The sequence below is a fragment of the Olea europaea genome, unplaced genomic scaffold (assembly GCF_002742605.1).
Source record: "Olea europaea var. sylvestris unplaced genomic scaffold, O_europaea_v1 scaffold1259, whole genome shotgun sequence".
Lineage (NCBI taxonomy): Eukaryota > Viridiplantae > Streptophyta > Magnoliopsida > Lamiales > Oleaceae > Olea > Olea europaea.
This window is the reverse complement of record NW_019230035.1, coordinates 348,845-404,629: the sequence shown is the minus strand read 5'-3', so window position 1 is coordinate 404,629 and position 55,785 is coordinate 348,845. Positions and strand designations below refer to the sequence as shown.

Below are 55,785 nucleotides of genomic sequence, written 5' to 3'. Positions count from 1 at the left end.
TTTATATGATAACGAAGCGTGATTATATTCAAAGACGGCAAAATGTGTATAACCAGGATGTACATTATTTATGTACATTTGTGGTGTAGTTCTCGAAATTATATGTCTATATGTCTTGACACTTCACATTACATTTGTCTTGAATGGTAATACGAGCATGAAAACACACACATATAGCAACGAACGACTGTTCTTGGATACTATTGCTAAGAAAAATCAACGATCACATAATCAAAGTGCAGCTAGCCACAACGTCTTTTTCACTGTTTAGGATGAAGAAAGTACTCGTTATGACAAAGATCCACCGCAATCTTTCTTCTGTATAGTGACGTCCTGTTCGTTGAAACTGTTTCTATCGGATACCCTATAACGAAGTATTCTATATATTTGAGTACAAACATTGTGCAATTTGACCTGTACAAGAAATGCTTGTACGTTAGTCTAATGTGTCATATACGAGAACTTAACAACGATAATAAATAACAAGAGTTGAAATGGTCACCCATTATTTGCACATGGTTGATAAGATATAATCTCCTGCTTCATTCGTTCCTTACTATGTTTATTTATGTCTCGTCTGATGGAAAGGGGTGAACACTGCAATAATCTTTGAACCATAGTGTATGTTGCTTTTGCGTGTGTCTTGATTACATCTGGTGTGTGAACATTATTGCTACAGTTGTTTATCTGGAATTTCTAATAAGGAATATTGATCATGAAAAGATAACATTCATTGCCTGGATATGAGCTTGGAATTAATATATACTTGTACCCTATCCACGGACGACTATCTATAGGCAATCTACCGTTGACATAATCTTGTAGGTGAGTTCCATCTAGTTCACCTCTCTGGTTTCCCATTCGAAAGTCCATTTGCCACCTCATCTGACGAGAACATTCCTCTTCGAATCGAAAGTCCAAAATTGCATATTGTTTATTGATGAGAGTACAACCTTCATTCATACGCTGGCTCAATAACTTCGACTCCAACTCAATATGCTAATGAAATAAACACATGTAACATATATTAGATATATTAACTACGAAATATATCAATGTATGATCTCACGAAACATAAACCGGTATCAACATAACACCACATGTGCACTTGTTGCTGTTGGAATAATTCTTCTTGTCTTTGCAGAACTGCCTGATAATGGGTTTCTTGTATTTGCGACTCCTAGGCCATATGACTGTGAAATAAACTAGATAGAGAATTGTCTATTTATGAATGTAAACCATGTTGCATGTAATCTTGCAACGATTTGTTCTGTCGTTCGAACAACAACTTTTGATTTTCAAGGATCGCATGGTTTAGGGCTATTGATTCTTCAATAAATTCTGCCTTCAAGTTGTCACATAGATTGGACACATCTAATATCGTATGATGCAGGTACATACCCAACATTTCTTCCAAACAGTCTTCTGTTACATATCTTGAGGTACCAGAAGCAGAATTAGGCTCAACTCCAATTAAAGTTCTCTATGTATCACGACTTGTCGTTTGTTGCGCAGGGATGTGATCTGATATTGGTTATGCTAGATTCTCCAATTCTCCGTTAACAATAACATCTAATATACTATGTCCATTGTTAGCTAGCAGTGACAAATTTGAGCATCACGACGTTTCTCATTCTTCTTCCATAGGTTACAGCACTGCAAGAACTTCGATCTCTAATCATCGTAAACAAGTTCGTCTCATCAAATTTTTGAATGTCAGGTTTTAACAATTCAAGGCGAACGTCATTCTACGTTGGAATTAAAAAATTCATACCTGATGAGTGATTTACACTTATTATATTATGCCATTAGTTTCATGATTTTGCTATCTTGGAGAGTATTTTAGAAGTGCTAACAAGTGATTTTGGTGTTATTTTGTAGATTGATGGAAGTGGAGAAAACAAGAGCTAAAAGAGGCCAAAGGAATGAAATAGGCAAAAGTTAGCGAAATTGGATGAAATGACCAAAATGTAAGAGATTCAAAGTTCGAGGATTAAAATGCAATTAATCAAAAGTCGTGTCAAAACTCAGGATGAAGATCCGAGAGCGCTAGGAGTCAACTGGATGAAGGAAGGTGTCAAAGGGATCAAATTTAGTCAAAATATGATCACAAATCAATTTCCAACCGAAAAGTTATGCGCCGGAGTTTTAGTCTCACAATGAGACCTATTTCTGACATAGTAAGATCGAATTGGGAAATGATGTTTGAAGAAAAGTTATAGCCCTTTGAGTTACCTTTCCAACGCATCTTGAATCATCTTAATTGGACATCGGATGAAGAAGTTATGGCAAAAATACTGAAAGAGGCGAAAACTACCTTTTTCACCCGAAGTGGGCGCCAAGATGCTGAAAACAACAGTGAACATGGCGCCCATCTTGGGCGCCGTGGCGCTGCCTGTGCGAAAAAATGGGATTTTATATTTTTGAAATCTTTTCTTGGCCCAAGTCAACCCTAATTCGTCTAATAACCCCAACATACTATAAATACCATTTAAAAACCCTATTTTCAGAGGGGATGGACGGGGGCAAGATTGAAGAATTCAACCACACAATTTGAAGGAGGCAAAAATTGAAGACATCAAAAGGAAGGAGGAACAACATCAAGGAAGAAGATTGAAGATCTATTCAAAAGACTAGTTTTTTCTATCATTTTCCTTATGTTGTTTATTATAATTTGTATGATTTTCATTTATTATATCATGAACTAAACAAATTATCTAGGGGTTTGATGTAGCCGAATCGAGAATGGTTTGATGATTTTATAATTTATTTCTTTGATTTTTTCACATATATTTAATTGTGTCATGATTTTAATACTTTCAATTACTTGATCAATAATTGAATGAGGCACTCAAGAGAGGGGAATTTAGGCGTGATCATAAGATTGACACAACATAGGTTTTATGGGTTTCGAGAGAAAGTGTAAAATCTGTGAAGCTTACTTCATAAAAGATTCGAAACTTTTATAAATTCTTGATTTTCAATTCGGAATAGAGATATTGGAATTGGAATCTATGATTATTTTCTAGCCGGCACTCGAGAGAGGGGAGAGGAATATATTAGGATTCTTCCTTTTAAATATGGGAAAATTAAATGGAATTATTGGAAATCATTAAATCATAATTGAAAGTTAGGTGAAATCAATTCCTAGGCCTTCTCATTTGTCCTAGGCCTTCTCATTTGATAATTTGTATTCTCCAATTTTGTCGCATCCAATTCACATTAAATTAGGTTAATTTATTCACTCATAAAACATTAAATCCATTTAATCATACGTTTGTCTAAATAAAGTAGAAATTGCACAATTATAGTACTTAGTGAAATTTAAATTACAATCCCTGTGGGTTCGACACTCTTTACTCTATTACTATATTACAAAACTTGACACCGTACACTTGCGATATAAAATCACGTTGCATAAATCGCGTGGCAATACCTCTTCAGTATCCAAAATTCTTTAGCAATCGCTTCCTTCAATATTGTATTAGGCTTCCACTTGTACATTCGTGGACTCTGAGCCGTTTTGTACCTACGGCGTCCAAACTTTTGCCCGATCTATGGAAATATTTCATATATCCAATACTGCAACATACTTACAGATAAATGTTGATATACATAATATATTTTTTTACAAAGAAATTATACGGAATACGGGAACAATTAGAATATGAACAACATACCTGAAATGCAAGTGGATAGCCTTGTATTGCATACTTACATTCCGTTTGTTGGTTCTGTTGTATCCTTACTATTTGTTCCAATTGCGACTCTTTCAATGAATTTAACAAAACGAAATATGCGTTACGGCCCCATGGATACGTAAGGAACTCATCAAAATGTTCAACCATTTCTAACATTCTATAATCAATATGTCTTGAAGTCAATTTCAACATACACTCCACCAACACAACTAGTCCCAACTTAAATTTACCTTTTTCAACCTCACACTTATGGAAAGTTTCAAAAAGCATTCTATTACTAATTCTTTTTGCCCCATTGAAGTATTGATCTCTAAGACGATCGTTACTATAGTCAATTTCAATGGATGATTCATGATAAGGTAGTCCAGTAATTAGGCAAAATTCTTGCATGCCGAACCTAGCAACGTGGTAATCTAACCGTACCCAAAATTCATTATTTTTGTCATAATGCGCAATTCACATTATAAATTCGTGTATCAATTTACTACTAAATTGTTCTTATTGTCCCCCGAACATAACTCCGTAAACAAATCCACAAAAAATTACTAAAAGTAAAGAACATTGTTGATTGACATCTATGAATTGTACAAAATCTTTAATGTATTCGCTATTTGGATACTTGACGATGGTAGCAGAAAACCATTGATCTGGAGAAAGAACGTATTCTAAAGACATTTGCGTAGATTACACAATAATGAATATTTTCAAACAAATATATTATTTTGTTTACAAAAACCCAATATACAAAATGAACGTAAAAAAAGTGTAAAATTGATCGTAAATAAAATTTTTAAAAAAATCTCTTTTTGTTTAAAAAACTACAACCTAAAACCTGAAAACAATAAAATAGAAAAAAAGAAGAAGAAGAACAAACGTCTCTTCGTGACAGTGTCACAATCCATGACACAAACGGAGACTGTCTCCGTGTCACGGAGACACAACGACACTTGCGTCGTTCGAAACGATTTCTTTCGACAAAATTATATTCTTGTGTCACGAAAACATTTTTTTCTTCGACAACTTACTATTAATTAACACAAATCTTGAATTCAAATTTTGATTTGCTCACCTTTTTCAATCCAATGAGTACCTTTTTGGAGTAAATGTGTGAGAAGCTTTCCAAGTAAATGTCTTGCCGAATGAATGTTGCCAATGAGATTGTAGTTAAAAAGTGTGGAGAGTAAATGAACGTGAAATGTGTGGATGGGGGAGTGAATGTGAGGATAATGAGTGATTGTGAGAAGGAGCCTCCACTTAAAAGTGTGCATGCATGTGAAAAGTCCTTGCTAATAGTGTGGAGATGATTGAATGTCAGTAACAAATTTGTTGTGTTATGAATAATTGAGTGAATGGTTTGGATGGATTATGTATGGAAATATATTCTCTCATTGTTGTGTTGTGAACTTTTTTTTTCCACATTCGGATATATATCAATGGTCTTTTTACACATCAATATTGTGACTTGTTGTTTTGCAATAATTGGAACGTTTCCACAAATTTTAATTTTCTTTAATTTATTAAAGCTAACCGAATTAATCAAAGTAATATGTATAGAGAGGTGTAATTGCATTACTAGGATCCAAACAACTCCCACATTTTGACCGTATTTGTGGTGTGTCACCATGTATGTATTGACATTTCATAGTATTCTCGACATTGGAAATATCGTTGTCGATGTTTGTAAACCAAATAACTCGATAGGTGACGTGCGTATCTCAATTCTCGAGGTTTTATTTCATGTCCCAAAGTTATATACATTTCACCTGGTGCTATTGTAATCCAGATATTTGCGTGCTAAAGAAAAAAATTATTAAAAAAAAAAACCAAGACCAAGTAAACAGAAAATCGAGGGGAAATTGGGAGAATAAATGGGGTAACATGTCAAATTTATGGTGTTGTGAAATGTAGGTATTGACTTCTTTTGGCGTGTTGGCGATAAAAAAAAATATTTCTTATTCTCATTTTTGTCACATTGATTGAAACAATTTTAAGGTAAGGACAAACAAGGGCAAAGATGAAAATTCCACAATTTTGAATTTGAATTGGAGAAGAAAATATGGGATTGGCCTCCATTGATGTGATAGAAAAAATACATTTTGACAATTAATGACTATCAAATGGGGGCTACATAAAACGTCTGATTGATATTGAACTTGAGAAAAAAATAAATTTTAAAAAATTGATATCAAATATGGGTATAGTATCATAGTTATCAGAAAGTTAATAAAAAAAATTTGAATTACATAAAATGTGTGATTGATATGGAATTTGAGAAGAAAATAAATTTTAAAAAATTGATATCAAATATGAGTATAGTCATCGTAGTTATTGCATTAAGAGAGTAAGTAGGTCAACAACTTTTAAACTGCTTATAATTTAAAATTGGTTTTTTGTATAATACCCATGCCTTGTCCATGCTACGAAGCTATTGCTCCAGCCAGGTGCGCGGAGCTCCTGCTTCGCACACCCGAATGAAGCTTTGCTATGAGTCAAATTCATCGTTTTAATATCTTTCATGATTTTGTATATATCTATCTAAAATCAACTAGCTTTATCTAAACTTCTTTGTCAATTCAAATCAAACAAAATTATTAAATTCTTCAAAATTCCATCAATTCACAAAAAAAATAAAAAAATTCACGAAAAGAAAAAATAAATAAAACACGATCTATTTTATTTTAGATTATACCTAAAACAATAGAACAAAAGTAACTACAATGCAAGTGGATATTTGAGAAACTGATCAACTCGTAATAATAGTATGTGCAATTGAGCAAATTATAATTCAAATTTTTTTGATTTTTGGAAAGAATGGAAAGAAGATGAATAAGAAGAATGAATGAATGGTAAAATGTATTTTTTTTAGGAACGTGTCGTTAAAAATAGAGAAATGTTGTGAAAAGAATAATGCTACTTGTATAAAAGGTATTATGTAATAACTTAAATACAGATGATGTGTCAAAAAGATATTTAATTTTTTTTTATTTGATTGAAAAAATTTTGATTAGATTATATCTCACCACATCATGTACATATAAATTATTATGTAAAGCCTCAGGGCACATTTTCAAGTGGTAAAAGGGGAGGGTGGAGAAATTCAGCTTTGCTTGAGGCTGTTGCGTCAAGGGTTCGAATCCTGAAATATGGATTTGGCTCTTGGGTAAGTACAAGTGTACAAGCAGCCTCTCACCCTGTATTCTTGGAGGCATAACCTGCGATTTACCTCCCTTACGATACTCCAGGGCAGAGGTGGTGGGGGACTCTTAAGGTTAGATTTTAACATTTTTTTTAAATTATTATGTAAAGTATTATACAACTTTTGTGTCAGGTTAACGAATTGATTTTCTCGAAGGCACAGCTGGCACAAAAGTTGAGCATACAACTCAATTAATCCAAACCGAACATTATTGGGTTGGTTATGCTAGGCTAAATGTGGGTCCCGCAGAAGTACATAGATTGAGGGGGAAAAAATACAAATATTATCATATTGCTTGAGTAACATTATTTTCATCAAAATATATTTTTTAACAGTGATTTGACTTTATTTTAATTATACATTATTTATTAAAATAATACTACATACAAATTCAAGACATTTTTTTATTTTTAATCACATATTTTTTCATCAATACACTCAAAAATGTATTTTTGTCTTTTTGGGCAAAAAGGGGCTCAAGCAACGACAAAACCAAAATATTTATTAAGGAAAAAATCCAAACCACCCCCCCATTACTGAGTCGTGTAACTCATTACATCAACTCGGGCGAGTCAATCCAAAAGTAAAATCTTTCTAAAGCACAAACAGAAGAAACACAAACTCGTTAGCAATCCGCGTGATGCAAAACCAACGAGTAAAAGGAGAGCACGAGGATTCAGACCTTTTCAAAATTCTCTCTCTCTCTCTTAAAGTCCGTTGAGGTTGCAGTCCACGTTTCAACGGACCCGACCTCATTCCCAATTATATATATATCCCCCTCACTAGCGGGCGCTACACGTTCAATTCCAATATTTCATTTTCTGTTAGAAGTTCCTTAAATTTTTCAGTTTTAGGTAGAATTTATCCGCGTTTGATTTGTTTATCTTTATTATCGTCTCGAAATCTTGGTTCCCTTTTTTACGGTAAACTTGGTGTAGATCAATTGTGTTAAGAACCAATGGCTCGTACCAAGCAAACTGCTCGTAAATCGACTGGTGGGAAAGCTCCCAGGAAGCAACTCGCCACCAAAGTTCGTTCATACTCTTGTTATAGATGCCTTTCTGGGTTTCAATAATTACAGTTTATGGATTTTCTATGATTGATTGTACAATTTAGGGCTTCTCAGAACTTTATAATATAGGGTTTTAATTCTTTGTAATTTAGGGGTTCGAATCTAGACTTATATTTTTGTGATTATCGTAGGCTGCCAGAAAGTCTGCTCCGACAACCGGCGGAGTCAAGAAACCCCACCGTTACCGTCCTGGGACTGTTGCACTCCGGTACGATTTCCCCCAATTTTTCTCATTATTAATTACTAGTATCTTCTCTAATTTCTAATGATTTTATGTTGAATTGATGTAGTGAAATTCGCAAATACCAAAAGAGCACTGAGCTGCTGATCAGGAAGCTACCATTCCAGCGTTTGGTCCGTGAAATTGCACAGGATCTCAAGACTGATTTGAGGTTTCAGAGCCACGCCGTGCTTGCCCTACAAGAGGCTGCTGAGGCTTACCTCGTGGGTCTCTTCGAGGACACTAACTTATGCGCCATCCATGCCAAGAGGGTTACCATCATGCCCAAAGATATCCAGCTCGCAAGGCGAATTCGTGGGGAGCGTGCTTAAGCAATTTTATTCATTAGTATTAGTGTAATGTAGTCTTCATGGTTTCCCCCTCCCCCGAGTATGACTTCTTGCATACTAGAACTTTAATTGATTTCATCTGATGGATAGAAAATATAGTCTTATGTTTGGGAATTTTTTTTTTGGTAGATTAATAAGTATCCTTTGTAGTACTTGTTCTGTTCTACATCTTTGATTTCATCTTGTTTTTAATGTTTATAATTTCTATTTGCTTTGATTATTTGATGTATTTTGATTTCTGCTACGTTTTGCAATTTCATTGTTTGGGGAAGTCATGAAAAAGGTTTGGTTTGTTGTCCTCGATCTGCTTGTTGGATAAAATTTTTATCGTGGATTAAGAGGGTGTTTGGTAGGAATTTTTATCTGAAAATGTATTTTTGAATAGTAAATTAATGGGAAATATGTGGTTGAAAAATAAGAAAAAGTTTTTGATTTACGTGTAATATTATTTTAATAGAAAATGTGTGGTTGAAAAGAAGAAAGAAAAATGCATTTTGATAAAAATGGGTGTCAAATGGGTGCCAAACAGGGCCTAAAATGCATTTTGATAAAAATGGGTGTCAAATAGGGCCTAAATAGGATGTTCCAGGACTTGGAAGATGGAATGTCATCAGATGGAAACCCTAAAAGCATGGCTTTGGGTGCAATCTTATGTACAAAATTTTGTTAGCAAAGTGGTATATTCCCTCTCACAAAATTAGCAGATTTTATGTGAATTTAAAAAATGTTAGTCTTGTGGTTTCCATGCCAAGGGAGTTTGAAGTTCGTACCCATTTAGCAGGACACTAACTGGGCCGCTGCCAATTAAGAAGCCCATTCACCTTTCTAATGCGAAAAGGTTTTGGGCTAGAATTAACCCGAACGAATATTCTGCCCCATTTGAGAGAGCGAAAATTAAGTAGTTTTGGCATACATTGTAAATTAATTTTTAGAAGAAATTTTTTACTTTGGAAATGTTTTAGAGGAATTAATTAGGATTTGTTTTCTTCAAAAATTCTTTTAATTAGAAGTATATATTTGTAAAACTAATTAAACGAGTTTAAAAGCAATGTTTGGTAGATTGGAGTGGGCAGACTTATATAATATATAAATGAATTAACAAAATAGGTCAAAAATGAGACGAAAAACGAGTCAACCCATGAGTTATATCAGCTTGAGAGCTCGTGGGCCTCATGAGCCTATCAGTTTTGACTCCTAGAAATAATATAAGCTTGATTCGATTAATGATTTGTCGCAAAATGAGTTGGAACTCGAGTCGAGTTTGAGAGCCGCTCGAGTCATTTGCAATCTTTAGATTAATGTTTTCTGATATAGCAGGTATTGGTTATGCTTGAACATTTTATCCCGAGGACCTTTCATAGCTTTCCCTTGCAGTTTCACCATTTGTTGTGCTCGAGCATGGACCTCCCTTGGATACAATGTTGGGGAGCTGCAATGCTCGAGCACAAGCAAACCTTAAGATATCCACGTTTCATGATCCACGTCCTCGAGCATGATTAGTCCTCGGGATAGATTCCCCTCGTAATCTACGATTGTTATTATTGACCCAATAGGATTCCTATGCAATTGGGACTTTGACTCTACCATACTACTTTAATACTTGACTCTCGCAAAGATTCTATCTTAAACGTAATTGCGGTATAGGACTCTGTGAGATAGATATACCCAGCTAGTTGAGTCCATTAGGAGAACGCCACCCACCTGTATAAATACAGAATATTGAGTCATTATTCAGGTACATTTTCATTATTTCCCGTTTATAGTCTCACGAATATAATTTTCTTTCTAACTTCAACATCGGAGAAGCGACGAGAACACACCCCATTGCCTTTGTTTAAAGTACCAAAAGACTACGATCATACTCATTTAAAGTCCTCAAGTTCAGGAAATCAAAATGTACGATTTTTTATAGCATCATTTTCCATTCACATAAAAGGGTTTGTGCACAAGTTGCACAATTGTTAGCTCATAAAAGAATAACGTAGTGAAATTGAATTGTCAAAAGTATATATAACCAATATTAAAATTGGTGGACTATACATATTTGGAATTGAATGCATGAGGTACGATTTATGCGAGTTAACTTTAATTTACTCTAGTCACATGTCTTCAATTTAGCGTAATCAACTCATCAAACATCTATTCACTTGTAAATTCAGTAATTTTGTCCATTATTGTCGGTTTAACTAATCAATGGTTAATTTTGACGTTGAAATTCTGAATAGATGACGTAAAAATGCGCTTCTAATTTATGAAGTTTTAAAAAAATATATTATTTCAAAAATGGATGATATGTATTGTTGTGTGACGCGACAATTCATAAAATGACCAGATCTGCAAACTAATCAAAGTTGGATAAACAAATTGAAGTTCGATGATCTGATTGTATCAAATTGAAGAAGAGTGACCTAAATGCACATCTAATGAAAGTTGGTGTCCCAAAGTGCATTGAACCCCATTTAGGTTCATATTATCAAATAGTGATAAAAAAATAGCCTTTGCCAATTCTCTTTTGAAATTATAGTCTTGTTTGATTTCATTCTTTTTAAAATATATTTTTCTCTTTACTCTTTTCAACCATACATTTTTTCATAAAATAATATTACGCGCAAATTTAAATATTTTAAGTTTATTTTTACTACGCATTCTTCATCAATATACTATTCCAAAATATTTTTTTAGCCAAATAATGGGACTCGAGCAAGGGGATAATCGAAGGAGATTTTGCAATGCGCGTCTATCTATTAAGTGTTGAGTACGTGCAAAATCAATGTATTGAATATGTTTTGAGACAGATTTGTTAATGGTAGCCAAATATGTATCATAGCCACAACATTCCAAAGGATTTTGCTATTTGTTTAGAAATATAATAAAAAAAGCGATTGAAATGACGTGGAAGAGAGAGATTATATGAAAAAGCACGTGTTTTAAACAGATAAATAATAAAGTAATATGTAACATTATTTAAAGTATTATATAAATTTGATGTACATGTAAATGCAGCATTGTCCCATTCCAAATTCTTCAAACAAATGGACAATACCTTGTAAGTTTGCACATACAGCTGTCCCACAACCCATATTAATTGCTAGATTCATACAAACTTTCTCGTAATCTCACTGGAACTTGATGATTGACAAGTGCAGATTATTAGACTTTTATGTTGTCTCGACTAAGATCAGTCGAGTATGTACTTTTGATACACTTAAAAATATGTGTTACTACTTACTTACAATGTACAATAAATTGACCCGAGCCCACTGTAACAAGGGCTATTTACGATTTTGTTTGCGCAATTTATCTTACCAATGTTGTTAGGACATGTTTTCACGGAACAATTCATAATATTGGAAACATTTTATCAACCAATCAAGTTGATCGTTTATTAATAAATTGTGTTATTTTCATGCACGCCCAACTATCTAGTATTATCTAGTATTTATAGGCACCCCATTTAGTGCTTGTTTGGGAAATCTTAATAAGTTATTAAAAAGTTGAGATCAAAGAACTCAATTAATTTTAATCATACATTTATGAGATCTACATCTTTTTATCGATTTTTTAATCACGCATTTCATCAATTTTTATCAAAGTCTTTAATTTTCTTTTTATCAAAATCTTTAATTTTCTTTTTATCAAAATCGTTATCAAACAACTCCAAAATTATATGCATAGTGAAGTGAAATTACCATTAAAATTAAATCCTAAGTCCCCAATCAATGTAAAGTATGTGTTGATCTCCAAAAATGGCTCCAACGGGTTCCCTAACCTCGCCCCCTCGAAACCTACGCAAGTAGCACCCCGTCAAGAGGCAAAGACGACCGTACATGAAAAGGATCCGGCGATTGTTTGCACTCCCACAGTCAAGTCAACGGCCGGACGGAGATAGATATATAGAGTGCAATAGTATGGAGATGGAGGTTTGGCTAGAGAGTGTAGAACATACCTTGATTGTGTGACTTGAATCCATATATAGAGAAATGGATGTGAAGCGGGCCAAACGGGTTAGTGGGCCTAAGTCTGAACCCAATACGAGGTGAGCAAAATAATAGGCGCTTCGGCTAGACTTCTTAGGGCCTCGGCTACGCCTTGGTTGGCCTTGTCAGAGCCTTGACTTTAGGGCCCAACACTAATGGGTCTGGCTCGGGTCCAATAAGATGACCCAATATGGAGTGATAATTTATAGGTATAACAGTAGCCCCCAAGTTCGAGTCGTATTATTTATATGCGGGTCGGACTTGAAATATAAACTCAGGAGTAGGAGAGGTCTTACAGATTGCCTCAGAAAGATAGGTAGCTCCAATAAGTGATGGCTTACGGACTGCCTCGAAAATATACATTGATCTCGAATAGGCGAGGGCTTACGAATTGTCTCAAGAAATATGAGTTGCTCCAATAAGTGAGGACTTACGAACCGCCTCAAAAAATGTGTGTCAGAATAAGCGAGGGCTTACGAATTGCCTCAAAAGATGTACTGCACATATTTTTTGAAAATTTCGGCAGCATCCCCCCTGTAATATGAACTAAACCTATCTTGTAATACAATACAATATATCCACAACACATATACCAAATAAATTTGGGGTCCATTTGCCCCTTCAAATGCTCGTAAGGTGTAATATATCACATTTCTCCAAAATATGTGCAAAGGGTCTGTCATGCATTATAATAAATTATGTGCTCGCATAGCTCAGTGTATCGATAGTGCTATAGTGAAGCAAGTAACATGATATTGACAATGAAATGAAAATGATGATAATACGACATACGTACTGGCTGAAATGAAAATAATGTATGACATGGTAACAGTGATATGACATGACATTCATGCTTGAAAGCAGTAATGTGATGCGTATGCTAGTAGTAATATGTAGTCCCCCAAGTCCGAGTCGTATTATTTATATGCAGGTCGGACTTGAAATGTAAGCTACTGTGATAAAGTTGATATAGAGGCGATGCTTTGAATGTAAGTAGCATAGGCGACAAGGGCGATGCGTTGGATGCAACAGTAATGCTCTGATTGTAGTAGCAGAGGCGATGCTTAGGACATAGTAGCAGAGGTGAAGCTCTGGATGTAGTAGCAGAGGCGATGCTTTGATAGCAGAGGCTGTGCTCTAGACTGAATATAAGTAGCTGTACTAATACTGAATCATATTGATGTATACCAGCTGTTGACTTTTTAATATCAGCTGAGTATATGGTTGCTGCTGCGGTTGTAGGTTTAGCTGTCTCTACCGAAGCGCTGACTCATAGGATAACGCATGAGAGATGCTAAAGGTTGTAGAGCTGAAGGTCGGGACACATCTTAGACTGAGGTGCTAAAGCTTCAATGCCTGCTTGAGAAAGTAACTCATCTGCGATCGATGCGGGAGATGGCTGAAGCTTTGTAAAGCTTAGGAGGGAACGCAGCCACTGAGGCGATGACCCATAGGGGATTCCGCGTCAGGTGCGTCTAAACTTTGTAAAGCTGAATAAGGAGCTTGTCTGCGATCGATGCGGGAGATGGTTGAAGGTCAGTAAAGCTTTCGCAACGCTACAGCCGAGGCGATGACCCACAGGGGACTCCACGTCGAGAGGGTTGAAACTTTGTCAAGCTGCGGACAGTATTTGGTGAGGTGGGAGATATACGTCTCGCGAATAAGTCTCGAACTATCATAGGCTTAGTGACTTGCCTCGGAATGATGAGGACTTAGAGTCAGGCTCGACAATAGTGAGAAGTGAGGAAAAGAAATCTCGCGAAGCGAGGGATGAACGTCTGACGAAATGTCGAACTATCGGAGTTTTATAAGCTGACCTCAGGTGGACGAGGGCTTAAAGCTAAGCTCGACGATAGCGAAGCGACGAAAAGACATCTCACGAAGCCACGAATAAATATCTAGCGAACTGTCGAACTATCGGAGTCTTAGTGGCTTGCCTCGGAATGAGAACGACTTAGAGCCAAGCTCAACGATAGTGAGGCGAGGAATAGTCTCGCTGAGCCAGGGATAAGCATCTGGTGAAACGGGGAATAGACATCCCGCATATAACTGTCGAACTATCAGAGTCTTAGTGGCTTGCCTCGGAATGATGAGGACTTAGAGCCAAACTCAATGATAGTGAGGCGAGGTATAGCCTCACTGAGCCAGGGATAAGCATCTGGCGAACTGTCGAACTCTCGGAGACTTATAAGCTAGCCTCGGATAGACGAAGACTTAGAGCCAGGCTCGACGATAATGAGGCGGGGAATAAGCATCCCGTGAAGCCAGGGATAAACATCTGGCGAAGTGTCGAACGATCGGAGTCTTATAAGCTGGACTCGGATAGACGAAGACTTAGAGCTAGGCTCGATGATAATGAGGCGGGGAATAAGCATCCTGCGAAGCCAGAGATAAACATCTGGCGAAGTGTCGAACGATCGGAGTCTTATAAGCTGGACTCGGATAAACGAGGATTTAGAGCTAGGCTCGATGATAATGAGGCGGGGAATAAGCATCCCGCGAAGCCAGGGATAAACATCTGGCAAACAACTCTAGGAAAGACTCCTTTTTCAAGGGCAAACACGTTTGACGATTTGCCTCTTCCTTTTTTCAAGGAACGAGGAATCCAAAATGCCGCCTCTTCATTTATTCAAGGAATGAGAACTAAAAAATATTGCATCTTCCTTTATTCAAGGAATGGAGACTTTTAAAATATTGCCTCTTTCTTTATTCAAGGAACGAGGACTTAATATTGCCTCTTCCTTTATTTAAGGAACGAGGACTTATAAAATTTATTTGATAATAACAAATCCACAAGCAAAGGCTCGCGTTCAATAATAAGGAAACCTGAGGTCGGCTCGTCTTTAAAGTGTGATTAGGCATTTGGTCGAATAATTGTAGTGTACCAATGATCTCTCTTAAGAACTTCTGAGGTAAAGATGGTAGTGGCAACAAAACCCAAATAAATAATAATCTTGATGAGAAAATATGAAGGGTTGCTAGTGACAGCATTGGGGCTGGAAATTCAATTGGGTGTAGGATGTGTAATCACAATTTTTAATTTCCCGGCAACTCGTATTTGTGCCGCACCAAAAATTTATATTCCTTTCTAATCCATCGCAAAAATCACATCATGAATACCTTGATATACAGCTGGGCCTTGGAAGTACATTGCCATTTTCCATTCAAAATATTACTGAAGGAGCAAAATAACGGAAAAGCATAAGCCAATAATCAAATATGAAGTTCGTTAAAAAATTCTATCAAATGGCCAGAATGCATATATTATAATTCCATGATTTTTTCCCCAAATGTGTTTGAGTTGAGGATTTATGCTCCTGGGTTGTGCGTTTTCAATGCTCAACCACAACCCATGTAAAAACAAGCTTGCGGTCTCAACTCAGTGCTCTTTTATTGGGATGACAGAAGGTTGATTAGGTTGCCATTTAAATAGTAACTTCAACAATTGGGGCCAATAGGTTATCTTTGCTCCAAACTGAATAATTTGCAATGCAGAACAAGGGACACCCCAAATGGAATTTAAAAAAATCTCGGGTCCAAAAAGAGGAATGGTAGTAGCCCAATTATATTTATAGACACAAAGTGGTAATAAATTGCATTAGCCCAACAATATCTATTCAATGCCAAAAGGATCAAAGCAAAATATAAATCTAGGCTCAACTCTCTTAAACTAATGGGTCCAATTTTTTGGATCCACTCTGTGAATAAGGCCCAACGATGTGAAAGAAACCCAAAGTTAATTGGTTGACCCGTCCCGACAAATAGGCGGGAATAGGCACACCACCCAACCAAAAGCTGTAAAGAAAAAACAAGTCACTTCCATAATTAATGCTTTACATACCTTGTGGTGACCTTTAGAAAAAACTCACGGGCAAGTGAAAAGACGGGTCTAAAGAAGTATTGAATTCACATTCCAGAAGCTTTTTCTGGGATTTAAATGGCTGAAAATGGTCGTTGCCTGAAGGGCCTTTTACGACGACTACTGGAGATTGCTAGGCATGAAGTTTGCTTCGACGGTCGTTGTCCATTTCCAATTGAACCATTTTACCGAGCAATTTGTATACAACCACCCTTGTCCAATTTTTTTTAATAGAAAAATCAAGTTGAATAATGGTAAGATGGCGGCCAAGAAAAACATAATTGCAGTTATCTTGAAGACCCGCTAGCGTGTTCTTGAGCTTTCACGAGTTTCTTTAGTTCTTCCTCTCCTTTGATTTTTTCTTCACTTTTTGTGCTTTATTTTTCCCTTTCAATGGACAGTAGAGAACTTGATGAAATATTGGTTTCAGCTGCCTTCTAAATACCAGAGCTTCTTGTAGCCTTTCCATGGTGGGTTTATTCAGCCCTTTTGTCGGAAAGCTCTTTCTTTCAAGGAAATTTTTCACGCTACCTTCGAGTAGCTATTTTCTGTTTTGGTAGTTGTAATCTTCTTTGAAAAAAAATGTTGCTGCCTCCTCTCTTTAGGTAGAACATTGACCGAAAATTTTTCAATTTCCATTGACCTTTTGGTACGTGGTATGATATGGTTAATGTACCGTTTCTCAGGGACGACGTCAATCTATTGACCTCCAAAAATGATTCCAACAGGTTCCCTAACCTCATCCCCTCGAAACCTGCGCAAGTAGCACTCCTTCAAGAGGCAAAGGCGGCCGGACAAGAAAAGGGTCCGGCGACCGTTTGCACTCCAACGGTCAAGTCAACGGTCGGACGGAGATAGATATATAGAGTGCAATAGTATGGAGATGGAGGTTTGGCTAGAGAGTGTAGAACATACCTTGATTGTGTGAGTTAAATCCATGTATATAGAGAAATGGATGTGAAGTGGGCCAAACGGGTTAGTGGGCCTAAATCTGAGCCCAATACGAGGTGAGCAAAATAATAGGCGCCTCGGTAGGCACTTCGACTAGATTTCTTAGGGCCTCGGTTGCGCCTCGGTTGGCCTTGTCAGAGCCTCGACTTTGGGGCCCAACACTAATAGGCCTGGCTCGGGTCCAATAAGATGACCGAATATGGAGTGATAATTTCTAGGCATAATAGCATGTTTCGCTATATTTAAAAAATTACTTTTAAAATTCCAAGAAATAGATGATTATTCAAGCTAGACTCAAAGGATAATCATGTTGGAGTAGCAATTTGATTGTTAAGACATATTTCCGTAACTCACCTTATTTTATTTCTACGTAAATTACTTTGAGAGTCACTTTTTGACTTCTAAAAATAACTTCGAGTATAACTTACTAGGCTATCAAAATAAGTGAATTATTTATATACAAGTAATCTTTTTACGCGCACTTGTACCTTTGTGAGTGCATCGAACGTTGCTTAATTTTGTTCTTGTATCTATCTCTTTGTGAATTCTTAATTCATCAAACTTTGTTCTTATCCCGATTTGTATATCCAAACATTATGAGAATATATATATATATATATATATATAGAGAGAGAGAGAGAGAGAGAGAGAGAGAGAGAGAGAGAGAGAGAGACCCGTGACCTTGTAAAACTGAAAGCATAGGTGACCCGTGAGTGATAAAACTCAAATTACTGTCCAACTCTCCTCCGTGGAGAGGTGGTTACCACCTCCGCCGCCACGCCCCATTACTTTCGCTCTCCCATTGCATCCATGCAACATTGGCATCTTTTGAAAATTCATTTTGGCTATTAAACATTTTCTTTTAATTTAAGTGCTTCGTCTACTAAATTAACAGAGTTCTTGACATGACTAACAAAAATATAAAGTGGCAAGAAAAAACTGTAGTATATTAGTTTTGGTTCCTATTTGATGGAGATTAAAATTAGATTTTTAATAGATTTTGATAAAAAAAATAACGAAAAGTATGATTAAAAGTCGTGAGTCCCATGATATGATTAAAATTAATTTTTGACTTTAATAAAAATTTAGATAATTTCCATGAAACATGTGCTTAGTTTTCGAACGGACAAATATGTGTGCCGTTGGATCATTCTTGCTTTTGAATATTAGTCTTGGTTCCTATTTGATGGAGATTAGAATTAGATTTTTAATAGATTTTGATAAAAAATAACGAAAAGTATGGTTAAAAGTTGTGAATTTCATGATATGATTAAAATTAATTTTTGACTTCGATAAAAATTTAGATAATCCATGAAACATGTGCTTAGTTTTCGACCGGACAAATACGTGTGTCGTTGGATCATTCTTGCTTTTGAACTGTGCTTCTGTCAACGAGGGGGGGAAGGAAAAAATACATTAACGAAATTGAAATATTAAAACATTGGCAACAAGTCACGGGAGCATTTTCTTGCAAGCGACAATAAAGAATGTAAGTGTTATTAAAATTGACTATTTTTTCATTGATTTCTCAATTCACCTTCTATTAATTATGACTCTCTCTCTCTCTCTCTGAAATATACACAAAAAAAAGGTTCGATTTTTATTGTACGAACAATATAAATCGAGTGGATCTTTGAGATGACATAAGATGTATTTAATGAGATCGAAACTTCTCAAGTTCATCTCGAAGATAACACGTGACGTGCATAAAGTGATGAAAGGGACTAATTGAGATTCGACTATGCACACAACAAAAAAAGTAATGATGGATGATGTATTGATCAATACTCATAAATCATGTCTTAATAAAAATTGGCCTTTACAAACAACTTGGAAAGGGATCCCTATCTATCAAGCCAATAAAATAAATTATGAAGGCAATTACGAAATAGAACAACAAAAAACATTGGCAACAAGTCACGGGAACCATTTTCTCGTAAGCAACAAAAATGAAGAAATAAAGTGTGATTAAAATTGACTCCTTTTGAGTTAAACTTTCTAACGATTTGATTTTGGATGACACGTGGAAGAACAAACACACTTTGGACGACCTAAGATAAGTAATAAGCTATTGACCTATATTCATTAAATTGACATTAATTGCTTCTAAGTATTCTTAAGCAACTCGATGGACTAAGTTGACACAGGTAAAAATGTTGATTAGACAAGTCTCTAAAATGACTAAATTAGACTCTTTATTCGGAAATTATATATACGAGCAATAGTATCACCATCCAACCACCTCGGTCCTATAATATATGTAAGGCTGCACGTATGCTCTAATTTCTTAGCTACGATGATATAACATTAATGGGAAATGTTATTCGTACAGACTCATTTGCACAGAGTCTGTACAGATGCTCTCACATGGGGGTGGACCCCACACATGGGGTCCACATATAAGATCCACCCCCATGTGAGAGGCCCTGTACAGACCCTGTGCAAATGAGTCCGTACAAGGAGTTTAATCCAATATTAATATATGCGATGGAAATAAGCAATAAAGATAAGGTTTCCCATGTCTCTCTCAAAGCCACAAATAAATAATATATATATTTGATTAATATTTAAGACTTGCATACAATGAAAATTTTAATTTATTCATTTACTATGAGAGTGTTATACAACATCGGATTTCGCGAGTGAACTCATGTTGTCATACAAACAAATGCAGACATCACATGTCCCATCTTACATTTCATGAAATAGATGACAATGGTTCAGAAAATAATATATTTTACAAATCTTATTCAATAAAATAATTAATAATCATAATCTGTTGAAGAATCTTGATTTGGACATATTCTACAAGAATCATATACTATCTTCACAAGAATGTCAGTGAATTTTTTACTTAATTTGGACCCAAATCCCTTCGCTTGGAATATCTTGATGAACCACAAATAAGAGATAGTATCCGCTTGGTGCAAGATTGACCGAACTCGGTGTCAAAATTCGAACTCGATACGAGGATTTTCCAACGACCGTCACATTCCCGGATAGCACAAGTAGCCGTTGGTTCATTGCAAATGAGTGTGTAGTAAATGAGGGTGCAACCATAGTTACTACGACCAAATCTTTATTTAACATGCCCGAAAGAGTGAATTGAACATCTAGTAATTGTCTATACCCAATTATTGGACGTGAAACTGGTGAAACTATACGTGGGCGCATATTCGCAGAGTCTGGATTCAAATATGCTGGCGAAAATTGTTCCAATGTTAAATCTGTTGGGAAAGATACTCCAGTAAAATTGTAATAAATATGAGGATTGCTACCACCAACAAGTACTCGACCATCACGAAGTAAAATCGCGGTGGAGTGATACATCCTAGGTATGGAACTTGGGTTTTGAACCTCAAATCTTGACCCAATTCGATTCTCGGGTCGATAAATAACAGGTGCTAAGACTTGATCTCGACCCAATTCCCAACCTGCCGTACCCTTAGATGCTCCATTAATGATCAAGACATTGCCATTCGGAAGTAATACCATATCACCCATGACCCTAGCTAGAGGCATGGTCTCCATTACCCAGACAGGATTAGAGTCCGTTATACTAATTCTTCCGCATGTATTGAGGGCCCCAACAAAATTACCATTTAGGGCATTAATATATGCTCCCTTTGGTGCACCACCACACACCAACACGTCAGCACCAATAGCTTCTCCTTGTAAATTCTTCAATGGAAGTAAAACTGCAGAACCTGTACTAGGGTAACTCCGAGGATCACCGCCGGGCACGGCGGGATAACTTCTCACCACCACCCCCTTCGTGTAGTCGAACAATATAGCTCGATTATTCGCGAAAATAAACAAATTTCCATCCACATTCAGAAACACAAACGGATACAAATTGTTTTCAATTTTTGGATCATTTGTCTGCACCAGGAACGGCAAATTATATGCTTTCTCCGCCGGTGATTTTTTTGGGTAAAATTCGTAATTGAACTGCCGCCGGCCACCGATTATAATTTGCCGGCCGTCCGGCAGAATATGATTGGTTGCGTACCATCTTCTCTGTGCCAGGCCATCTTTGATTTCCTGCCAATCACAAGACCCATCAATACAGGGTTTATATATTCTAACGGCATGGTCGCCGTCGTTGAAGCCACCGGTTTGTACCAAAACTCCGTCCGGCATGACGGCGGCGGAGGAGCACCAGACGTCGGTGAGCACCATCAGAGGGCGGATTGAGTTTAAAGCCACATCGTATTCGACAGAATGAGCGGTGCAGTCATTTTGCAAAGCGGTGTCGTTTGGGTCGTTCCGGCACTTTCCATTGGGCAATGAAATGTTTGAGGCCCCAAAATCTGTCCGATCGAAAATGATTACTCTGTCGTTGTTGAGGAGTTGCATGTGCATGGCAGATATGCCAATGTTGGATTGGAGTAGGTCCCAGTTACCCGCAGCGGCGCGTGTATATATTATCCGGTGACATGTTAGCAACAGGAGTATAAGGAGCTGCCGGAGAAGAAAGGGAAGAGTAACAGTTGGATAATTTGGATTGATGTGATGCATTTTGCTTTGGATGTTAGTGGAGAAGCTGTGAAGCGGGGTGGGTTTGGTCAGGTTATAAATCCTTCTGCCAGTGGGGTTCAGAAGCAAAAATTACACGCAACCAAACGCATTGACATTATTTTTCCGGCTAAGGTTCCTTTTTTGTTTTTTCTTTGGATGCCATTCATATTAGGATAAAGCTGTGTGCACACGTGTACACACAGCTTCACACAATAAGAGGAGGGTTCACGAATATTTTATTATGCGTGGATCTCCCTTCATGTGAGGGGGTGTAAAGCTGTGTGTACATCATTATGTACACATAGCACAACCCTTCATATTATTATATCTATTAGCCACATTTCCAAATCTTTCAATTTGTTGTATTTTTTTTTTTTACTTTAATATTTTATTTGTGGCAATCATGATCTCGAACCTTTTTTGTGCAGTTGAAGAACCTCTAGACGCTTTTTGTGATGCATCGCACACGCCAAGAGAACCAAATCATTTTTCAAGTTCCATGCCTTCTTGAATTAACAATAGCTTGAAACAAAAGCTTTACTTCTAAGGTTTTGAGGCTGAAAAGGCCAAGAAATCAAAAGAAAAGTTGAAAATTTGAATCTGATTAATCTATCAAGATTGAAAAAGGACCAACCATTCCCATTATACCAATGTAGATAATTCAGAAAAAAAAAAAAAAGATAAAAAGGGATTGCAAGTGAGATAAAGAGAGTTGCAAGTAAATGATCGATTTGATTCCCTCTTAGTTCGCTATTTATCTGTCTAGTGTTTATTTTTCTATGAATTAAGATAGGGGGAGATGATGAACTTTTTAGTGAAATCAAACGAAAAGAAATCCACAAACATTAAGCAAGATCTAATAAGAGATCATCGAGTGATCTCCTAAATTTCCCTTTTGGGTTTGGTGTGAGGATGGGAAGGGGAAGATGATGAAGTATTTGTTTTCCCCGTTTTTTTTTTTTTTTATTTTTTATTTTTGTGGAATGTGTAAAGTTGTTATTATTATTATTAATTTTTTTTTAAATGGTCAATTGATTAAAACAATTTTGGATTGAATTAGTTGTACATATTTGGTGTACATCAAGTTTGTCACTACAAGTGTTGTCAAAATATATGTTATTGATTGTTTAAAGTGCTGTGAAAATCAATATCTAAAAAAAGTCATATAACAAGAATGTCAAACTTAGCCCATGTTTGTTTCCCTTTCTATTTCCATTAAAATAAAAAATATGATCGTTATCTATCATATCAAGTTATCAAATTTGAATTTCTATCTTTTGTGTGGAACCCGCAACGGTTATATTTTTCATTCTCATTCTTCAAAAAATGAGAAACAAACGGGATTATTAATATAAAACTTAGTGTACGTGTAACTTGATTTGAGTAATTTTTCATGGTCAACTGACCGTCTAGAGACCCTCTGATTGCAAACGTAAAATATTTGAGACTGCGACTGCAAAAAATGAAAAGTTAAATTATAGTAGCATTAAGTCGAAAAGGTTTACAATCGTTACTCTAATTATCTCTTCTTATTGTTCAGTGACCTGGCTGAGTTTCGTGAAAGTATTTCATAAATTAATTATCATTTAAAATAAAGAATAACGGGGAATTCGAGAAAAATAATCAGATTCGCTCGAGAAAAGCCAAAGTTATATAGGCGTTTTAAAGTCATGTTTGAATGTCTTTAATGTTGGGAACACTGGATAGGGTGTTACCTATGACATCTAGGGTTTCACGACCACATATTGACCTGACAAAGTGAAGCTTATGTGATATTAATAGGACATCTTTAAATGCTGTGTTGGTAATTACTAATTGGTGACATAAAATTTTAGAAAATAGACCGTAGCTGGACATGGTCCAAATAGATCGTGTTCGAGTAACTATTTGTTGGAATCGATCAATATTCGATTTTCTTATGTAAATAATCATTTTAATTGTTTTCAATATCACTTGAAAATAATAATCACATTTTAAAAATAAAATTTAGCTAAAGTTTTATCGATTTGATTTGAACTCTTATATCAAATTGTTTATTCGACGAGCATTCTCAATATTAATTTAAGTCTTGAAAAAGACTTGAATCTTCATACTTTTTAGCACGAGATTTTGAGTCTCGTATGTCTACCATTTCACGATCAATACATCTTGAAAATGAACTATGTCTTTCTCATTTTCGAAAATGAAGTGGAAGAAAAATTTATCTAACTTAATGATCTTAAGCCAAAATTAAATGGAATTGCAACAATGTAGAATCCCTTGTCCTAACCTGTATGTGTAGGAATAATAAATAAAACTTATTTTACATGTTCACAAAATTTGACTCAAGATCTTTATTAAATGGTTAGATTCACTTTAAAAAATATTAATCACATAAATATCATGGAATTATACGTGACTTGAAACTTGAATTTTTATCCGAACAAAACTACTTCAATCCCGTTCTTGAATCTTAAACATTATTTTTCAATATTTGAGCTTCTTCTGTAGGGATGGGTCTTGCTCTAATCAATTTTAAAAATTCATTTTTTTTTTCTCAAATTTATTTTTAGCCATACACTTTATGAAACTTCCACTTTTTATCATCTTTTCAATGAAGCAAATTTATCAAATTTTATAAAAATTCAACCTCCTTTTATCCAATTTTCTAATCAAATAATAAAGCGCCGTGACCGTCCCGAATTTCATAATACAAGCGTCTTAATCAAACGGCTCATCTGTCTCTCCCCCACGCAAAAATCATTCAGATCCGATCTTTTTATATCCGATCCAAAGATGTCGTCAACGTTTAGCGGCGATGAAACGGCACCGTTCTTCGGTTTCCTTGGCGCTGCGGCCGCCCTAGTATTCTCCTGTAACCTCATCGATCCATTCCTTACCGTTCCAGATCTAAGGCTGTAATAGTAATTTCTTGTAATTATTCGTTTTTTTTTTTTTTTAAATTTGTTGTAGGTATGGGGGCGGCTTACGGTACGGCGAAGAGCGGCGTTGGAGTGGCGTCGATGGGAGTGATGCGTCCGGAGCTGGTGATGAAGTCCATTGTGCCGGTGGTTATGGCTGGTGTTTTAGGTATTTATGGATTGATTATTGCTGTGATCATTAGTACCGGAATTAACCCTAAAGCCAAGTCTTATTACTTGTTTGATGGCTACGCTCACCTTTCGTCCGGTCTGGCTTGTGGCCTCGCTGGTCTGTCTGCCGGCATGGCCATCGGAATTGTGGGGGATGCTGGTGTTAGGTAAGCTTCTCTTATCGTCTCAATATGTCCATAGGCAATTTTCCAGGCAGCACAATGATTGTCGATTAAGGCTTTAGCTGGTAGAGAGGATCCCGGTGTATACATCTGAATTTTGTCTAGTGGATTGATTTGTTGATTAAAGGCCAAACATGTACATAATTTTTCATAAATGGGTGTCACCGAGAATCCCTGTCTTTCGCCTGGCTATGAAATCATAATATCTATTATGAGCAAAAAAAGCGGCTCAATTTGTATTCATTTAAATCTGCTTTAAACATAGATATATGTTGTCTTAATATATAAAGCATAAGACCAGCAAAGACGCTTGATTTGATGCTTGCAATTATTGACGAAACAAAATTAGTTTTGATTTATGAGATACTTATGATTCGATTGCTCTAGGTCCATTTTTGATGATTTTTCTTGATAGTGAGATATTTAATATGATATAATTCTGTTCATCTTTATTTTGATTAAGTGAATTTTGAATATGCATAAATCATTTTATCCACCAACCTTTTAGAATGTCTATAATCAACGTTCCTGCAAAATTAAAGTCTAAGCTATAACTAGTAATGTAAAGTGGATTAAAAGAAGCAGATAACGAATTTAAAAATTATTAATCACTGCAAAAAGGATGCTAATCATGGTAAGAACTATAAGCACGAGACGTTGCAGAACTCAAGCTATTGATGAATTTTGCTTGCTTTGACTAAAAAAAAAAAGAAAAAAGAAAAAGAGAAGTATAAGAAAATCTATTGAAAAGATAACACAACACCAACAAGATTAATATATAAGAAAGAGTACCAGTGTAAAGTTACTTGTGACATTCCATAGTCACTAGATGTTAAATGTTGTGAGTTCGTCTTTAAGTGGATCACTCTTTGTTATTAGGAGTAGAGGGCTAGAGTATGCTTGAGCTCTTCACTCGTCTAATTACCAATTATTTTCTTTTAGTTTTAGAGTGAAGTTGTAATTAAAATAAAAAAATAACTCCTAAAACACCCCCAAAATAATGTTATTTAAGAAACAACTGAGGAGCAAGACAAAGGAGCACATGCCTTAGCCCTTCGAGATTATGCCTCGTGGCTTGCACCTCTATAATTCAAGGTATAAGGCTTCAAAGAGTACAATCAAAACATAAGCTTTGAGGTTTTTAAATGAACTCCTTGCACGGTTCGTGGTGCAATGCACAAGATTTTTTCTGTATGGTTTTATTTGTGGGGGAACTTGGAAGAAAATTGACCAATGAATTGAATGAAAGTTGTGTTTAATACTTAGAACTTACAAGTAGCTGATTGGATGAAAGTAGTAAGCTAAATGTTATTTTTCTACTGAAGATGTTTTCCACAATTATTCTGTTAAAAAGGAAAAATGTAACCAACTCTCTCGTACTCTTTTTATCATCTAAATGATACTTACATAGTGATAGATACATTGGTTCTCCATCATCTGCATCGTGGAAGCACACAGGATCCCTTTTTTGTTTGCTTCCTCTGTTGTGTAATTCCAGATTGGCACCTGTCATTTTTCTATTCTGATTTCCGGATGTTTTCTTCAGTTGGGTTCCTTCTTAGCTTTGATATATTGATCTATCATCTGCATCAAGTATTTCAAGAAATTATTGGCTTCATTCTTTCTGTATTTTGTGATCATCTCTTTAGACATCATAATATTGTATCAATTACTGACTTTATTCCTCTCTTTTACAGAGCCAACGCACAACAGCCAAAGCTCTTTGTTGGGATGATTCTTATTCTCATTTTTGCGGAAGCTTTGGCTCTTTATGGTCTTATTGTTGGCATTATTCTCTCTTCTCGTGCTGGTCAGTCAAGAGCAGACTAGGCGAGGGCATTTAGCTCGAGACTACGGTTTGTTTCTTGGTACGAAATGGTCGTTGGACTACGGCGGATTTTCTTAGTTTCGAGCTTTATATGTGTGTGGCAATTGCCAGGCCATAAGTTGGCAGTTGATATGTACTGATGATAGATGTAGATGTATTCTAGTTCTCCCTCCCTCCCCTAATAAAGTTGTTTTTGAGTACTATATTAATGTGGTGTCTTGCTAGACCCAGATTTGATTTGTGTAAAACCACTGTATTTTGCTTTTGCAAGTTCAATCCACATTAGTGGTATTTTGTTCGGATATATGCTTAAAATTAAGTCTTTTCTTTTTTTCCTTTTTTTTTTCCCTCCTGTTCGAACTTGATTCATGGAGTTGCTATTTTTACCGACAAAACTTACTAAAAAGTTAACTTTAAAGCACAATAAAAGAGAGTGGCGAGTTCGATATGGTGAATCGAAAGGAAAATTTTTATATGTTTCTCCTAACTTTATTGGACATGTCGAAGCTATTGAACATTCTTCATTCCAGAGAATTACGTTTCATGGCAGCCTTTGGTGCCCGAAAAGGTTTCCCAGGAAAACGTTAATCTATTGAATGGATGAATAGGCCATTGAATGCTTTACAAACCGTTGTCTGGCTATCAAATTATAAGCGGTTACAAGTTATTTAACCAATTTGATTTTAATTTAGCCCTCTGTTTGGGCTTAATTTTAAAAAAGGGAAAAATTCATAAATCATGTATTAACTATGCACAATTCAAAAATCATATTTCAAGTTTAACTAATACAAAAATCAGGTTTTTATCTAATTAGTTAAAAATATTTATTAATTAAATATAATAAAATCACAATTATATAATTAATGGTCGTTTGATAATTTGTTTTGTTCTTTTGCTGCTGTTGGGTATTTCGGTTTTATAACTTTTTAACTTTTAATAACTTTTCTGTTTTATAACTTTTTAATTTTTAATAATTTTAATCCTACTCAGTACTCTCCTTAAACTATAAATCTTTTGTTAGAATCATGTATAAATCCACCCTTTTTTTCATTTAAATTTTCACCACCTATGACATATAAACTTAAACCTGATTTCATTCTATAAAGTTACTCTTGGCACTCCCTTATAAAAATTTTAGATTAATTTATTCCTTTTCCTAAGCATCTTTAAAAAACATCAAAAGGCTCACTCTGGCGAACAGTTTTCTCTTATCTGGGTCACTCAGGATTAACCTAAAAATAGTATGACTTCTAGAAATCAAGTTATGCTTTTATTATATACATAGGATGAAATGATTTATCAAATATTTACATAACTAAAGATGCATAAAACATTAAACAAGGATTTATAAATTCATCTTAAAGGATTTACAACTAAGGATTTTCCTTTCGGGAAATCCCTAAAGTTCTTAAAATAAAACTTAAGAAAACAAAAGTACCTTAAAATATTCACAAGAACTTCAGCTATACAATGATTTTTGGATTGAGAATTTTTCTGTAAGGAGGTTTCAAAGGGTTTTTTGGATAGCAGTGATTACACAAGCTGTAAACTCCTGCCTTAACCAAATTAAACGTATTTCTTATATAGAGAAATTCTTGGGAGCAAAAAGTCTATTCTACCCTTAATGGGAAAGGCACTCACTCCACCGAGAAGCTTCTGGCCAATCAAAAAAGTCTCTTTAACTATTAGTGGAAATCTTTCTTTTGTAAAAGTTTTCCACTATGTCGGGGAATATTTACTGTTTTCTCTTTATGTCTTGTTGAAGCATCTGTTTTTTAAAAGTTCATTGTCTTCTTGCGTCGGCAATCTCATCTTATCTTTCCATAGCATTTATGATATTTTGTTCTGTTGTAGGTCAGTAGGTGAAAATGACATTCCACTGTCTGAATTATTGAATCCTACATTTTCTGAATCTTCTTCTCCATTATCTGGTTGAGATTTGTCTTCTTCATTATTTTCTCTTTGTAGATTTTCTGGAATCTCTTTTTCTTCTTCATTTTTCTTTTCAAATACTGTCTCAAAAACTTGTTTAACTGCTTCTCTAATTTGTTCTTTTAATTCTTCATCATTTTTCTTCTTCTTAATTTGAATTTTTTTCTTTCTTCTGGATGAAGTTCCTTCTTCTTTTTTAAACTGTTTTTAGAATTCTTCAATTTGAGAGAAAATCTTTTCTAAAGAAACGGCATCTTCATTTGGATTTTGAGCATCTTGAAATAATATTGGATCTTGACCGTCTTGAACAATTGTCTTACCCTTGTCTTGGTTAGAATGAATTTCTTGGGTCTGAGATGAACTTGGATTACCAAGATAATGTTCTGGTGGACTATATTTGACATAATAATCAAATTTACCCCTGGGCTGGCCCAATAAATCATAGATTTCTTTTTCTTTGTTTGTAGTAGATTTATCAGTCTGCTGTATCTGATTTTCTAGTCTAGTAGAGGAATCAACAGATCTTTGAGTCTGTTGGGTTTTTGGCAAGTCCACAACCTTTAATGGGTTTGATAAGTCTTTATAAGTTACCGCTTGAACTAGACTAGCTATTGACTTCTTGGACTCAATAGTACCTCTAGATAAACTGAGCTTTAACTCAATTATCTCTTTTTCAAGTTCTGTGATCTTTCTTTGTAGTGAAGATCTTTGTGTCATGACAGTATGGTTGGATTCATTAACTATACTAAAATTTTTCTGCATGCATTCACAATGACTACAGAAAATATTTTTGTCTTTGCTTGGTGAGAAATCAAGAGGGGGCTTTGAGTAATTTCTGAGTGAAAGGGAAACAAAGGAGTTAATTCCAATTATCTGTCTGGTTGAATCTAAAGCTTCTTAGAAATTATGAAAACCTTTGTAAAGAGGAACTTTAAAATCTTTTATGCAATCTACTACTTTTAACCATGTATGAAAAACACCAGGGTTTTTGCCCTTGACTATTACATAAAATTTAAACTTATTCTTGTTCTGATAAAAATGTTATGAAAGTGCATTTAAACATGCAAGAAAATACTTTTGGTCTTTTGGATTCTTATTATAAGATATCCATAAATTGTCTAACAAACATTTTTCTTCTATATTTAAAGAAATATGCTATAAAACTTTAAAAGTAATATTACTATTAGGAAAACTTATCAACTCTTGATTACGAAATCTCATTCGTTCTTGGTAAGATGGTCTGTTTTGAGTAGATGAAGTCTTTATCAATGCGTTTGAAGCAAAAGAATTCCCTAGCAAAATTCCTGGTCTTGGAGGTGGTCTTGGCATCTATCAATATTAGAATGAATTAATTTCAAAATAATCTTTATTTTCTATCATTCTACTTAGAATATCTGCTATTTTATTATTAGGGTTGGACAAAACTCCCGAATCGAACCCGACGATTCTTCTCAAGTTAAATACCCGAATGAATATTTGAATTAAGAACCGACGGGTATGGTTCAGTTCTCGGTCCTAGATCAAGACCCGAAGAACCGAATCTCTGTAATTTTTTTAATTAATTTATTTTAAATAAGTAAAACTATTTTATTTTTTCTAAATAAATTTGTTAACTAGTTAATTTAGTTCAAACCACAAAATATGATTTCCATATTTCTAATTTTCAGTTCAAAATCAATTTAATCAAATTGACCTCAATTTTATCCAAATCTGTTATTCTACTGTAGTGTCGTTTCTACCGGAGAAAATCGAATTAAAACTCTACAGCATCTCTCTTAATTATTTTGAACTCGCTATCTTTCTCTTTCTGTGATTTTAATAATCAAATTTATGAAGAATTCAACAAAGAGAGACGTGTAACACATAAGATTGAACTACGTTATTTTGTAAGAGCTTATATTGAACATATTATTAATTAAATTAACGTAACTTTGTATATTTTAAAAAATTTAATTATAATACAGAACCGAACTGAACCAAATGGAACCGAACTCGAATGGTTCCGTAATTAAATATGGACCCGATGGTTCCACTTACTAAATACCCGAAAATTTTGGGTCGGTTCGGTTCTCGTTAGAATCAAACCTAATCGAACCGAACCGGACCGGACCATGTTCAGCCCTATTTATTATCACTACATTTTATATGTTCAAATTCTATATTAATTCCTGTATTAGTAATCATATCTATAAAATTAAGCTATCTTCTCTTACTACTTTTCTTGGAGTCTAACTTAAGTTTATTATAAAAGGAAACTATTGCAATACAATCTGTTCTAATAATTATTTCTTTTTTATAAATAATAAAAAATTCAAAACTATCTAAAGTATAATTTACAGCAAGTAATTCTGCATCTATACTAATATTTCCTTTTTCTCTATAATGTCTACTATTATATTTACAAATTCTTTCTAAACTTTTATCAGAATATTTATTTAATTTACAAAATAAAACTGTACCCCATCCTAGTGAACTTGTCTCAATAATTAAAAAATCTGTATCTGATGGCATTGTTAATTCTGGTAAATTTTTTATCATTTTTTTTTATTTCTTGTACTAATTTTACATCTTCTTGGTTAAAATACCTTTGTCCTGTTGGTGAGGTTTTTGCATATAAAGGTCTTGCAATTTTTCTTAAATCTTTTATAAATGATCTAGCATAATTAACTAATCCTAAAAGCTTCTGAATTTGTTTTAAGTTTTCTAATTTATCTGGAAACTCTAAAACTTTTTGAGCTATATGTGGTTTTAATTTAATTTTTCCTTCTCCTATATTTACTCCTAAGAAATCTATATATTCTTTAAATAAAACCATTTTCTTTTTACTAATAATTAATCCATGTCTAATGAATTCTGAAAAAACTATCTGTAAATGACCTATGTGTTCTCTTCTATTTTTACTAAACACAAGAATATCATTTATGTATACTACTACAAATTTATTATGCTTATTAAAATATTTTTCATTTTCCTTTGAAAAATACTTGGTGCATTCTTAATTCCAAATGACATAACTAACCATTCAAAATGACCTTCTAGACATTTAAATACTGTCCATTTTATACTATCCGGATGCATCTTGATCTGCCAACATCCTGACTTTAAATCAAACATATTAAAAATCTTACAATCTTGAATCTTTTTTATTAAAACTATTTTGTCTGGTATATTATATGCATCATCTATTGTATTGTCATTTAGTCTTTTATAATTTATTACCATTCTACTCTTTCCTCTAATAATTTTCGAATGTTTTCTTACAATAAAAGCTGCTGATCTATGAGGACTATCTGGTTTTCTTATTACTCCTAATTTTATAAATTCTTCTATATGCATTTTAAAGTCTTCAATATCATTATTTGTAGCTTTTATATTTTTTGTCTTTATTATATATTCTGGATTTTTTATTTTTAATTCACACATTATTCTATCTTTTTATCAATATTTTAATACATTTTCTCCTATTATTTCCATTTTTTCTAATTTTGAAATTAAACCATCAATTTCTTGTTCTGTAACTAATTTATTATATATTTTTTCATTGTCTAAAAATTCATAGTCTATAATTTCTATTGTCTCTAGATCTATTTCATATTATTTTTCTATAAAATTTTCTACTAACTGACATTCTTTTTCTTTTTTACAGGGACATTCTTTTTCTTGATTTTTACTGCTGCTACAACCACTACGCTTCTCTATGCACTCTGATTTAAAGTGATTAGTTTGTGTAGGTGTGAATAATGTATGTTTTTGTAAATGTACAAAATCTTTAGTAATTGTTATACTATCATCGTCTTTTAATAAAAAACTTAATCCAATAATAAAATCTATATTTTTTGATTTCAATGGTCTTACACATGTAGATTCTATAGGTAATGTATATTCTGTACTTAATCCACAATTAGTTTCAAAACTAATTTTACTTTTTGGTTTTAATTTTTCTATATAAGTATATGATTCTTCATCCATTTGTTGTGCATTAACTGGTTCTTTTGATTTTACAATATATTTATCTGGTATTAATCTTTTATTAATTACACAATTACTACATTCTGAATCTATAAGCCCTAAGCATTTTATAATATAATTGTCTATTCTTATTTGACATTTTATCTTAATATTTTTTAATTTTTCTGAATTACAAACTACTTCTATATATTCTATTTGTATTGAGTCTTGATTTTCTTTAATAATACTTTTTCCTTTATTATTTTCTAATATTTCTTTTCTTCTTATAAATAACTTTTGCATTTCTTCTAAATTTTCAATTCTTTTCCTAATAATTCTTATGTCTAAAATTTTTATTTGTTCTTCAGTAAATTCTATTTTTACTTCTTCTTCGTTAATTATTAAATTATTATTTTCTAAACATTTAATACATGCTTTTTTATAACATTCTAAACATTTTGCTCTTAATTTTCTAGTTGGATACCAAAAACATAAATAACATGTTATATTATCTGTTCTTGTATTTTCTGCCAATTATGTATGCAATCCTCTATTTCTACTAGTTCTATATCTTCTTCTGATTTTGATTCATTATTAATTTTTAAATCTAAAAATTAATCTAAAATCTCATAATCAGATTTTTCTTGTCCTGTTTCCATATTTCTATCTTCAGTAGATATTATACTATATATAGATTCTTTATCTGATTCATACCCATCTACTTGTATTAGATCTTCATTAATACATTCTATTAATGTACTCTTTTTATCATTATTGTTTATTCTTTTTTGACAAGTTTTAGCTAAATGCTCATTACTATTACAAATATAACAATTAAGTTTATTTCTATAAGTTCTATTTGGTTTAAATTTTCTAACATGTCTTTTTTCATTTAAATAAGGTTTTCTTTTATTAGATTTTCTGATAAAATACTTTTTCCTAATTGGTCTTTTATTTTTATTATATATTTTCTTATAATTCTTTGAACTAGAAGCTCCATATGTTTGTGGTGTAAAAATATCTTTACAAAATTTATAATCTGTCTTTTTAAATTGTTTTTGTATTTGTAGTTCTACACATTTTCCTTCTAAACATCTTATTACATGTTGAATTCTATGTCCTACGCTCCATTGTTTTTCTGGATGTTCTTTTACTGAATTTAAATTATTCCATGAGTCTATTATTTTTAGTCCTAATGGTCTTGGTAATTTATGAAATAACTTATTTTCTATTTCTTGATTAAATGTATTTCCTGAAATTGATACTAAGTAATAATATTCATTTAAAAATCTCTTAACATGTCTAGCTTAGTCCATTTATATAAACTAAGTTGAATTCTATGTCCTATGCTCCATTGTTTTTCTGGATGTTCTTTTACTGAATTTAAATTATTCCATGAGTCTGTTATTTCTAGTCCTAATGGTCTTGGTAATTTATGAAATAACTTATTTTCTATTTCTTGATTAAATGTATTTCCCGAAATTGATACTAAGTAATAATATTCATTTAAAAATCTCTCAACATGTCTAGCTTTAGTCCATTTATATAAACTAAGTTGTTCTAAGTCTCTCATTGCTTTCTTTGTATACTCATATGTCCTGAATTTGGATCCGCTCTAGTAATTAATATCTGAATTTTATTTACAAAATTATAAGGATTACTTCCTAAGCTTACTAATTGTTCAAATTCTTCTTTTCTTTCTGTTTTAAATGCTTCCCACATTACTTTAGTACTTTCTCCTAAAAATGTTTCTAAATACCTATACATATTTAAATGTTCCATTTCTTGAAAATTTCTAATAAAATGTCCTATTATAGTATTTTTCCATACATCTATTATATTTGTCCATGTCTGTGGATCATATGATATAATATTTAATATTTGTGCTTTATTATCTGCTTGAAATTCTATTTTGTTTTCTAATGGTCTTTCACTTCCTTTTAAAACATATTTAGTATTTTCTGGTGGGTTATTACAAATATTATAAACTCCTCTTGGAGGATAACTAGACCCATAAATTAATGTCTCGTGCTTTATGGTTCTACCAAAAGGTGTCTCATCAAAAGATTTATAAACATTTTCATCATCCATAAGTTCTTTATAATCAGATCTTTCTGATCTTATTTCTTCTATTTCTTCTTTACTTATTCCTATCCTTATATTTAAATCTGAATCATAATATAAATATTCTAGTTCTTTTATTTGTTTATTAATATACATTTGATCTTCTAATAATAATAATTCTTTTTTTTTTTATCTAAAATCATTCCTAATTCTTTAGGGAAAATTCTTTTATCTAAATTTTCTTCTAATAATTCTGTATGAACGTATTCATTAACTTGTTCTTGTTCTTCTGAATTAGATTGATTTAATTCATCTTCAAAATTATTATTTTGTATTTAATTATAATCTAAAAATCTTAAACTAGTTCTTCAATTTATGTCTTTATAGGTTAATTATTCTTGTGGTGCTATAATTTTTTCTTGGCTGTTTTCTAAAAATCTATCAATATTCCATTCTAGTCCTGCTAATTGATCTGATGAATATTCTTTTGGTCTTACCATATTAATTCCTTTACAACTCATTAAATTTACTACTTTGTCTATGTAAATTTTATATTTAGTTTGTGAATTATTAGAACACCTCCCTAAAAATCCTATATGTATTAATAAATTATCTCAACTTTTTACGTCTTCATATCCTTTTGTTTGAATTCCTATCTTAATTTTTTTCTGAAAAATATTTTATAGTTATTAAAAAATCTGGATTACAGTAAATTATTCCATTATTACTATTCATGCCTACTTCCTTACTAGCTATTTGGCTTTTATCTATATTATTAATTCTTTCATCATATATAGTAATTAAAATTTTACATCCTAAATTTTTTCTCGTCAATCCTTTAATACCTATAACTATAAGTCCTAAATGCATAAATCTAAAATTTTTCTTTTTTAATTCTTTTTTAGATTTTTCTGATATTAAATTTAACTTTTTTACTTGATTTCCTATACATTTTATAGAAACTTCTCTATGATGTCTAAAAAATTGAGTACTTGATTCTAACATTCCTCTATTTTATAATACATTTGGATTTAAAAGCCTTAAACCATGTGTCTGAATCTAGTATAATCTTGTTGTGGATCTAATATTTCTTCAATATTTTGATCATATTGTTCTGGTTTATTTAACATTCTATCTATTAAATTTCTGTTTATACTTGATAAACTTAATCTAGGTCTATCTCTTGATGAAGAGGCTTCTTCATTTATCTAGATCTTCCTAAAAATGGATTCATCTTGAAAACTTATATTCTTTAGGTAATTTTCTAGTTACTTTTTCTTACATGTTTCTTTAAAACTTAAATTTTCTAACTTATCTGTTAGAAATCTTAAATATTTTTCTATGTTTGATGAAGAGGGTATGTTATATGTAATTTTTGTTTTATCTAAAATATCTATCTTTTTATAGAGGGATAATAATAATGCAATTATTATATTATTTTGTTTAACAATAACTGTGTCTTGATTTTTTTGGCGAAATATGTCTAGTAAGTCCTTCTACTTCTGTATGAAAGGTTTATAAATATTCAAGTGCTTCTAAATAATTTTTATTTGTCATTAACTAAGAGTACAATTTTTAAGATCCTTAACTAATTCTTCTATTTTAATTGTTATTCTTTTAATATCTATTTCTATTTCTTTAGGTTTATTAAAATCTAAATTCTTTATAATTTCTGAAAAATCTAGTTTTATAGGAATTTTTTCAAATTTTACTAATTTTTCTAGGATACTAGAATTTTGATTCTTAATATAATCTAAAGATTCTTTAATATTTTTTATTTCAATATTTTTATCTATAATATTGTCTTCAATTATTTCTAAATAATTAGACTTCTTTTTATTTTCAAGTTCTAAATTTCTGGAAAAATTTATAATTAAGTCTATAATACTATTTTGACTTGGTTCTTTTGAAAATAAACTATGTAATTTATGTTTAGTTTTTAAATTACACTTTAAAATATTACTTTCTACAGTTGTTATTTTTCTACTGTTACTTCTTATTTCTAAGTCTAAATAATCTAACTTTTTTACTTCCAGATTACTATGAAATCTATTTCACTAAAGACTTCTTCTATTATATATATATGCTTATATTCTTCAAATAATATCTTTTTAATTATTTTTCTTTTATTTCTACAGGTAAATTTTTAATTATTCTAAAAATTTCTAAAACTTCTTTTATGTCTTTACTGTATGTTCCAACTATATTATCTTCTTCTATATTAGAACTATATTTTACCTGATATTTTAATCTGTTATTATTAATTTCAAGATTTATTCACTGATCACATATTATCAAATTATTTGGTCACAAATTATTTCGAGGTCACGAAACGAAACTTTGATAGGTCACAAATTATTTCGTGGTCACGGATCACAATTTATCCATCAATTTTATAGATCACAATTTATATTATTGGTCACAAATTCAAAAAATTATAGGTCACGGGTCACATATTTTCTAATTTGATGGTCCCAGATTACTTTTTTAGTCACAAAATGATCAAATTTTAAGTCACGGATTAATAATCAGTCATTGGGAGACCAAATAATTGGTCACACACATCAAACACCCAATCCTGATCCACCATAGTACTTGGTCACAAACACTACCTCGGCCACAACACCATCACAACCACCGCCAACACCAACTCCATGACATCATTACCAACAAAATCATTGCCAATAACAAACACTTCCATCGTCGTTGAAAACCACCACAACCACCACCACTAAACACACCAACGATAACAAACCCACAACCTCACCAACGTCTCTACCTCCAAAAACCACGATAGCCACCAGGACGACCACCGCATCAAGCACCACCACCACCACCACCACCAAACACAACCAACAACACACCATTCCCAACTACACCAACACCAACCAAATCACCACCACCACCCAAATACCCACTGCCAACAGGAGCACCGTTGCTATCATCACCACCACCGCATTCCTACCAAGATTCATCACACCACCATCACCCCCGCAAAGTCACCAACACCACCCAAAACATAAAATGCACCATACCAGACTCCCAACATCGCTACTTAGATCCACCGCACAAGACTCACCACCACAACACACCATACCACATCATTCGCGGCAGCGTCGCCATGTCATATCGTCGCCATTCTACCGTTTGCAGCAGTGTCGGTCGACAAATCTGAACAGAGAAGAAGCGACGCTCACATCCCCTTGCCGTCAACGCCGTGAGTAGAGAAGAAGCGGTGAAACCACGACCGTGCAATAGCGTCGGGGATAGAGTTGTGCGAAACGGCGGCTGCACCTCCGATGCCGTGCCTCAACGCCTAAGGTGCCATGTCGCCGGAGAGGAGAAACTGCTGCAGAGAGTCGCGAAATGAGAGAGAACCAGAAAGGGGAAAACGAATTTAGGGCTGGGGTGGGTTAATTATAAGATTATTATTTTATTAATCTTAAAATATATAATTAAAACATGATTTATGCTTAATTAAACTTTGTACCTGATTCTTTAAAAGTGGTCTTTAAAGACCTGCTCCCATGTAATTTTCCCTTTAAAAAAATGCATTTTTTTCTTTCTTATTTTTAATTATATATTTTTCAAAAAAATAATATTATACGTAAATTCAATTTTTTGCCATGCCTTTTAACAATACATGCCCCAAAAAATTAATATTTCAAAATTCATTTTTCCTTAAAAATTTACAATGAATAATACTATTTAGCACCAATGATGTCAGAATAGTAGTTTAGATGGCTACATTTTATAAGTTAAATAAAATGAATTATGTAACTAAACATTTAAATGAATTTATTATTTACTATAATATAATTGTCACCTGATATTTAACACTAGTAACAATAAACCGCATTACTTATTTTTAACAGAACTTGTTAGGCCTCATATTCGAAGCTCTTAGTGGAAGCGACGTAGAGGCACTACGTGCAGAAATCTGGCAATCAACAAGGTCAAAATAAAGAAAAAGGGAAAAGCTGATCTTTTTGGCCAAAGCACTATCTCCATTCGAAGTCCTTTGTCGAAGCATTATTTTTTTTGGCCGAACCTCTGCCCATCAGAAGCTCTCTTTAAGCCGAAGCGTTTGCTGACTTTAAAAGTGGATTTGTAGAGTATCTGTAGATTTGATTGATGTGACGTTTGTATTGATTAATGTCAAAAGTGTCAACATGACCACTTGTCAATGTATTTAATGTATGGTAGGGAGTGGTGTGATGCTCCAGTTAATGGGATGATGCGATGTGGTTCTAATCTAACGATGACCACGCTGACTTTAATTCTATAAATAGCAGTTCTTGTAACATTCTGAAGGATTGGAAAATATATACAAGCTACATACACTTGAAACCATACTTAGTCTTCCCTCCATATTCATTTGATTAAGTTTAGAACATTTCTAGTTGGTTGAAGTTGTTTGTGATTACTTTGCTTGTGCACAATCTTTCTCGATCATATTGTCAATTTGTTTGCAATCATTCTTGATCACATAGTCGGTGCCCTAACGTTTTTGTCTCTCGTCATAGAGCATCTTCCAATCCATAATCGTCGTGCATTTTCAATCGTATCTCTGATCAAAACGTGTCAAAATTTGCTCGCATGGACGTGAGTGGACTTAATATCTGTTGTCCACGTGGCCACTACGAAAAATGGGGTCACAGATTGATGTCGTCTGTTGGAAACCATTCATTCATCCACAGAAATCATGTGGAAACAAGATAGCCAGTAACCTTTGTTTAGGAAGACTTATTGCCTCTGAAGAAAAGCAGATGTTCTTGAAGGAAGAATCACCAGATACTCCCAAGTTGAATCATTTAGTTGAAAACACCCTATAAATTACTTGAATAAAAGAAAATCACAGTGCCAAGGAATCAAGTTACTAAGAAACACTAGCATGAGTTCCATCAATGAAGAGTTAGTACCTCGGAGAGCCAGGGAACATCCTGAATAAGGAAACCCTCATAAGTTGTTTTTGCAACTCACCATCGATTTCATCAGCCATATAGGAGAGTCGGATCGAGATGTAGGTCTAGAATTGTAACGACCTGGGTCTCTGTACCCAAGCCGTTAGTTTATGTACTATCCGCTTTGGGTGGACCTTGCGCCCACTTATCCCTCACGACTTTCTGTCGTGTCCCCCAAAATTCGAGCTCATAACCTTTCCCTTAAGTAAGATTTAAGTTGAATCCTGGTACCAAATTGGACAAGTTGCCCAATTGGTACCAGGATTCAACTTAAGTCTCACTAAGGTTATGAGTTCGAATCCTAGAGGACGCGACAGAAATCCATAAGGGATAAGTGGGCGTAAGGTCCATCCAAAGCGGATAGTACGTAAGCTAACCGTTTGAGTACAGAAATCCGGGTCGTTAGATTCGAATTCATAACATTCCCCTTAAATAAGACTTAAGTTGAATTCTGGTACCAATTTGTACCAGGATTCAACTTAAGTCTTATTTAAGGGGAAGGATATGAGTTTGAATCCTGGGGGATGCGACAGAAATTCATGAGGGTAAGTGGGCATAAGGCCGACCTAAAGAGGATACTATGTAAGCTAATGGTTTGGGTACAGAGACTCAGGTCGTTAATGAGCAAGTTGTCCATTTGGTACCAAAATTCAACTTAAGTCTTACTTAAGGGGAAGGTCACGAGTTCGAATTTTGGGGGACGTGATAGAAATCCGTGAGGGATAAGTGGGCGCAAGGCTCCAAAGCGGACAGTACGTAAGCTAATGGCTTGGGTACAGAGACCCGGGTCGTTACAAGAATAGTTGCTAGACTCACTAGGGAAGTGGTCATCATGGCCGCAAATATGAGAAACATTAACCCAATACCTTGCCATGCAAGAGCTGCTAAGGAGCATGCAAGGCCAGAGAGGATACCCAGTTCTTTTCTATGTAGCTCAAGGAAATGCATTCCACGATCCGTCATAAGGAAAACTACTACCATGATGAAGAGGAGGTCCAAAGCTAAATGATTGGATACTAACAATATACTAGAGAGGAAGCCCTATGGGAAAGGGAAGTTGGGGTGGATACATCTACCAACTATGTCATCGATCAACCTCACGAGGTTCTAGTCAATTTTTCTCCATATTATGATCTAGAAGACATGCCTCAAAGGTCAGTAAGTGTCTTCAACAGATCGAGCTTAGTGCAACCTAGAAATAGGCATGCTCAACCTCTCTCTGCACTTAGAAATAGGCAGGCTCAACCTCTCTTTTCACTTAGAAATAAGTAGCAGAGACCACTTTAGTTCGAAAGATAAAATGAACAAGTTGATAATAACATGCTTTCAAATCCTCCACCTAGAATAGGGATGAGCAGAGAGCAGATTAGGCAAAGAATCAAGTAGGACCATCTCAAGAACACAAGTCAGAGAAGATCAAGATTTTGATAAACCATAAAGGTCCTGCTATCTTGATGATGATGATGACAATCTCATTCTTATAACGGATTAGGAATGCCTTTGTCCTAAATCACTTTATGCTCCCTAAAACCCCCAAGTAGACGGAAGAGGGATCCTGCAAAGTACCTTAATAGGATCAAAACTCTTATGATCCTGAGACAATCTGTCATCCCATAAAGTACAGAGCTTCCTATTTAACCCTAAGTGAAGTGACTAAAGTGTGGTACACCAGGCTTCCGAATGGAAGCATCTGAAGCTAGATAGACTTTAAGAAAGCTTTCCGTAAACACTTTGCCACAAGTAAAAAGTGCGAATGACTGATACAATGCCTTCAGGATATAAGGCAGGAACAAGGGAAGTCATTGAAAAATTACTTATCCCATTTCACTGATATGATGACCTACTACATGCATGTCACAGACAGGAAGGCACTAAGAGCCCTACGGGAAGGATTGGATATGAACTCCATCTTCTGGAGAGATGTGTAAAATAAATACCCTACCAGTTATGATGTCTTATTGGAAATTATAAGATGTGAGATCATCAGTGAGATATCATTGAAATAGGGCAAATTAAGGACTTTCAACTCCACACGTATTATACAAGCGAGGTTTCTCTTTGCCCTTGCTCCAATGTGTAGGTGATGAACGAGCTACTTATGTGCTTCGAGAAATTCATGAAGAGATATGTGGCAACCACATGGAAGGACGACCTTTAGTACAAAAGGTGTTAAGACATGGATATTATTGGCCCACATTGAAAAATGACGCATAACAATTTGCAAAAAGGTGCAATAAGTGTCAACGCTTTGCAATAGTTCAGATGCAGCCTTCTCAGGAGCTAAGTATTGTTTCTAGCCCTTGGCCATTTACCAAGTGGGGGATTGATCTCATAAGACCCCTACCAAAATGAAGAAGCAGTGTCGACTTTGTAATTGTCGCTATTGACTACTTAACAAACAGAGTCAAAGCCGAACCCCTCGCCAAAATTACTAAAGCAAATACTTCCAAATTTTTATTGAACAAAATCATATGCCGATTTGGAATTCTCCATTCAATTGTCTCAAATAATGGGCAATAGTTTGACAACAAAAAGGTCAGAAACCTATGTGAGAAGCTGGGAATCAGAAAGTTATTCTCTTCTCCACACCATTCTCAGGCTAATGGATAGGTGAAAGCTATAAATAAGACTATCAAAATACATGCTTAAAAGGAAGTTGGATGTTTCAAAGGGGCTTAGGTTAATGAGCTACCTCAGGTCTTATGACATTGCATACATTTTAACGAAATATCTAATGACGAGTTGAAAAAGTGTGAACTATACTTCCTTGAAGAAAGGGTAGATGAATCTCAAGCAAAATTGGCTAGGCATTACAATTCTAAATTTAAGAAGTAGTCATTTTACTTGAATGATCTTATGCTACAAAGGGAGTTCCTATCTTCTAAAGAGCCAGGAGTGGGAAACTTTAGCCCTAACTGGGAGGGTATTTATCACATCAAGAAAGAGGTTTGATCAGGACCCTATAACATTGAAAGTATGGAAGGAAAAACATAGCCTCATCAGTGGAATGCAGAGCATCTACGGAGTACTATCAGTGAAAATCTAACAAATTTCATGTATGATTTGGTTAAGTCAAATAAAAATTTGCCTTATTGAAAGTCTTTGTTGTAAAGAAAAATACCTCTCATTGACAAAAAGCTAAGGTGAAGCCTTTGCATAGATGAACCATCCCTATGTAGGGAAGCGTCAGCATTTCGACAACGAGTCGGATCCAAAAATGGACCACCTCCTAATTCGCGAAGTGAACAGCACATGCCCTCAACAACAAAAGTTGTTAAGAAAGTCTCAGGATGGATGAATCGTTTAACCCCATGCTTAGGAAAATAAATAGAAGACATATGAGCTACCAACACTTGTACAAATTACGAATACAAACAAATATCAAACAACAAAATAAAGTGCTATAAAGCAATGAATTTATACATAAAAATTCAGTAAAAATACTCAGTAAATAAGAAAAATATGTTTAATTCATTAAAAAAGTATTACAATTGTAAATTCAAGCCATTTAAAAAAAGTAAGAAAAAATGCTCCGAAGGCCCTAATACTAAGCAGCCGAGGGAGGAGGAGGCACAAAGGGTACAATAGCATTGGGAGCCACTTCAGCATCCTCTTCTTCAGTAGCTTCATCTTCAATTTCGATCATGTAGCTACCCTCCGTCAGAGCTTGAGGCTCTTCTTCTCACATTTCCAAGAGTTCATACCTTAACTCAGAGGTGTTGAAGGTCTGAGAGTTCACTTCAATCCATTCTCCCATTTCGGTGTAGGCATACCTTCGCCAATACTTAGCAAAACTTTGGTATGCTCCGTGAGGTAGAAGTTGGCAATGAAACGCTTCTCAACTTCACTATCAGCAGATCCAGCTTCTCTCGTTGCGATTTCCATCTCTTCCACTAAGCCATAAACATTGGAGCTCAACTCTCCCACCCGCTGCTTTAGAACAACATTCTCTTTATTGGCCTTCTCCAGGGCCTTAACAGCAAGCTTTTTGTGGGAATTAGAAGTCTCCACCCGCTTTGTCATTGAGGCCACCTCACTTTGAGTCAAATGGACCTCATTTTTCAAAATTTCAATTTCTGCTAAAGCATAAGCAAGCTTCACAGACTCTTCAGCTTGTTGTTTCTTTAAGGCCTCCACCACAGCCATTGCCTTCTTGGCTGTTTCCTTGGCCTGGGAGGTTTTATTAGCAAATTCTTTATTTTTGTTTTGAAGGTTTTTAAAGAGAGCCTCTGCCTTTATGGCAACACAAACACCCTCTCCTTCTGGCTCACATGGTGGTGAAGATTTCCACAGTATCATTGTCTCTACAAAAGACTGCCAACGATCTGTCTAGAACTTGTGAAATGTAGACGTTACAGTTAGGACCTCTGGAGGAAGCATTGACAGAACCTCCAGAGCCAGCTCGTCACTCCATTGAGAAACAAAGAGCTTAGGGTGAGGAGCTGCATCAGACACAATGGACCCACTTGAAGTCCTAGCCTTTTTTAAAGAATCCTGCCTCTGGACTCCACAACAGTTGGCCTCTTCTGAGCTCCTTTGACTGCAGTAAAATAGAGGCTACCATCAATTTCTTCCCAACTTGGGCTTCAGAGCGAGGTGGTGGACGACCATTAACCTATCCTTTTCGGTAGTAAAGAACTTTTGTTTCTTCTTGGGGATCTCCTCCACCTTGCTTTTTCCCTTATACTTAATAGGAGATTGCCCGTCTCCTTCATGACCAACAGCTTTTTTGCTCATCTTCTCCACTTGGTCCCTCACCTGTTTTGCTGCAACAGATGAGGGCTTCAACCCATTCCTCCCAGTAGTGGATGTGTCAACAAGGATAGTATACATGTCAGGGGTGGGATGCCTCCACTTCTCAAAATTTTATGCAAAAACAAGAAATGTAAGGTCAGCAAAAGCCTTTGAACAAGTAACTACAAACCCCAACTGAAGAGCGCAGTTACCACTTCGAGCCATCAAGCAGAACTTCTCGAAGCATTGACAAGCAATGATCAACTTTTCAAACTCTCTTAAAGATGAGGGACGAAGGTAGATGTCCTCTATAACCTCTAACTCGACTCGGCTAAGCTCCAAGCAATTAATCGATCCTACAAAACAAGGAAGAAGGTCAAAATCAGAACCAAACTGACTTTTAAGTCAACAATCCACATAAGGCATGGGCTTCTGGGTAGGAAGTAGGAACTGTCATTTATGAGTGGTGTCACCTTCACTCACTTGCAACTTTTCCCTCACCTAGAACCACGTCTCCTTCCATTACTTGATGGAGGAGGAAACTCCTATGACGAATGGGAAGTGTGACCCCTATGGACACAAGGAATACCAACCCTTGGAGTCTTCTTTCCCTAAAACTCTAGGTTGAAAAATGGTTTAGAAATCGTAAAAGGGCATGTCCTCACCTAGGGAGATCTCATGCCATAAAAGTAGGTTCCAACTAATTGGGTCCAAACATTGGGGATGAACTGGGTGGGAGCCAGCTTGTACAACCTCAAAACGGCTCTACAAAAAGGGATGAAGAGGCAGATGAAGTCTCGCCTTTAAAAGAAACTAATTGACGATGATGCTACCCTATCTAGAAAAACAGGCTCGTTCATCAAGAAGGAGCTAGAAGTTCGATGTCATAAGGTATATAGTATTTCTCCCTAAAGTTTACCAGGTGGGATGTGTTTACGATGAAAGGAATTTTAGCAGCCCCCAACCCACCTTCTCATCTACCCTATCCTCCGTTGGAGATAAAAGGACTTTGACCAGCCCTAATGGTTTGGATAAGGTCGACTGTATTAGTTATGGTAATCCCTATCTCAGAGGCTACCTGGCTAATATCTAAGTCTCACCCAGAAGGTGAAGAAGCCATTAAATCAACAGTAAAAAAATTTAAAATACTTGTAAGATTAAACACAAATCACCGAAGAAAGGTGACTAAAAATCTCAAAAAAATTTGAGGAAAGAGTGAATAAATATGATGAGCAAGAAAGAGTTTGGATTTCCTGATTCCAAAGGGCAAAAGTAATTTTTACCCCAAGTTATTGCCTTTATAGGAGGGGTACTAAATCCCAACATTTGGATGTTGATTCGGATCATCCAATCGTTCATTTGAAATTTAATCTGAGCTGCCCACCACATTTGTTGCTTCGCGTTCTATGGTTTAGATCAGAGCTTCTGAATCACGGGCTCCAACGCGTCTGAACCACGTAAAGCACTCCTACGACAGCAGCCGTTGCTCACTAAATGAGGTGAAGATTGAGTGTGTGGGAAATTGAACCGTTTCAGCTGTCTTCTATGGGAAATGCAAAAGACGACAATTTATTTGGGCACAATAATTAAGGACGCTTTGTATTCCTGAACGTTTCAACTGGCATGTCTCATTAGAAATATTGCTCTACAGCTTCGGTCAATCGATGAAGCAAATTGCTTTGGTCTTTACGTGAAGCGCTTCGGTAGGGCTTCAAAAATATATTAGCAAGCACACAACCTCGATCAAATGGACCTCAGCTCTGATTTAACTTCAACAAACAGAAGCTCCCAAACTCAACTTCGAAAAATGACCTCAATAAGCCCTTCGAACATTTCATTATAATTATATAAACTTCGGTGCTGGTGAGGTCGGGAACGTAGTCTTCCGTCTCCGATTTTGCCAACCGATAAGATCTCTGAGATTGACCAGCCAGCTAGGTTCAAATTCTAATTCTCATATAAATATTCATAAATACCCCCAACAAAATTTTTCGTTTAAAAAATAACATAAGTCCATTCACTACATAAATGATTATGCATCGACTTGGGGGTCTATTGTTTTGCCTCCTATTCGAAGTTCCCAGTGGAAAGCCATGTGAAGGCACTGCGTGTAAACATCTAGCAGTCAACAATGTCAAAATAAAGAAAAAGAAAAAGCAAAAGAAAAAGCTGATCTCTTTCACCGAAACACTATCTATATTTGAAATTCTTTGTTGGAGCACTATTTCTTCTGGCTGAACCTTTGCCCATCCGAAGCCCCTTTTTTAAGCCGAAGCGGTTGTTGCCTTTACAGCGGATATGTAGAGTATATGTAGATCTGATTGATGTAAAATTTGCATTAGTGAATGTTATAAGTATTGGTATAGGGTGTATGACAGTTGACCCCTTGTCAATATAATTAATGTATGACAGAGAACGATGTGGTGCTCCAGTTAATGGGATAAGTCAACGTGGTTCTAATCCAACGTCGATCACGTCGGCCTTAACTCTATAAATAGTAGCTCTTGTAACATTTTGAAAGATTGTAAAATATATGCAAACTATATACACTTGGAATCACACTCAGTCTTCTCTCCATATTCATTAGTACAAGTTTAGATCAGCCCACAGGGCACATCTCCAAGTGGTAAAAGAGGAGGGTGGAGAAATCCAGCTTTGTTTGAGGCTGCTGCGTCAAGGGTTCGAATCCTGAAATATGGATTTAGCTCTTGGGTAAGTGCAAGTGTACAAGTAGCCTTCCACCCTATACCCTTGGAGGTATAACCTGCGATTTACCTCCCTCACGATGCTCCAGGGCAGGGGTGGTGGGGAACCCTTAATGTTAGGGTTTAACCTTTTTTAGTACAAGTTTAGATCATCTCTAATTGGTTGAAGTTATCTGTGATTGCTTTGCTTGTACACAATCTTCCTTGATCATATTGTCATTTGTTTGCAATATTTCTTGATTACATAGTGGTGTCTGAATGTTTTCGTCTCGCGTCATAGAGTATCTCCCACGTCCATAATCGTCATGCATCTTCGACTGTATCTCCAATCAAAACGTGCCAAAATATGTTTGCGTGAATGCGAGTAGACTCGACATCTGTTATCCACGTGACCATTGTGAAAAATGTGGTCAACAAAACTCAGGTTGGAACTTAATTGTTTTGACACTTAAAATTTGACTTATCAAAATCAATATGGTTCGAACAAATTTTCACTAGATTCAAAACTAGCAGTTGTTCACACGATGGAAAAAGTCAATCATAGACAAATCCTTACAAGCATCCTAAACATGTTGTAACCCATCCAATCAAAACGCAGAAGATATGTCATAGGGTCAGAAAAGTAATTTCGGAAATCCAATTCCTTTGACTTGAGAAGAACCCACTTCAGTATAAAACGAAGCCCCGATCCCGCTATGCCCCTAACCCTGTACCCGGATCCAAATTCTCGATTCCCCCCGTTGCACAAACAAAACGAAACAGGCACAGAACTCTGCACTGTATTCTATTTCAATCTCTCCCAATTCACACAAAATTATTATAGATCTATAAACAAAATCTGATTAATTAGGGTTGTTTTACTAAATTTCGATTTCAGTGTTCTTTATATATGTGTATGATTTAGGGAATTCTAAAATGCTGACGAAGTTTGAGACGAAGAGTAATAGAGTTAAGGGATTGAGTTTCCACAGTAAGAGGCCATGGATTCTGGTGAGTCTTCACAGCGGCGTGATCCAGCTCTGGGATTATCGCATGGGCACTCTCATTGATCGCTTTGACGAGCATGATGGTCCTGTTCGTGGCGTCCATTTTCACAAATCCCAACCACTATTCGTCTCTGGAGGTGCAGTGTTTCACCCTGTGATCTCCGTAATTTTATGCTTTTTTTATAAATATTTTACCGTGTTTTAGTCTCTGGATCTGTAGGTTGATAATGGCATTGGATTTTCTCGAATTGTTGGAACTAGTTGAATTTGGGATATGGGAGGGGCGATACAAGTTATGCAACATTGTTTAGTAGTTGGTGATTGCAATTCGCGTTCTTATAATCTGAATCATTTTATGTTGTCAACTGCTAATAGTATACGAGATAATTATCTTGTGCACTTTCCCAACTGAAACATCTGAGGGAATCAATGTTGGACTTATTGGAACCTTAGCAATTTATTTGAACATTGGTCATTGGGTTAATACAAGTATGTATGCTTCATTGTTTGGTAGTAGGTGATCGAAGTTGCTTTTTTTTTTTTTTTAATAATCTTGTTCAATGAATAATGTGCATCACTGGGATTTGGTTTAATATATCACTTGTTTGTTATTCTACACTTGCACCATGATCCTTGAATTTGCGGATTGGGTCATTGCATTAGAAAACCTTAAGTTTAAATAGGTGATTTTGGGGGCATGGCTTAATTTATGCTTGTTTTATTGCTTAGGAAAAGTTTATACTGCAAATTGTTCAAACTTGATGTTGAAAAATGGGTTTTACATTTATTGGGTGCCTAATTGTTGTGTTATTGAATGTGGTGAGTATGGCGTGACATATGTTTTGAAGAGCGGGTAATAGTTTTTGTCGTTTGTTTGCTAGTAGAATTTTATTTATCTGTGACGCGATTTAAATATCAGGCAATTGATTTTTAAGTCATGCTGGACTTGATAAATTTCAAGACTTATTTTCATATTGTTGTAATAAACATTAGTTAGTGGATTTTAATGCTCGTACTGTCTTAATAAACAATAGGCAAAGTTCGACTAATTTTACAGTTTTCTCAATAATTTATTGGGAGTTGAATTGATTCTTAAGTAACGTATTCTCCCTTCTCATGAAGATTCCAAAGAATGAAAAATAAATCTATTAATTTTTGTTTTCTTCTAAGCAAAGAATGTTTGCAGAATTAACTTGGGTAGATATGTCTTTTCTTGTTAATACCAATGTTTGTCTTTGCAGGAGATGATTATAAGATCAAGGTTTGGAATTACAAGCTGCACAGGTGTTTGTTTACGCTTCTTGGAGCTTCAACTTAGCACTTGAAAGCGGGAACATCGAGAAAGCTCTTGAATCGGCTAAAAAGATTGATGAGAAAGATCACTGGTACCGGCTAGGGGTGGAGGCCCTTCGTCAGGGAAATGCTGGGATTGTTGAATATGCTTACCAGAGAACGAAGAACTTTGAGAGGCTGTCCTTCCATTATCTAATTACTGGTAATGTGGACAAATTATCCAAAATGATGAAAATTGCCGAGGTCAAGAATGATGTTATGGGTCAGTTCCACGATGCGCTGTACCTTGGTGATGTCCGAGAGCGTGTCAAGATTCTGGAGAATGCAGGTCATCTACCTCTTGCATATATCACTGCTTCAGTCCATGGGCTCCGCGATATTGCTAATCGGTTAGCTGTGGAACTGGGGGATAATGTTCCTTCTTTGCCTGATGGGAAGAGGGCTTCTCTGTTAATGCCCCCAAGTCCTGTTTTGTGTGCTGGAGATTGGCCTTTATTAATGGTCAGTAAAGGAATGTTTGAGGGTGGTCTTGATAATACAGGCAGAAGTGCAGAAGAGGATTATGAAGAGGCTGCAGATGCCGATTGGGGCGAGGCTTTGGATATTGGTGAAGTGGAAAACATGCAAAATGGAGATATTAGTACGGTTCTGGAGGAAGAGGACGTGCACATAGAAACTGAGGAGGGTGGATGGGATCTTGAGGATCTGGATCTGCCTCCGGATACTGACACCCCAAAGACGGCTCCAAATGCACGTTCTTCTGTATTTATCGCTCCTAACCCTGGGATGCCTGTAAGCCAGATTTGGGTCCAAAAATCGTCTCTTGCTGCTGAACACGCAGCGGCTGGAAACTATGACACGGCAATGCGTTTATTGAACCGTCAATTAGGGATAAAGAACTTCTCTCCTTTGAGACCACTGTTTATGGATCTTCACATGGGCAGTCACACCTATTTACGTGCCTTGTCCCTGGCCCCAGTGATATCTTTAGCAGTTGAGAGGGGTTGGAGCGAGTCAGCGAGTCCAAATGTGCGGGGTCCACCTGCACTTGTGTCCAATTTCTCTCAGTTGGATGAGAAGCTTCAGGCTGGTTACAAGGCAACAACTGCTGGAAAATTTTCTGAAGCCCTTCACCATTTTGTGGCTATTCTTCAAACAATTCCATTTATTGTGGTCGAGACACGAAGAGAGGTGGATGAAGTTAAAGAGTTGATTATCATTGTAAGAGAGTATGTTTTGGGTTTGCAAATGGAACTTAAGAGGAAGGAATTGACCGATGATCCAGTTCGTCAGCAGGAATTGGCAGCTTATTTTACCCACTGCAGGCTCCAAAGTCCTCACCGAAGACTTGCATTGTTGAATGCCATGACTGTTTGCTATAAAGCACAAAACCTGAGCACTGCAGCCCATTTTGCCAGGGAACTTCTGGAGACCAATCCAACTGCCGAAAACCAAGCCAAGAAAGCCCGCCAAGTTCTGCAGGCAGCCGAGAGGAATATGAGAGATGTTACGCCAGTGAATTATGACTTCAGAAATCCTTTTGTGGTGTGTGGGTCTACGCACACCCCCATATATCGGGGGCAGAAAGATGTGACATGCCCTTACTGCAGCACACATTTTGTTCCATCGCAAAAAGAGCAGCTTTGTACAGTTTGTGAGCTTGCAGAGGTAGGAGCTGATGCATCTGGTTTAGTCTGTTCACCATCGCAGATCGGTTGATCGGCCTTCTTTCCAGGGCTTGTTCTTGGCTTTTCATTAGCAGCACCCATTAAGCCAGTTTGTGGCTTTCATCTCACAAACGAAGAGTTAGGATAATCAAACGACAATAGAGGTTTCATTCAGATTATATCTATGTTCTATATGGGTTTTGATTTTACAGTCAGTTTTCTCAAACGACCTTTTTTTTTTTTTTTTTCTTTTCTTTTTTAATGATTACATTTTCTTTGTAATAACGTATGTAAGATTATTTACTTTCCCCATTCTTATGACGGATGAGAATTTAGTGTACCTGATGCATCGGGTAAAATTTATTGCCTTTTTTTAGCGAGTCTCGATTTTAATTTTTGCAGATGTAATAGACAGTTTATTGCTGCTATTTTGTGGGCTATTTGATTTCCCCTTTATGTTAGTATATTAGAAATGTGTATTGGCATTTGGTATACAGAAGTCGATATTACTGAATAATATTCTTTTTTTTTCCTTCTAATAATTTCTTCAATTGCGTTTAGTGTCATTTAATTCCTGCCAAACAGCCTAGAATGTAATTTGGATGTGTCAGTTTGTAGTTGACTATTTTTTATTATTATATTACTTGTTTGGTATACAATATAATAAACAGTATTGCACTATGTTCTTAGTGATTGTTATATGCTATATTTAGTTTTTCTTCGTTATTGGGGTTAAAAGTTTCGATGCCACTAACTTTTATAGAAGCTGCCATAGCTGCTTTATTATCTGCATCTCTTCTCAAGCGTTCTTTGTGCCAATCTATTTGGCAAGTGCACTTCGTCTATTGAATGTCTGGTATTGTATGGATTTTTTTATTTTTTAAATGTCGGATTATTAGGAGTTAAATTTTTTTTAAAATGGTCAATAACGTTCGTGCAAAATTTCAATTTATTCCTTGAAAGTATTTTTCTTACTCATTTTAATCACTAAGTTAATTATCATTATAAAATTGATTAAATTTTATTGACCTTCACAAATAGGGTGAGTTCGATGAACAGATTGCAGCTATGGTGAAAGTTCAGTGTTTTTGATTTTTCTATACACGATGGACAAATTGATATTTCACATTTCAATGAATTTTTGTAGGTATATTAATAGAATCCAAACGAATGATATGATTGCTCCAATTAAAGTTCAATGGTTCAATTGTAACTAGGGGGAAAGTTCAGTGTTCTATTGTGTAATTTAAAAAAATGCTACTTCAAGTGATTTTAACTTTGGACTATGCAGACTACAAGAATGATTAGTAAACTAAAAATTAACATGATATATTGCAATTATAAAACGTGTCACAACTGTAATTTGCCAAATCCAGTTCCATTTGACTTTAGAACCCACCAAGTATAAAACGAAGCCCCGAACCCGCTATTCCCGTGTACCAGGATCCAAATTCTCGACCCACTGACACGCCCAAAAAGTAAAAAAAGGAAAGAAAAATGCTGAAAACACTGCACTATATATCTTCCATTTCAATTCCTTTCCCGATCCAAACTCACAGTTCGATCAGAAATGCACAATTTTTTATCAGATCTAAGCTGAATCGGATCCAATTTAGGTTTAAAATTGTTTGATTAGATTCGGACCTCAGTGTTTATTTCCGTGTGTGTGATTTGGGAATTGTAAAATGTTGACGAAGTTTGAGACAAAGAGTAATCGAGTTAAAGGATTGAGTTTCCACAGTAAGAGGCCATGGATTTTGGCGAGTCTTCATAGCGGCGTGATCCAGCTCTGGGATTACCGAATGGGCACTCTCATTGATCGCTTTGACGAGCATGATGGTCCGGTTCGAGGCGTCCATTTTCACAAGTCTCAGCCGCTCTTTGTCTCCGGAGGTTCAAAATTTTTCCCGTCATCTCTTTAATTTTGTGTTTTTTAGATAAATTTCTTTGTTTTAGCCTCTGCATCTGCAGGAATTGAATTTTCTCGAGTTACTAGTGAAACCAGTGTTTGCAATTTGTTGTCTTGTGATCCGGTTCATTTCATAATATGCATCACTGGGATTTAGTTTTAGCTATCACTTGTTTGTTGTTCCATAATGGACTTATGATCCTTTGATTTGCCGATTGATTCATTGCATTAGTGAAATTGGGTTTAAATATGTGATTTTGGTGGCATAGCTTAATTTATGCTTAGTTCATTGCTTAGGTGATTTGCGTTAAGATTCGATTTTGAAAATTCTGGTTTTATCCTTTCTTAGGGGTTTCATTGTTGAATTGGTAAATCTGCTGATGGATGACTTATGGCGTGACATTGATTTGTAGTGCGGGTAATACTTTCTGTTGTCCATTAGCTATTTTTTAGTCATGCTGGACCAGAGAAATTTCAAAACTTATGATCATAATGTTGTAATAACCATTAGGCAGTGGATTCTATGCTCCCATTGTCTTTATAAACTTTAGTAAAAGTTTGGTTTTCATTTCTTTGCTTATTAATAATTTCATGTGGAACGAATTGATTGTTGAGGAGCATACTCTCCCTTCATGTGAACATTCCAATGCTTGACAAATCAGTTATCGTTTTTTTATTTGAAAATAATCCTTTTTTTCCAAGTAAAGAATGTTTGCATAATTAAGTGGGTAGATACATTTTTCTGGTTTATAGCAATGCTTGTCTTTGCAGGAGATTTGTTTCAGCGTCTTTGGATCAAACTGTTCGAGTTTGGGATATTGGTGCATTGAGGAAGAAAACTGTTTCTCCGGCTGATGACATCCTGCGATTGAGTCAGATGAATTCTGATTTCTTTGGTGGAGTAGATGCTGTTGTGAAATATGTCTTGGAAGGCCATGATCGTGGGGTTAATTGGGCTTCATTCCACCCCACTCTCCCTTTGATTGTCTCCGGAGCAGATGATCGCCAAGTGAAAATTTGGCGCATGAATGGTATGCACAGCTTAATCTTTGATTTGTTATATTGCCTCTAATAACTTTTTGCTGTAGAGTATGAATTTCTCATAGAAGATACACATTGCCTTCTAGAAAGAGAAGGCCATGTATGTGCTGTTATTTCTTAGATTTAAAAATGAGAAAACATTTATTCATGACACGAAGATGGATTTCTGTTCATAGTGAATTTTTATTTCCAGTTTTTAAATAACACCGATTTCCCTTGTCACTTATTTTGGTTAATGGTTTTGAAGTTTCGTATGTATACCACCTGCCATATTATTTATATCAAATCGGTTGAGTATGTGCCCACTAGAACTTCTTATGGTATCAATTTTTTTGGTTAAAATAAATGCACCCTTAATTTATTCCACTACCGTTCATTAGAGCCTAAGCAATTTTGTACAATGACATTATCTAATGTTAACATTCAACTGAACTTCTTGTAATGGAAGAGCGGTTAATGTACCAACTGGTTAACTAGAAAGATGTCTACAACCAGGGAGTTCTCTATATTTATTTTTTAGTTTCAGAGTACAAAATAAGTTTATGCTTCTTTCTTGCTTTCATTTTTTAACCTTAGACCATTCATTTTATTTGAAGTATATCTGAATAATCTCCAACTTATTCAAGATGCTATAATAGATCTACTTATCTTAAAAGCTGGCTGTAGCTGGGAATGTGAACTTCCATGTGAAAAATACACCTTAAAAATAAATCATATGTGGATTTTTTTGACCAGCACTGTTTGTAACATCTTAATACACAAAACTTCTACTTCTTTTGGCATTGGAATTTTGGTGAACTAATAAGTATTTTCTCAGATACAAAGGCATGGGAGGTGGACACATTGAGAGGGCACATGAACAATGTATCATGTGTACTGTTCCACGCAAGACAGGACATCATTGTTTCAAATTCTGAAGATAAGAGCATTCGGGTTTGGGATGCTACTAAAAGAACTGGCCTGCAAACTTTCCGCAGAGAACATGACAGATTCTGGATCCTTTCTGCTCATCCTGAGATGAGTCTTCTGGCTGCTGGTCATGATAGTGGTATGATTGTCTTCAAGTTAGAGAGAGAGCGTCCTGCTTTTTCTGTGAGCGCTGATTCTCTATTTTATGTGAAAGATCGATTTTTGCGTGTTTACGAGTATTCAACTCAGAAAGACACACAATTGATACCGATTCGTCGACCTGGTTCTAACGGTTTGAATCAAGGACCACGAACTCTTTCTTATAGTCCTACTGAGAATGCCGTTTTAGTCTGCTCGGAAATGGACGGAGGATCATATGAGCTATACTTTATACCAAAAGACAGCTATGGTAGAGGTGATACTGCCCAGGAGGCTAAAAGAGGTATTGGGGGATCAGCCGTGTTCGTGGCTCGAAATAGATTTGCGGTGCTTGAGAAAAGCAGCAACCAAGTGTTAGTCAAGAACTTGAAAAATGAAATTGTCAAGAAGAGTATTTTGCCGATTGCCACGGATGCAATATTCTATGCTGGGACTGGAAATTTGCTGTGCAGGTCAGAGGACCGGGTTGTTATCTTTGATCTCCAACAACGGGTCATTCTTGGGGATCTGCTGGCTGCTTTTGTTAGGTACATTGTTTGGTCTCAG

The 55,785-nt window shown here is 35.2% G+C and overlaps 5 protein-coding genes across 5 annotated transcripts; 4 read left to right on the top strand and 1 right to left on the bottom strand.

Annotated features, from left to right (window-relative positions):
- The first annotated feature begins 7,681 nt into the window (after window positions 1-7,681).
- LOC111374540 (histone H3.3-like) lies at window positions 7,682-8,740 on the top strand. Its single transcript, XM_022997215.1, has 3 exons — window positions 7,682-7,927; window positions 8,101-8,177; window positions 8,260-8,740. The coding sequence occupies exons 1-3, from the start codon at window positions 7,856-7,858 to the stop codon at window positions 8,519-8,521; spliced, it is 411 nt and encodes a 136-aa protein (XP_022852983.1). The 5' UTR covers window positions 7,682-7,855; the 3' UTR covers window positions 8,522-8,740.
- An 11,286-nt stretch (window positions 8,741-20,026) lies between these two features.
- LOC111374539 (aldehyde oxidase GLOX-like) lies at window positions 20,027-21,980 on the bottom strand. The gene has a single exon (XM_022997214.1). It carries the CDS (start codon window positions 21,845-21,847, stop codon window positions 20,177-20,179), a length of 1,671 nt encoding a protein of 556 aa, XP_022852982.1. The 5' UTR covers window positions 21,848-21,980; the 3' UTR covers window positions 20,027-20,176.
- Window positions 21,981-24,424: 2,444 nt separating this feature from the next.
- Window positions 24,425-27,232, top strand: LOC111374538 (V-type proton ATPase 16 kDa proteolipid subunit). The gene is made up of 3 exons (XM_022997213.1): window positions 24,425-24,701; window positions 24,800-25,085; window positions 26,798-27,232. The coding sequence occupies exons 1-3, from the start codon at window positions 24,623-24,625 to the stop codon at window positions 26,928-26,930; spliced, it is 498 nt and encodes a 165-aa protein (XP_022852981.1). The 5' UTR covers window positions 24,425-24,622; the 3' UTR covers window positions 26,931-27,232.
- Window positions 27,233-49,569: 22,337 nt separating this feature from the next.
- LOC111374536 (coatomer subunit alpha-2-like) lies at window positions 49,570-51,720 on the top strand. Its single transcript, XM_022997211.1, has one exon. The coding sequence runs from the start codon at window positions 49,780-49,782 to the stop codon at window positions 51,271-51,273; it is 1,494 nt and encodes a 497-aa protein (XP_022852979.1). The 5' UTR covers window positions 49,570-49,779; the 3' UTR covers window positions 51,274-51,720.
- Window positions 51,721-52,675: 955 nt separating this feature from the next.
- On the top strand, window positions 52,676-53,898 carry LOC111374537 (coatomer subunit alpha-2-like). Its single transcript, XM_022997212.1, has 2 exons — window positions 52,676-53,114; window positions 53,480-53,898. Exons 1-2 carry the CDS (start codon window positions 52,907-52,909, stop codon window positions 53,500-53,502), a joined length of 231 nt encoding a protein of 76 aa, XP_022852980.1. The 5' UTR covers window positions 52,676-52,906; the 3' UTR covers window positions 53,503-53,898.
- Window positions 53,899-55,785: the final 1,887 nt, after the last annotated feature.

Coding starts and splice junctions, on each gene's coding strand:
- LOC111374538 (XM_022997213.1), top strand. CDS start 24,623: ATGTCGTCAACGTTTAGCGGCGATGAAACGGCACCGTTCTTCGGTTTC. Junction 24,702..24,799: donor GGCCGCCCTAGTATTCTCCT/GTAACCTCATCG, acceptor AATTTGTTGTAG/GTATGGGGGCGGCTTACGGT. Junction 25,086..26,797: donor GTGGGGGATGCTGGTGTTAG/GTAAGCTTCTCT, acceptor TCTCTTTTACAG/AGCCAACGCACAACAGCCAA.
- LOC111374537 (XM_022997212.1), top strand. CDS start 52,907: ATGTTGACGAAGTTTGAGACAAAGAGTAATCGAGTTAAAGGATTGAGT. Junction 53,115..53,479: donor GCCGCTCTTTGTCTCCGGAG/GTTCAAAATTTT, acceptor ATCCTTTCTTAG/GGGTTTCATTGTTGAATTGG.
- LOC111374536 (XM_022997211.1), top strand. CDS start 49,780: ATGATGAAAATTGCCGAGGTCAAGAATGATGTTATGGGTCAGTTCCAC.
- LOC111374540 (XM_022997215.1), top strand. CDS start 7,856: ATGGCTCGTACCAAGCAAACTGCTCGTAAATCGACTGGTGGGAAAGCT. Junction 7,928..8,100: donor GGAAGCAACTCGCCACCAAA/GTTCGTTCATAC, acceptor TGATTATCGTAG/GCTGCCAGAAAGTCTGCTCC. Junction 8,178..8,259: donor CCTGGGACTGTTGCACTCCG/GTACGATTTCCC, acceptor GAATTGATGTAG/TGAAATTCGCAAATACCAAA.
- LOC111374539 (XM_022997214.1), bottom strand. CDS start 21,847: ATGCATCACATCAATCCAAATTATCCAACTGTTACTCTTCCCTTTCTT.